General features: G+C 34.1%; 4 protein-coding genes across 4 annotated transcripts; 2 read left to right on the top strand and 2 right to left on the bottom strand.

Moving 5' to 3' along the window:
• Positions 1-14,086: 14,086 nt before the first annotated feature.
• On the top strand, positions 14,087-19,170 carry LOC115716958 (adenine phosphoribosyltransferase 3). The gene is made up of 6 exons (XM_030645888.2): positions 14,087-14,624; positions 14,953-15,063; positions 17,705-17,797; positions 17,882-18,031; positions 18,596-18,654; positions 18,760-19,170. Exons 1-6 carry the CDS (start codon positions 14,543-14,545, stop codon positions 18,811-18,813), a joined length of 549 nt encoding a protein of 182 aa, XP_030501748.2. The 5' UTR covers positions 14,087-14,542; the 3' UTR covers positions 18,814-19,170.
• Positions 19,171-31,191: 12,021 nt separating this feature from the next.
• Positions 31,192-31,626, top strand: LOC133038451 (uncharacterized mitochondrial protein AtMg00810-like). Its single transcript, XM_061116613.1, has one exon. It carries the CDS (start codon positions 31,192-31,194, stop codon positions 31,624-31,626), a length of 435 nt encoding a protein of 144 aa, XP_060972596.1.
• A 3,328-nt stretch (positions 31,627-34,954) lies between these two features.
• Positions 34,955-36,376, bottom strand: LOC133038450 (uncharacterized). The gene is made up of 3 exons (XM_061116612.1): positions 36,372-36,376; positions 36,173-36,275; positions 34,955-36,055 (listed from the first exon to the last, which is right to left on the bottom strand). Exons 1-3 carry the CDS (start codon positions 36,374-36,376, stop codon positions 35,219-35,221), a joined length of 945 nt encoding a protein of 314 aa, XP_060972595.1. The 3' UTR covers positions 34,955-35,218.
• A 1,587-nt stretch (positions 36,377-37,963) lies between these two features.
• Positions 37,964-39,427, bottom strand: LOC115715776 (uncharacterized). Its single transcript, XM_030644450.2, has one exon. It carries the CDS (start codon positions 39,163-39,165, stop codon positions 38,257-38,259), a length of 909 nt encoding a protein of 302 aa, XP_030500310.2. The 5' UTR covers positions 39,166-39,427; the 3' UTR covers positions 37,964-38,256.
• Between the last annotated feature and the right edge of the window lie 32,662 nt (positions 39,428-72,089).

The following is a 72,089-nucleotide window of genomic DNA, read 5'->3' as shown; positions in this document are numbered from 1 at the left end:
ATCACGAACCGACACATGGAGGGCTAGTCATTAGAATTGGTTATATCAATAGACACTACAGTAAAACTCAATAAATATAATTTTATAATTACTACTACTTCAATTCAATATTTATAGTGGAGTTATCATGGAATTAATAAACAAAGATTATTTGGTTGATGAGACTCAATAAATAATTTAGTTTATTGTAGCTTAGAATTATAGGTCTATGGTTCTCGAATTGCCACCTTGAAACACTATCAAGGGTAGGGATAAAACGTTGTATAATGTTGTTCAAAAAATTCTACTTTTAATTAGAAAAATAGTAATTATTTATTTTTATAATAAATAAATAATTTTTCAAATTAATTAAATAGGGAAAAGGAAAAAATTGTTAAGACAAGATTTGTTGAGACAAGAACAAAAGACACAATCCTTGTCCAAAATGAGACAAGGTAGGCACCTATGTCCCTATGGGGTTTCTTTTTTGAGTTAATTAATTAATCAGTTATTTTAATTAGATAAATATTTAAATTTAAAAAGTGATTAAAGATATTTCAAAGTGGTTGAAATATTCTCTCAAATATGAGAGATTTTCTCATAAATATCAGTAATCGAATTCAATTATGAATATTCATTAACTTAAATAATTAAATATAATTTAATTAATGAAATTTAAATACTATAAATAGAAGCTTAATTTGAAAAATTGAGAGATGCTTTTCACAACATAATTTTCAAAATTAGCATACCTATTGTACTGTTATTTTCATAACAGTGAGAAAAAGAAAATAGTTTTCTCTCTCAAATAGTTCCTACTCATGTGTTGAGAATTAATCAAGAACAAATTATACACTTTATCCTAGTAGCCCGCAATTTCTTGTGTGTGGTTGATTGATTTGGAAGACACTAGTATGAGTTAATTTGCATCATCCTCATCATCTGGAATAAATGATAAAATATACGAGAAGTTTCAAGGATACCTTAATAGTCATCAAGAGGTAAATGCTCTTAACTTATATTTTATGTTTGATTTAATGTATACGTTATACCCGAAATTCAGTTGCCATTTCAATAGAGGACACGTGTCAAGTTAAGGGGAATATGGATCGATGAAATCACTTTTAATGGAATAACTCATTAATTGCGTAAGTAACAGAGTATACTTGTAACTCGCTGACTATAAAGTCTTATGCGAGCTAAAGATATACAAATGTTGCCTCGTGTATTAATGAGAAACAATACGTCATTGGATCATAAAGTGAGACATCAATTTCATTACACTTGGGAAGACGAAAGCGATGCATATCGACTGTGAAGACACTTAGCGTATAATGTACAAACTAAGTAAATCAGTTGGGTGGACTCAAGACCTAATAAGAGAGGCGCCTATCTCGCTATAGGAAGGAGCACTCCTGTTACTTTCACCAATCAACTTCAAACATCTTTCAGTAAGACTTATAGTCTTGACGAGTCAGAAGCTGACATTAGAATGATGGCTGCTGAAGTACTCTTTTTGTCATAAAGAACTGTGACAGTCAAAATGAAGTGTTATGCCTTCAAGCAAAGAAACAACGAGGCGTACATTATCAATCTTGAAAAGATAGGGGAAACATTCCAGCTTGCTATCAAGGTCATTGATGTTGAGTTCCTGTCGAGACATCCCAGAACACTGTGATTTAAAACGTGTTAAAATACACGATCATTTTGACCCAGTAAAAGTGGATAACTCACAGCTGTGTGATTTTTAAATATTAACCGCATTTATACTACGTGATATGTAATGAAATCCCACGATTTCAGGGGATAAAAATTGTAAAGATTATGATCAACTCAGTAATTAACTGCTTACTATGTAATTATAAATAGAGGCAAGTTAGATTAAAAAAGGGGATGAAAAAATCTTAAGAGGAAAAAGGCCCTGAAAAACTATTAGAAATCTAATAAGATTGACTCGTGGACTATGTGGAATTTTAACTGCAAAACCACGTAAAAAATCCTTTGTGTCTATACTTTTTCCTTTACTGTTTTTATTTTTCTGTGTGATATTATCACTGTTAGGCTCATATTTGGTTAACAAAAATCTGCATTAACAGTTTGGTGCTTTCATTGAGAGCCTTCGTGAAAAAGCTCAGAAAAAACCCTCCTTTTTTAAAGAAAAAAACATCTCCTTCATGGCAGAAAACCCATAAAATGTTAATACAGCACACGAAGAAACTCATCACCGTTCTAGGAAAGAGCCCATGGGCTCCAGAAGGTCTTCCAACCCATAGTCTAAACGGACCACCCGCTCTAGGAGGACCCAACATGAGGGTGGCCCCAGCACTTGGACCACTCATTCTAAGAGGACCCAACCTGACGTTGGTCCCAGTACGCGAATGACACGCTCGAGGAGAACTCGGCGTGGGAATGACTAGAATCCTGGAATAAGGGATGAGAGACCCAACCGTGGAGGTACTCAGCCTATGGGAGAGAGCACTTATGAAACGAAAAACTGCCACCTAAGACGCCTCCTGGAGGAGGCACAGTGGCGGAATGCTAAATTAGAGCGTGATGCAGCCGCAGCTAGGGCGGCATAAGGGACTAACACTCAAAATTAACCTAAACCTAGAGTGAGAACACCACGAGGCAAAACTCGTGGCTCACGAACTATGAGACAGGAAAATGTCCAAGAAGAACAACCTGGGGAAAATGATTTTCCCCTTGAAAATCTGAATGATTGGCCAGAACCCTCTCATAGAAATGAGAATGGGAGGCACCCCTATCTGCCACAGTTATGCAAGACTTTCTAGTTGTCGACCTGCCATCGGCTTACAATAAATTGCTGGGTCGCCCAACATTGATTGGACTAGGGGCAGTCAGTTCGATCTAGCACTTATCCCTGAAGTTCCAAACACCGGGTGGTGTGGGGGTGGTGCGAGGCGGTCAGCTGTTAGCTTGCGATTTCTATCGTATAGAACTACAGCATAGAAAAGCCGGTCATCAGTTAATGGCGATCTTAGCAAAAGAAAGCGAAAAGAAGAAGAAGGATCTTAACCCCCGGGTTCAAGATGAAAGAAACTTATTAAAACCAATTGAAGAATTGGAAGAAGTTATTCTCGACCTAGGAAATCCCACAAAGTGTGTTTACATTGGGAAGAACCTGGACGAGCAGCTAAAATAGCAGATAATAAGTTTCTTAAGGGCGAACAAGGATCAGTTCACCTGGAGCCATGGAGATATGATAGGGATTGACCCTAATATTATCTGCCATCATTTAAATGTCGATCCTAACTACCCAACGAAGAGGCAAAAAAGGAGACCCTTGGATTCCGAGAGACAAGGGGCATTAAAACAGGAAGTGGACAAGTTATTGGTCAATGACTTTATATGCGAGGTATTTTATCCCTCGTGGATAGCCAATCCTGTTCTTGTCCCAAAGCCCAACAGAACTTGGAGAACTTATATTGATTTTTCTAAATTAAATAAGGCGTGCCCAAAAGACTATTTCTCACTACCCAGGATCGACCAATTAGTGGATGCAACTGCTGGGCACGAGCTTATGTCATTTATGGATGCCTATTCTGGATATAACCAGATAAAAATGCATGTCCCAGATTAGGAACATACGAGCTTCGTAACCAACATAGGACTCTACTGCTACAAAGTCATGTCGTTTGGGTTGAAGAATACTGAGGCAACATATCAGAGATTGGTGAACGAGATGTTTGCAAATTAGGTAGGGCAGAACATGGAGGTTTACGTCGATGATATGTTAGTAAAGTCAATAAGAAGCGCAAATCATACCACATACCTCGCGGAATGCTTCAAAATATTAAAGAAGTATAATATGAAGTTGAACCTGAAAAAATGTTCCTTTGGAGTGTCCTCAGGGAAATTTTTGGGATTCATAGTCAACGCGAGGGGTATCGAAGCAAACCCTGAAAAAATTAAGGCATTGATAGACATGCCATCACCAACAAAGCCTAAGGAAGTACAAGCCTTGACAAGAAGAATGGTTGCACTCAACAGATTCATCTCGAAGTCAACTGATAAGTGTTTGCCATTCTTCAATATATTGCGAGGCAACAAGAAATTTGAGTGGATAGAAGAGTGCAAAGAAGCCTTTCAAAACATAAAAAGGCATCTAGCGACACCTCTAGTTTTGGCGAAACCAATAACTAGAGAAACATTACTCCTCTATCTGGCTATCTCGAAAGATGCGATTAGTGTGGCTATAGTGCGAGAAGAGGGTAAGCACCAGCAACCTATTTACCATGTAAGTAAAAGGTTACTAGGGGCAGAGTCTAGATATCCCTCTCTCGAAAAAACTTTCTTTGTGCCTAGTGCACGTGTCTCGCAAGCTTCGACCATACTTTCAGGCACACCTTATAAAAGTGTTAACTGATCAGCCCTTGAGACAAGTTTTATCAAAACCAGATGCTTCTAGAAGATTGATAAAATGGTCAATCCAACTGGGGCAGTTTGACATAACATACCACCCTCGAACATTCATCAAGGGCCAAGCCTTGGCAGACTTCTTAATAGAAGGTATAACTCCAGAAGAAATTTCGCCTGTTCACTGAGACGCGGAAACTTGGAGGTTATACATGGATGGTGCATCTAACGAGCAGGGCTCGGGTGCAGGGGTAATCTTAATTTCACCAGAAGGCTTTAAGTTTCATTATGCTTTGAGATTTCAATTTGACGCATCCAATAACGAGGCTGAGTATGAAGCCTTGATCGCTGGCTTGAAGATAGTCGAGGCGTTGAAGGTCAAAAATCTCATTTGCCATAGTGATTCGCAGTTGATTGTGAACTAGGTTCTCGGGGAATACCAGGACAAAGGCTTAAAAATGGCAAAATATTTAAAGAAGGTTCGGAAGAACTTGGAAAGATTCGATTACTTTAAAATTGAGCAAATTCCAAGAGAACAAAACTCTAACGCTAACATCTTGGCAAAACTGGCCTCACAGAACGACTTGGATGAATTAAACTTGGTTCCGGTAGAGATGCTAAGCGAGCAAGCATATGTGAAACGGAAGACATAAAGATGATAGATAACTCTCCTACATGGATGACTCCTATAATCAATTATCTACTCAACGTACAACTTCAAACTGACAAAAAAGAGGCGCGAAAACTTTTGTATTCAGTGCCTCGCTACACAATAATTGAAGGCAAACTTTATAAAATAGGTTATTTGATGCCTCTACTTCGGTGTGTTCTCCCTATATAAGCGAATGAAATCATCAGAAAAATTCATGAAGGTTTTTGTGGGGATCATGCTTGTTGGCGAAGCCTATCTAAAAAGATCATTAGAGAAGGATATTGCTGACCAACGATTAATAAGAAAACCCATGAGTTTGTCAAGAAATGTGATAAGTATCAGAGGTTTTCACATATACCTCGCGTGTCGCTAACAGAACTAAGAATGATGACCTCGCCCTACCCATTTGTTATATGGGGATTGACCTAATTGGGGCATTACCCACTGGGCGAGTAGGATCTAAATACGCGGTAGTAGCAGTTGACTTCTTCACTAAATGGATTGTGGCTGAGCCTCTAGTTTCCATAACTTGCAAGAAAATCCTCGACTTTGTCGTCAAGAACATTGTCTGTAGGTTTGGAATTCCCATGAAGATAGTATCTGATAATGGAACCCAGTTTGATGGCGACTTGTTTATTGAGTTCAGCGAGAGAAACAAAATAATTAAGAGCTTCTCGTTAGTATCTAGGCCCCAGGCGAATGGACAAGTGGAAGCTGTTAATAAAACCCTGAAGGATACTATCAAGAAGAAGTTAGACGCTGCCAAAGGCAGGTGGGTCGATGAGCTACCTCAAGTACTCTGGGCTCACAGAATTACCGAGAAGACGGCAATGGGACACACTCCCTTCTCGCTAGCATTTGGCTCGGAAGCAATGCTCCTGTTGAAGTGAACATATTGACTCACAAACGAGAGTTTTATAATCCAGAAGAAAACCAAGAACTTCTAAAATTGTCCTTGGATCTACTTGATGAAAAACAAACTGAGTCGCAAATCACTAATGCAGCGTATCAACACCGAGTTACAAGATACTTCAACAAAAGAGTCAAGAAAAGACTATTCAATATTGGAGACTTGGTGCTAAGGCGAGTATTTGTAAACACGAGAGATGCATCTGTAGGAGTGTTCAACCTGAACTGGGAGGGTCCATATGTAATCGAAGCAGTAGTTAGAATTGGAGTCTACAAATTGGCTCGGCTGAATGGCTCGCTAATAAAGAACTATTGGAACGTGGAACATTTGCGACCCTACTACCAATAAATAAATGATGTAACTCACATTAGTGATGTAATATTTTAACTTCTGTTATGAATAAAGAGAATCATTTTTATTATTTAAGTAATTATAAAGTTTCATTTTTTAAAATTACTTAAGGAGCATTTGTGTATGATTAACCAGAATTCATCTGGAAATACATGATACAATGCAAACCCACTACTTCAAAAATAATTTTTTTTTTGAACTTTTTAAAGGTTCTCGACTGAATCTTTTTGATGAAAGAGGGATCGAACTATTATAACTTCTTGACCAAACCTTTTTGACGAGAGAGGGGTCGAATTGTTATAGCATCCTGACCAAACCTTTTTGACGAAGAAAGGATCAAACAACTATAATTTTTGATTAAAAACCTATCTGATGAGAAAGGAAAATCAAAAGTTATAAATGAGATATAACTCATAACTCGCGTATACAGCTGAATATTAACGGTTCACGCGAGATAGGAAAGTACTAAACGAGACATCGAGAGTCTTGATAAAAGTACTTAAACCTAGAAAATGGATAGATAATCTAACTATTCACACGAGCAATAAAAAATATACAAAGTGATAAAATCATTAAAAGTATATTCAAGTTTGCTTGAGGCAGATTATAACTGTCATCGCGAGGCGGAATTGACAACTGCTCGAAAATCAAAAGTTTGGTAGATAACTAACTACTTAAACAGGAAAATTACGAGCCATGGAAAAACCCAAAGGTGCTTTACATTTGATCAAAATATAGCTGTTTACATTGTGAATAAAAACGCAAGCAAACACAATTATATTAAGTTCAAACGACAAAAGTACAAGGCATTTAAGATAAGAGAAAACCCAAGTTGGTTTACAAACTTGTCTTTACAAAAATGTCGCTAGGGGCAAACCATTAATCCATTTTCCTAAACAAAGAATACAAGGTTATTCATGGGGGGTTGATGAACTCGAGAAAGACCCTCTACACATAGCTCAAAGAAAGACCGTCTACACATAGCTCGAGAAAGACCGTCTACACATATCTCGAGAAAGACCGTTTACACGTTGCCCGAGAAAGACTGTCTACACGTAAAAGGTCTCGACCTCTGCATAGACCTCATTTTTTGCATCAGAAGATTCCATTTCCTACAGTCGAGACCTCATTCCCAGCCTTAGGAAATTTTTCAACACCAGAGATTGGCTGGCCCAAAGGTCTTCTTGTGCAAGCTTGGGTCTTGGGCTGGTTGGGTTCTTTAGTAGAATCCATGACCACGCCAATTGGGACTACCTTCTTCCTGGATTCCTTGTCAGCCTAAGGAGGACCTCTAAACTTGCTCTCAAAATCTATGTCCATTCCTGTGGAACAGAGATAAAAGATCAATGGAGCAACAAAAAAAAAACAAATATATATAATCTTGTTCAAACCACCATTTCACGAGGGATGCACCATTCACGAGGGATGATACTTACCCTCGAAAATCTCTTGTGAGGATCACCCGTAACGATCAACGACATCTCCATGGTTTGGATTGATCGGAAGCTCCTCAGCCTTGGAATCCTTCGTTTCCAATTTAAATTGAGGTTTGAAATCCTTGGGAACGTACGGAGAAGAAAAGTGGTTAGTGCATTCTGGTGCTACGAATTTGGAGGGATAAGTTTCTGAACTCGGATGGGACATCTTAGCAAAAGAATAACAATCCAATTTCAAGATGAAACTCATCGAAAACTAGGAGCGTATGGAACATGGCAAGCCTAAGCCACCATTTTATACTCAGAAGCCAATAAATGGAAAGGCCAAAGGTTGGAAAATCTAACGGTTGGAAGTGAGGCAAAAGATGAAAAGACGGTTCATAATGACCTTCGAAACAGTACAACCGCCAAAATCAAAGGATGCATTTTTCCATAGAAGGGATTATGACGAAAATGCCCTCTGTAATTATCAAAAAGCACTTTTTATTAATAAAGAACTTTTTAAGGGGCAATTGTTATACCCAAAATTATGTTGCCAATTCAATAGAGGACACGTGTCAAGTTAAGGGAAATATGGATCGATGAAATCACTTTTAATGGAATAACTCATTAATTGCGTAAGTAATAGATTATACTTGCAACTCGCTGACTATAAGGTCGTATGCGAGATAAAAATATACAAAATGTTGCCTTGTGTATTAATGAGAAACCATACGTCATTGGATGCATAAAGCGAGACATCAACTTCATTACACCTTGGAAGATGAAAGCGATGCATATCGATTGTGAAGACACTTAGCGTATAATATACAAACTAAGTATATCAGTTGGGTGGACTCAAGACCTAATAAGTGAGGCGCCTATCTCGCTATAGGAAGGAGCACTCCTGTTACTTTCACCAATCAACTTTAGACATCATTCAGTGAAACTTATAGTTTTGACGAGTTAGAAGCTGACATTAGAATGATGGCTGCTGAAGTACTATTTTTTTCATAAAGAACTGTGATTGTCAAAATAAAGTGTTATGCCTTCAAGCAAAGAAACAACGAGGCGTACATCATAAATCTCGAAAAGATAGGGGAAACATTCCAGCTCGCTATCATTGATGTTGAGTTCCTATCGAGACATCTTAGAATATTGTGATTTAAAACGTGTTTAAATACACGATCATTTTGACTCAATAAAAGCGGATAACTCACAGCTATGTGATTTTCAAATATTAACCGCATTTATACTACGTGATATGTAATCAAACCCCACGATTTCAGGGGATAAACGTTGTAAAGATTATGGTCAACTATGTAATTAACTGCCTACTATGTACTTATAAATAGAGGCAAGTTAGATTAAAAAAGGGGACAAAAAAATCATAAGAGGAAAAAGGCCCTGAAAAACTATCAAAAATCTAATAAGATTGACTCGTGGACAATGCAGAGTTTTAACTGCAAAACTACGTAAAAAATCCTTTATGTCTATACTTTTTCCTTTACTGTTTTTATTTTTTTTGTGTGATATTATCACTGTTAGGCTCATATTTGATTAACAAAACTTTGCGTTAGCAGTATACACATATGGAGATCCATTGGGTTATGGTACAATAATAATCAAATAATACAAAACTCATTCGCTGCGTACCTGATTTAGTACCATAAAATTAATAGTTGGGTCCTCTTTTACGCTAGTAGATAGCTTCATTTGTTTCCTGAAGAATGTGTCCAAAAGACTTTGCCAGGGTTGCTATTGGAAATGGCCCAGGTTGAAAAAATTTCAACCTACGCGCTGGTGACCAGGCTTAGTGTCAACCTGGGCAGTAGGTCACTTGTTTGGCCTCCAAGTTGATTCGTTTATTTCCCAAAAGTACTTTTTTCCTAATTTTGGGTGAAGACAAAGAAAATGCTTAAGAAACATCTTCAGAAACGATATATGAAATGCCCTAGGTTGACAATAAACCTAGCGGTGGGTGCATCACTAGGTTAACCTGGGCTCTGGGTGCCAGGTGTCTCAAATGGGAAGTGTTCTGATTTTGATTCTGGTGCCTCTAGCATACTACTTGTTACATGTCTTATTCATGTATAAGTAAAATTTTTGAGCAATCTGCACTAAGATGGACCTGAAAACTAAAACCTTAGATTGGGATGTCAACTTGGGCATAGAGTGAAAACATAGGCGCCTGGGTTGACTTCTATGATGTCGAATCAACGTATTTTAGTTCCCAGGCTTTGGAATTGGAGTATTTTTGACTTAAGGGTTCATAAAACTGAATGATGGTGACTTGAAAACAATTTAGCAGGATCCAAATATCCATTTTAGAGTTCTCGAAGCCAACCTGAGCGTAGAGCTAGGGACCCCTTCCTAGAGTTGACTACTATGACTCAGGACACTTAACTCCATGAATGTTTTTCTTCTTGCCACGTGTCAAATATTGATGTCCACATCATTAGAGTCAGTTTTTAGGTAAACACTAGCCACTAAAAAGACATTCTCTAATAGAATGGCCAATGATACCACAACAAAAATGTAGATTTGAAAGTCGTTCATACTTAAGAGGAATGGGAGACTTTTCTTTACCACTAATCAAACTATTTTTAAGAAATTTGAGGAGTGATTTAGTGATGCTTACTCCAGCCCGAACTCAAATAAAATGCCAAGCAGTCTCCCGTTGAATTAACCTCTATCTTAGTAACTAGTCCAATAAGTCGCCTAATGGCACTACCCATGTCTTCACTCATACAGAAAATTAAGATGAGATGAAATTGGATTCAAAATTTAACTATTTAAAAAGTCACATTAGTATAATTTCCTACCCTAGTAGGTGCCTCAAGAACAAGTAACAGATTTTCAAGAAGCCACGGACCCCCCGCCAAAACCTTTCGACGATAAGTGACATTCGAAAACTTATTTAAAAAATGATTACTGCTAATACTTTCAACCGTAACATTGGACGGGTTACTATTTTCTTTTTTCTTAATTAGACAGGTTGTACTTAGATTTTTTAACCCAATCTTTACATTGGGCTGAATAAAATGTGGTATAAATTGACCAAACCGACCAACGTATACCCCTAAGAGAAACTATAAAAAAATGAGAAAAAATTAAAAAAAAAAAAAATACTTTTAATTAATTTTTCTATTTTAGAATAATTTATTTAAAATTGTAATAATTAAAATCATGCAAACGAGTAATAATATGACATATGTATATTTTGTATATGACATTTATCTTATTTGACAGTTAATAGTAAGGTTGTTTGCGTGCGGGTGGTGCGGGTTTTGACTATTTTTTTGAATCAACTCACACATGCGTTTTTTTAATTTCTCAAATTGCACTCGCACCGCGAAACTAAAAAATCACAGAAATTGCACCGCAAAAAATGGTGCAGTGCGGTGCGATTCTTGCGGTTTAGACTATCACTAAATAATTAAACTATCACAAATACAACAAAACTTGAGCAACACTGGTCAAAAATACAATAAGACTTGAAAATAAATATGAAAAGAAATCAAGTTTCAACAATACAATAATTAGTGGGCTTCATACTGAGCCTTCACATATTGAACCTAAATAAATATAAAAATTAGTATTTTTATAAGGGCTATTTACAAAAATATGGGAAAATGAAGATATGTTTTGATATATATGGCATAAAAACTTAATTGTCCTAAATATGACATTTTTTTAGAAAAACTTACAAATATGGAAAAAGATCATGAGGAATGCCATAAAAAACTTTAAATTTGTGTTTCTTTTTATTTTTTTTTCTTTTTTTTAATAAAACACTTAAATAAATAAAAAATGACTAGATGTGTTTTTTTTACAGAAATTAAACTTGTTTTTTTTTTTATTTAAACAACTGTTTGTTTTTTTTTTCCTTTTTTCTTTGTTAAAAACTAACTATTTCATTAAAAGCATCAGAAAAAAAAACCAGTTTCATCAACATAATTCTGAAAAAAAAAACAATATAAAAAAATATAATCTAAATATAATACAAACTTTAAAAATTAGTTTCATCAACATTAAAAGAAACTAACAATTTCATTAAAAGAATAAAAAAATAGTTTTATTATGTTATTTCAAATTTTTTATTATTTTGTTTCTAGGTTCGAAACTTACACTTATTTTTTATTTTTAATATTGGTATGCATGGTGTGTTGTTTTGATTATATTTGAGATTAGTTTTTTTTTTTTTTTTTTTTTGTACTTTTGTGTGTGTGTATTTTTTTATTTGATTGTCTGATGAAACTGGTTTCAGTTAACTTTATAATTAACATTTATATTTTGTTATGATTTTTTATAGCGTCAAAACTGGTTTCACAAGTCGAAATTGGTTTCACAGGTTTTAATTGTTCTGTAATAGGGTTGCTCCATTTTTATGATATTATTGTATTTTTTTTAGTTTGTATAAAACCAGTTTTATTATTGTATGATATTTGAACAACACTTTTTATTTATTTTATTTTAAATAATCAGTTTATGACACACATATTATTTTATTATTTTCATAATTGGTTTTTTTTAAGTAACTAGTTTTTATAACTGGTTTTTTTATTGTTGTTCATAATTGAGTTTTAAGTTTTAATTTTTTATTTGATTATTTCAAGAAACTGGTTTTAATTTGTTTGTTTTTATTTTGGTTGTTTTACTAACTGGTTTTTCACATTCCACTGTTTTTATTTTTTTGTTATTCTTTTATGGTTTTTATTGTACTTTTGTCTTTTTAATTTTCTTTGTTTCTTTTTTTTTTCTCTTTGATTTTAATTTTTTTTTTCTCTTCGTTATATTTGCTACATAATGTATGTTTAAATCAATTCTATTTTTTGAGCAAGCAAATAAAAATTAAATGCCAACATAAAGAATGAAGTTAGAAGTTTTTTTTATTAGGTATTGATATAAAATTTATATGTTCAAAACTTGTTTTTAAATTTAGTATCGTTTGTAAAAGTTTAATTATTAGGCATTGTGTATTTTTCATTATGTTATTGATGAAACTATTTTTTTTTTGCCTCTTTTATTGAAATAATTAGTTTCTTTTAATATTGATGAAACTGGTTTTTAAAGTTAGTATCGTTTTAAGATTGTAATTTTTTTCATTATCTTGTTGATGAAACTATTTTTTTTTATTCTTTTGATGAAATTGTTAGTTTCTTTCAATGTTGATGAAACTAGTTTTTAAAGTTTGTATTCTTTTTAGATTATGATTTTTTATATTGTTTTTTTTTATGATGATGTTGATGAAACTGGTTTTTTTTTTCTACTGTTTTTAATAAAATGATTAGTTTTTAACAAAAAAAAAATAAAACAAAAAAACAAGTTTAATTTCTGTAAAAAATGAGATACAAAAATGTACACTTATTATATATATTTATATATATACAAAGAAAAAAAATAGTTTAAGAAAAAAAATTGAAAAAAAAAAGAGAGACTCAAAGAGAAATTAGAAAAAAAAGATAAAAAATAAAATTAGAGATAGAGAAGAGAAAGAAAGAAAAAAAAGTCAGTAACTGACTTAAAAAATGAAAGAAATAAGAGAGCCAAAATTGACTAAAAAAATATATAAAAAAGGACAAAAATTTTTTTTTTAAAGCTTTAATAAGTAAAAAATAGTAAAAAAGAAAAAAAAATTAACAAAAGTATAAATGTAAAAATTTCTTTGTCAAATTATAAATGTAATGTTTGGAAAAAAAAAGTTAGTATTTTGTGTAAATTTTTCAAATAGAAAGAAACCCTAAAATGTAAATATAAAATAAACTAAAAAAAATAAAGCTAATTAAGTTAGTAACAAAAACATGAAATATGAGTTTGGATAATAGGTTTACAAAACTATGGCATATCAAATACCATAGAAAATCTTAAATGTGAAAAAATACCAGAAGAGTGGCAAACCTATAAATGACATATTTTTGTAACTTTTTTACAAAATCTCATATTTCATATAATTTTAGTTTTTAAAATACGTGTGGAGGTAAAGTTTGAATCTCATATTAATAATTCAAAACTGCAAACTACGGTGCACCGTACAGTTTAAATAAAAATTCAAACTGCAACAACACTTCAAAGAATTTGAAAATGTATTTTGTAGGTAATAGAGTATTTTAAAAGGAACTGTACATACATAACAAAAGTGAAATTGGAAGAGTATAAGTTACCTAGTTTTGAGTTTTTTTTTTAAAAAAAGTTACCTAGTTTTGTCATCAATATCTTTAATAAATGTTTGTTTTGTACATGGTGACGGGTGAGTTTGTAAAACAACAACAAAAAATCAATTATTCGGGATAAAAAAAACTGAAAGAAATGAAATATACACGTGTCGTATAAAGATAGGTAAGACTTTGTCTGGGAAGCACCCTCATTTATTTGGTTTTGCCGTTTTTAACCTTTTACGACCAACCCTCTGTTTCTTATATCTCGAAAATCTTTCTCATATTCTTGTGCAGAGAGCCCTCTTCTTCAGTCCTTCTTTCACAACCAGACATACTCTTCCTTTCTCTCTATAAATACCATCTCTCTCTCTCTCTCTCTCTCCTCTCTCCTCGCTATCTTTCTCTCTCTACCTCTGTTTTGTCACTCTGCTGTGAGTACAAATAGCTATAACGTCTGTACTGGTGATTACTGGTGGGAGAAACGTGAACAAGCACAGAGAGCAAGAGAGAGAGACAACAGACAAGGGAGTTTCAAAAAGATTTTCTCTCTTTTTTTTTTTTTTTTAAATTTTTTCCTTTTTCAAAAAACAAAATTAATATAAAGGAAGAGAGCAGTGAGAGTAGTGAAGGCGTTTTTCTTGTTTTACTTGGGGGTGTCTTTCTTTCTCTCTCTCTCTCTCTCTGTGGATATAAACACACAATGTCGGCTTACAAAGATGAAGATCCTCGAATCCATGGCATCAAAACTAAGATTCGTGTCGTCCCAAATTTCCCTAAACCTGGTTTGTTTCTGTCTCTTTTTTTTTTTTTTTTTGAGGATTTTCTTTTGTTTATCGCTGCATAAAAAAATGAAAGAGAAAAAAGTTGGGACTTGCAATTGTTGAAAACCAAAGCATTTGACTTAGATTAAAGTGGATTTTACATTTCGTAAGAAAAAGCAGTGAGCTTGATGGTTAAAAATCATTCCTTTTTCTTTTTTTTTTTCCCTTTATTTTCATTTCCTACTGGACAAAGGGTATGTTTGCTTTTAAAGATTTTTTCTTGGTTATATTCTTTTTCGAATCAAGTTCTCATTTTTTGTTTTTGTCTTAACGGCTGTGGAATGTGCAGGTATTATGTTTCAAGACATAACAACTTTACTACTTGACCCAAAAGCCTTTAAGGACACAATTGATTTATTTGTTGAGAGATACAAAGGCAAAAACATATCTGTGGTTGCAGGTAAAAAGAAAGTTCTCTCATTTTTTTTCTCTCCTTGTGAAAGAGAAGGAACAAAAGAAAAAAGGAAAAAGAGTTAAACTTGAGGTTAAATGTGTGATCTATAGCTTTAGAAGAAGCTTTTATCTGAGTGATTAGTTTTGAAGGTGGTGGGGTCCTTTGCTTACGAGTAAAGTAGGCCTGAATGATGTTAAAAATAATAAATAAATAAAAAAAAAAATTCTTGTTCTGCATAAGTTTCTGGTTGTCTTTTTGAATGCTTTTACGAGACATAATGGAATGGAAGTGACTGGGTTTTGGGAGTGATTTTTTGTTTGACTATGGATTTTATTAGTGGGTTATGCCACTAATGACTCCCTTTGAAGTTTTCATTTTTAGCGGCTCATATTTGATGCCTCCTCTTTCTCTCTGTCTCTCTCTTTCCCCCCTAAGCATGTGCTTGGATCCAATTTGCAAAGATGGTAGTTGGTGATGGAGAGGCCCACTTTGTAAAATGTGGGCCCCTTTGGATGCCATTTTAACTTGGGCCAAATTGTTTCGGCTTCATATTATTTTCATACCCTTGTTTTATCATCTTTGTGTTTGTGTGCATTGGAGTTCTTGATGACTTATTTGAGTCCATTGTTATCCTTTAATTTCAATCTGTACTTTGCTTGTTTTTTTGTGGATTTGGCTTCATTCAACTCCAATGTTCTAGCCCCTCGAAAAAAGACTAAAACTTCACGTATGATTCATTCATTACATTGTGGAATGAATAATAATTTAGAACTTCATTCAGAGAAACAAGTGTTTGTAGTGGACACACGTCCTTCCTCTTTAGGCATCTCGATGAAGATCGGAGGTAGGGCATAGTAGTTAGGAAGGTGATGAAATGTTTTCTTGTCAAAATGTTAACTTGTTGCAATTATTTAGACTTAGTACACTTGCAAGTAGACACTGAGGGGAACTGAAATTGCATTGTGGTATCATTATTGCTGGGCCTTGCTTTATTTTGTATATGAAATAATTTGGCTTAAGATTTCCTATGTGCTTTGTCTTAACATGATGTGTGTGTACTATATTTATGGTATGTCTATATGTGTGCTGAGGTGGATATATGCTGTCCTCCTGTATATGAGAACTTTTTAAACAATTTTGGATTTTTCTCTTGAAAATTATATCCATGCATGAAAAAGATAAGGAATTGAGGTTTTTTTCTCATTTTGCAGCACATTTTATTTGATGTTACATCGCTAGTTAATTGTGTGCTGTATTTGATTTGGATATTTATATATATATGGTCATGTCATATGTATAGTGTTTGAAACCTATTCTCTCTCTCTCTCTCTCTCTCTCTCTCTCTCTCTCTCTCTCTCTCTCAATTTCCATGTATTGTAGGCTTTATTCTGTACTTTAATAAATTTTGTCTGATTTATTAGTATCAAATGCAGCTTATTCAAAGTTTGGCAAGAAATAAAACATTTAAACTTAACTTTCTTTGAAATTGATATATCTCCTCTGCATGTTCACAACTTAATTTTCAAAACATTTTATCTATCATAAGAAGATTCTGTCAGTTTTATGGACTTGTGGAGTTGAATATGAAAATAGGACATTTAGTCTAAATTGCAAAATTCAACCCAAACTATTCGAATGATATGACCCCATAGCCTCAAACTTCAACTTTTTCTTTCCGTTTCTCCACAACAACTTTTTTTTTTCTTTAATAGAAAACATTCTCTAAGGATTGTCGTTATGTTGGTGTTTGTTGAACACAACATGATTTTTGACATTTGTTTACTGTATTCTTGAACACTGACCAGATTTTGGTGTAAGAATTTTAAATGGTCGGCTTTAGTTTGAGAATAAGGGAATTTCAAACTCAAGTGTTTAAGGTGGCGTTTGGTTGGAGGTAATGAAATGGAAAAGAAATAATTTTTATTCCATTCATTTGTTTGGTTTCATTTTTAAATATTGGAATGTCATTTCTATTTTAGCTATGTTTTTATTTCATCCAACCAAACGCCACCTAATGAAGTGTTTGCTATGTGAGTTTGAGTTAGAGAAAGTAGAGCTGGAAGGAATAAACTTGGAGGGAATATGAAATCCAAGCACTATTTTAATTTAAAAATTAGACTCTACTTGGAAATACAAATACTTTGTCTTGTCTCATGCCAAACACCCCATAAATAGTTTGAGATTACCTCAAAAATAAACTTAAAATTGAGACCCTTACACTAAGGTGGCATTTGATTGGGAGGAATGACAATATAGAAATGGGAATTGAAATAAAAATGAAATAGAATAAAATTTAAAATACATAAAAAAATTGATAAAAAATTATTAAATTTTTTCTCATCATTCATTGGAATGGTCTTTCCTTCCATATCAAAATGGAATTGTCATTCCACCAAAATGGTGGAAAGGCCATTCCATTGGAATGATATTTTAACACTTTAATATGTAACTAAACAAAGGAATGGAATGGAGATTGTTTCCTTTCCATTCTATTTCATAACCTCCAACCAAACCCCACCTAAAATCATACTAAGCATAGGTTTGATTATACATTTTGATTCTTAAGAACCCTAACTCCCAAAACAAACACCACCTTAGAATTACCGAAATAGTGCTTTGAAATATGACATTTGTTTTGTATTCTCAGGAATAGAAGCTCGGGGTTTCATTTTTGGTCCTCCCATTGCATTGGCAATTGGAGCAAAGTTTGTTCCACTGAGGAAACCAAGGAAGTTGCCTGGTAATTTCTACATCTTGTGGGTGGCAACAACATGCCACTGAAAGTTTTCCTCTAATGCTAATTCAAAATCTTTTGTCGTGGCAGGTGATGTCATCTTTGAAGAGTATACTTTGGAATATGGAAGGGATCGTCTTGAGATGCATGTTGGAGCGGTTAAACCTGGCGAACATGCTTTGGTAGTTGATGATCTAATTGCCACCGGAGGCACACTTTGTGCTGCAATGAATTTATTGGGTAATTTCATATAACATTTTCTCATACACAACAGTTCCTTCATTATATATGTGAAAAGTAGTATGTAATGTAATTCTTGAAAGTGAATGGCAAGTGTAAATAGTTGCATAAGTACTTAAAGTTTTGGGTTTGTAAGCGGCATAAATCTAATGATTTTTTTTAGCGGCATAAGTACTCAATGTTTATAAACTGGTCTGGACGAAAATATGTAGTACCAGTTACTTTTAAATTTTTTTTAATAAATTTAAAATGAAGTTTATACTGACGAAAATAGAGAAAAATTACAGTTTTACAAATATTGGGTACTTATGCTACTTAAAAAAAAATCATTGAGTTTATGACACTTACAAACTCAAAATTTTGAGTACTTATGCCGCTATTTAACCTGAATGACAATATCACTTGTCACACCACAAGTTTTGTGTGATGTTTATGGATAGTATATCCTACACATAACATTCTTTTATGCCTCAAATTCTAGTTTGGCACCTCCTGTAACTTACATAGCTTGTACATTTGGCTGAAAAATTCTCTCAACTTTATGCTTAACTGATAATAATGCAGAACGCGTTGGAGCTGAAGTTGTGGAATGTGCATGTGTTATCGAGTTGCCGGATTTACAGGTTAGTTATCAAGAAAGAAGAAGCCTAGTGTTATGATTTGTCAGTTTAGTTTTTGCTGTGTAGCTAAAAAATGAGTCTAATTTTTCGTTCTTGTTCTGCTTTCAGGGTCGGGAGAGATTGCATGGGAAACCACTGTATGTGCTGGTGGAATCCCACTAAAAACACCTCCTGGAGTATTAGCTAAACCAAAACAAAAGAAGCTTCACCTGTAATGCTGCAAAGCATAACGAAAGATGTACATTTAGAGGCAACATTATTGGATGCTACTACAGCTACTTCTTCACTTCTTCTGGGATCTATCTGATTGTATTCGCCCTCTGGTTTACTGAGTTGAGTTTCTTATTTGACTATTACTGAATTTCGTTTTATGTGAAAGAAAAGAAAAGAAAAGAAAAAATTGAAAAAACAAGTCATGGGAAAGGGGGTTGGATTTTGTGTAGGACTATTTTTTTTTTCTCTAAAAGAATTTTTTTCAAGACAATGAAATCTGATGATGGTGCAGCCATCTTATCTTGAGTGCCTTTTATTTTTTACATTTATTCTGTGGGCTACAGTTGTTACTAGTATCTCTGTCTTAGCCATTAATATAGGAAAAAAACTTAATGGACTTGGTTAGATTAGATGATATGGAAAGCTTAAGTGTGAGGAGGTGGTCTATATGTCTAATGTAGATTAAGTAAAATATCACTAAATTCCTTCTAAATTATAGACCTAATCATCATTTGACAAGATTAAAATAAGATGGTGATGGTGATGGTGATATATTGTGGACTTTCTCTGTTTAGTTTGAATTCTGCACCCTCATCCTTATGTCAAATTAATAAACTAATAAAGATGATGTGAATTAATTAATCAAAGGATTAAAAAGAGAAATAGGATAATGCATTAGGGGTGTTTAGCATTTTCTGTTATATTGTTGTGGGTGTAATAATGTTTAGAAAAATATGGCTAACTAATCATAACATTACTCAATTAAAAAAGGATTTTACTTTTATATACTACACAACTATGGTAACAAATTATAACATTACTCAATTAAAAAAGGATTTTACTTTTATATACTACACAACTATGGTGATAAATCATATGATTCGGCTTTCTAAACTTCAACTTGTATCGAATTATGGTCATAAACTTTTAAGGCCATTAAAAATCACTCTTAAATTATTTAGATTGTTGGATTTAAATTTTTTCTTTTTTAATTTTAGTAAGGAAAGTTTAACATGGATAAAAGTTAGGCTTGATTTGGTACATGTTAAAGTTCGAGGGGCATGATTTGGTAGATATCAAAGTCTAAGGAGTATGATTTAGTACATGAACAATCACAGAATTAGTAAAATTGACGAAACTGGAAAAATGTCTTAAAATCCAACAATCTCAATAGTTCAGTAGGAATTTTTAACGGCTAAATAAATTCAGAGAGCATGATTTGGTATATGTCAGAATTCAAGACAAAAATACTAATTAGCCTAAGTATTATGGAGGAAAGTTTTGTTTTGTTCCACGAGTCTTCAGTTGAGGCTATTTTTGAAATTTCAAATTGGAAACGACAAAAACAAGTTAAAACGATTATAGCACATGTCTAGCGACAATGTTATTAAGAAACGATAATTGTTAGCAGGATCTATGCAATGACAGCTAAAATACCAAACAACATGATTTGGAACAACGAAAACAAAACGAGAAAGTTTCGAGAGAGTGAATTGCATTGACTTTAACTAGGAGAAAATGACTAGACTAGAGAAATGAAAATTATTAGAGGAGTTTGTTGAAACTTAAGAAAGATAGAGAATGAGAGAGAATGAAAGAAGAAAGAGATGAAAGAATGATTTGTGTTTCTTAGATTGAAGAAGGAGTATAACATCAGCTTATACACAAAATAAAAATAGAGCAAAAAGCCTAATAAACTATACAGCTCAGCGAACCAGAATTCTAACTAACTTCTAACAGTTTTGAGGCTAATTGATTCTTATCCACCCCTTCAAACTGAGTGTGGAAGGAGAAAACACAATTACTTTGTCACAAAGATAAGAAAATCGAGAGCTAGAAATTGATTTGGTTAGGCAATTAGCAACCTGATCCAGAGCAAGCACATGTTGTACTTGAATGTGACCTTAAAGCATCTTGTCTCGGACAAAATAGAGATCAATATCTCAATGTGCTTGGTGCGAGCGTGAAGAATCGGATTAACAACCATCATGATAGTGCTCAAATTGTCCCACTAGATCGTAGGAGGCACAGACAAAGGAAAATGAAGTTCTTGAAGAAGGGACTGAATCCACGTAACTTCAGTAATAACACTCACAATTAGGCTACGAAACTCAACTTCACTAGAAGACTGAGAAATAGTGGACTACTTTTTAGACCCCCAAGAAACAAGTGTGCCTCCAAAATATACACAAAAACCAGTCGTAGAGCGACAGTCATCAAGGTCTGAAGCCCAGGCTGCATTACAAAAGGCCTCAAGATGAAAAAGTGAGGCTAAAGAGATGAGTAACCTGAAGTCAAGTGTCCCAGCCAGGTATCTAAGAATGTGTTTGACTGCAATCCAATGTAAGGAGAGAGAATCATACATGAATTGACTCACCTTGTTAACACTAAAGGCAGTTTCAGGCTGAGTAATGGTTGCATATTGCAACGCACCAACAACTGATCTATAAAGTGTAACATCAGTAATAGGCTCACCCTCATATTGAGATAACCGAAGGCTACCATTCATTGGAGAGTTTTGAGAATTGACACCTTGCATTTGGGCTATGTGGAGAGGATCATTCAAGTACACCCTTAAGAGCGAAGGTCTAGCCTAGTTCAGAGATAAGTGAGGAAACAACCTTGTCATGACTCTCTATCACAAGAATGTCATCAGCATATACAAGGACATAAGTGCAATGTATTGGAGTAGTGCGAACAAACAATGAATGATCATACTGAGCAGACACAAACCCAAAACTAAGTAAGGCTATGGATAATTTCTCAAACCAAGCTCGTGGAGCTTGTTTGAGACCATAAAGTGCCTTTTGGAGTTTGTAAACTTTGTTGGGGTGTAAAGGATCAACAAAGCTTGGAGGTTGAACCATATAGATCTCCTCATTCAAGCCACCATTTAGAAAATTATTGTTGACATCGAGTTGACGAATCGACCACCCTTTTGTAAATCCTATAGTAAGAACAATGTGAATGGTGACAAGCTGAATAACAGGACTAAAGGTCTCATTGAAATCAAATCCCTCTTGTTGATGAAAACCTTTAGCCACTAAGTGAGCTTTGTACCTAGACACAGGGCCATCTGGATTTTCCTTGATCTTATGAACCCATTTACAACCAATAGGGACTCGGCCTTCAGGTAGATTAACAAGGATCCATGTACCATTTTTTCTTAAAGCCACCATTTCAGTATCCATAGTTGCAAACCAGTTAGGGTCTTACAAAATAGCTTTAAGTGAGCGAGGTTCAAGCGAAACATAAAGAATTTAGGCTTGAGAATTCTCGATTTACCTCTAGTAACCATGGGATGTTGATTAACAGTTGGAGGAGAGACATTATCAACACAAACAACCATTGTTGGAGAAGCATTATATGCAAAATTGAGCTGGGAAGCTCCATGACAACAACGTGTCTATTTTAAACTTGAGTACTCAATGGAGCAGAGACATTATCAACACTAGCAGTCACTGTTTGAACTTGAGTACTCAATGGAGCTTGAGCACTTGGTGTGATAACTGTCTGACCATTCATCTCAGTAGGAGGCATGGAAATTGAGGTAGTAGTTGACTTGTTAGTATCTGGTATTGCAGCACAGGAAATGACACCTTGAGTTTGGGGTTGGTGAGAAGCTGAGGCTAAGTTGAAAGGTTGTCCATGAGTGACTGAAGTAGATAAGTTTGATGATGTATTAGAACAGCTTGGAGCAGCGACTGTGTATGGAAAATGACACTCATCAAATAGAACATCTCGGGAGATATGCATTCTTCCATCTTTAGAGAGGCATTTATAGCCTTTGTGAGACAAGATTTATCCCAAAAAAGTGCAAGGTACAGACCTATATTGTAGCTTTACACGATTGTAAGGTAATAAATTTGGGTAGCAAAGACACCCAAAAACCTTCAGAGAATTGTAATCTGGTTTTACTTTGAACAAGATCTTAATAGGTGTCATGTGATTGAGTACTGGAGTTGGCTTCCAATTGATAAGAAACCAGCAGTTCGGTAAGCTTCATCCCAAAACTTCAAGGGTAAAAAAGCTTGTGCCATCAAGGTTAGTCAACTTTCTACAATATGGTGATATTTACGTTCAAAAACTCCATTTTATTCATGCGTATGAGGACAAAACACTCTATGAACAATGCCAGAGGACTTAAGAAAAGTTGTGAAAGCTTGATACTCACCTCCCTAATCCGATTGTATAGCTTTGATCTTAAACCCAAGTTGAAGTTCCACTTGAGTTTTAAAATTAGTAAAAGTGGGAAGAGCTTCACACTTTGTTCTTAGTAAGTAAATCCAAGTGTGTCTGGAATAAGCATCAACAAAGCTAATATAATACTTATATCCATTTGAAGAGGTGATAGGAGCAGGACCTTGTAAATCTGAATGTAGCAACTATAAAGGCTCAGTGAATTCAATTGAAGAATGAGAAAAAGGTAACTTTTGGTGTTTGCCAAGACAACATGTAGAACACAAATCTGAAATATTTTTATTACTAATTCAACATTACAAGAAGAAAGAACCGACTTGACTATTTTATTAGCATTAGGATGTCCAAGTCGATTATGCCACAAATTGAAAATAGCATTCGGTACAATCATCTCTGAGCTCAAACATTTCCTCTCAAATGAAGTAGTACCCTGACTTGAGATTTCAGATTGAGAGTTAAAGTGAAGATCCTCAATGTCAAACTTATACAATCCTTGTTCAAGCTTCCCAACAAGTAAAGTCTTCTTGGTATCCTAGTCCTTGACACAATAGAAAGAAGGGTGAAACTCAAAAAAGACACCATTATCATTTGCAAATTGAGAGACACTTAATAAGATTTTAGTTTTGTCAGGAACACGTAGAAGCTTAGATAAAACAAGAGACTGAGAATTAAATGGTGAAATGAAATAAGTTTGACCAATATTTAAAATAGGTAAACCTGTTTCATTACCCATGAGTATCTTCTCTTGTCCATTGCAGATTGACTCCATCAACTGTGATGTGGTGTGTGGCTCCTGAATCTAGGTACCAAGAGGTATCATTCACAACCTTTGGTGAAACATAAAAGGCTTGCATTTGTTACACAATTTATGAGCAATTACGCAAGTGTACGTAATTATTTGTAGTTTTAAACTCACACAGGTGAGGTCGATTCACTGGGAATTGTTATCAAGTACCACAAAAATTAGATTTGCGTTTCTATTTGGCAAATCGATTAAAAAAATTGAAGAATTAAATGATTAGAAATTAAAAAGCAAGGAAATAATAATGAAGAGTGTAATTAATTATGGATGAGTATTTAGGAATACGAATCCTGTTAGTTTAGTTTCTCAATTGCTAATGTTAATTATTAATTCTCTCCCTCTTAGTGATGACAGATTATCAATTTAACCCTAACTCTTCTCAGATCATTAAGGTCCTAAATCATATATCATCTACTCACATCGCTGCAGTAAATTAATATATAACTTGCATCAAAATCAGAATCTACACATCGCATAAGCTATGTGAATACTCTCGTTTTACATCAACTTATGCTTGTCCTATTAGAGCAATTTTATTATTCACTTCTCAGATTTTATATTAGGATCATAAGTCACATTTAAGATGGTCAGTCTAAAATATGTAATTAAAACAAATAACAACAAATCACACAATCAGGGAAGAAAACTAATAATCACATTAACTGAATTACATAAATATCATCTAATAATCATCATATCCCTAAATTGGCAATTTAGTTCATATTCATATCCATAATAACACTAAAGCAGAATTTAACATAAAAGAAATAAAAGGAGAAGAAAGAAACTGATGGTGGAATGAATCTGGGCTGCCACTCTACTCCTTCGGCCGTCCTTGACTACTTTTTGGTCTAAAATTCACTTCCCCTCTCTTTTTCTCGCAGTCCATTTTATAAATTCAATCCCAGACTTCAAAGAATTGAGAAAAGACAAAATTGGTCTCGAATTGTACGGAACCTCGCCGCAGCCATGAAATGCCTCGCTGCGACGAGGTTCTTGTGGTTGTTTTTAATGCTCCCTGCCAAGGTCTCGGCGCGGCCATGAATAAATCTACCGCAGCGAGTGTTGCTTTAGCCGTGGCTAGCATTGGCCTCGCCGTGCGACTGGGCCAATTAAAAATCTTCCATTCTGCCAAATCTTGGCCACGACCATGAATAAATCCGTCGCAGTGAAGAATGCGTTGAATGCTGCTTTTTCAATTTCTCTTCACTCGCCTTGGTCTCTTATCAAACTTTTGAAGCCCCAAACTTTAACAGCTATAGGACACCTGAAAACATAAAAAATAAGCATAGTGTTTTCCTAAAGCATCACAAACGACTCAAAAACGACTCTGATTAACACTCGAAAACTATGCTAAAAATAGCCTAACAGCATTTCAGCCACAGCAGCGCTGCTAGGGAAGTGTTGAAATGATTTAGGACTAGTAAATGACTTATCAAACCTATGAAAGCATTGCTTAGCTGTGTGTTCAAGTTTATGACACAACTGACATTGTGTTTTCTGTCCCAATACAATGTTAATTAGGACCATGACTGAAAGAGGGACCACCACCACTTTTTTGCACTCCTGAGGATTGTCCACGATTAAATCTAGGACCACCCCCACCACAGACTGTAGGATAACCTATATATCTAGGACTATAAGAGACAAGATGTGTGTTAATGAATGGTTACTAGACCCAAAGAAATCAAATCCTCAAGCAAAATTTCCTCTAGAAGTAATTCCAACAAAATAAGTCCTACGAATATAAGGAAAACCTCTAGTTTGGGAAAAATTAACCTTAGGTTTAGACATATCAAGTTCTTGTTCTCCTTTGTGCACTCTCACTTCTTGAGCCAAAAGAAGTGCCTCAATTTTAGAGACAGTGTACACATCCTTTCTTGTATTCAAAGCAGTGAAAAATACATCAAACTCAGATGGAAGACCATTAAAAATAACCTTAATGTGTTCTTGTGCAGTGAGTACACATTGAGTTTGTGACCAATCGTAGCAAGAACCTTAACCAGAACTTTTATTTTTGGCAAATAATCATCAAGATTTCCAGTCATTTTACTATTTCTCAACTGAGTTTTACACTGACCTATTTTAGCTCGATTGTTTGCAGTGTAATACTCAGTTAGATAGCTCTAGATCTGACATGTGGTGTCACATCCAATTAGTCGATTTGTGGTATTCTAAGAGATTGAAGAAAGCAACCACGAGACAAGAATTTTGTCTTGCTGCTCTCAGTCTTCATACTCTACACTCACTCTGTTTTCAACATCATCTTCAGCTGTGTTAAACTTTGGTGGAGCATGATCCGGATTGAGAAATTTCTAAAGTCGGCTATCGAAGCTAAGACTTGGTGTCTCCATGACAAGAAATTATGTTCATTAAGCTTGATCGAAAGGGTATAGGCAAATGTAATCATAGTTGTCTTAAAGTTAGAACCTGAGTTTGAAGAACCATCTATGGAGAACGAGGAAGCTCTGATTCCATGTTAAAACTTAAGAAAGATAGAGAACGAGAAAGAACGAAACAAGAAAGAGATGAAAGAATAATTTGTATTTCTCTGAAAAAGGAGTACAATATCAACTTATATATAAAATAGAAATAGAGCAAAAAGTCTAACAAATTATACAACTGAACAAGTCAGAATTTTATCCAACTTCTAACAGTTTTGAGGCTAATTGATTCTTATCTGTAACAAAGTTGAATAATTAGTCATATGACATTAATGATATCTTAAAAAGAAAAAGAAAACATTTGCAAATAATTTAATTTAGTGGTACGTTAAAAGTTGGGACATACTATTATTTTTGAAACAATTTCTTCACATAATTACTCAACAACAATAATAAGGAATCATAAGTATGAAACAATATGTCGTTTTCAAATAAATATTTGCATGTATTATGTGAGAGAGAGGAAGAGAGGAGGATCTAGCTAACTAGGTGGCGAATGAGTAACTTGTCTTGTAAGTAATTTTTTCTGTTTTTGGTCAGTAAATTAATTAAAAGGCTTATTAAATAATAATAATAATAATAATAATGATAATAATAATAATAATAATAATAATAATAATGTAAAAGATAATATAAGTAGTAGTCAAATTAAGTCATTTCATGGTATAGAGGGCTTTATGTGTCTATCAAAGATTGTGACTTTATACCAAATGTCATTTTCATTTTCTGCTAAGCAAAGTTTCTGGTCCAAGTTCCTAACTTTGGTTTTGGCTTTGGCTTTGTCTTTGTAGGTGTTTTTTTTTTTTTTTAAAAAAAAAAAAATATATATATTCAAACCTTAAAAGGTTAAACACTATACCTTTTTTGTTACCCAAATTCATCCTATTATTATATATTCTTCAACAACCCTAGAACAAACCATGTCAACTGCTACTCTTACACAATTTAACATTAATTTGATACTCAATCTATATATCATGTTCTTAACTTCAATCCTTTTAACCTAATTTGTACTATCTCAGCTACCAATATACTACTCTTTTATTATTCTTTGTTTTCACTCTGATAGTCTGATATCAAGTAATGACTTAGTCACATATTTATCTAGTAATAGTGACATAATAATAAGTTGTTGGGATACATAACATTTTTCTGTGTGTACAAAACAGAGGTGCATATGTCAGTATTAATATTATTTCTTAATACAAATCCCGTTGCATAAAAAGAATTTACTAAACATTTTATTTAAAAAATACTTTAACAGACATGGAATGCATAAATTAAGTAGCTAAAAAGCCAAAAGTTACTCAAAATATTTTGAATAGGGTCAAAAGGTAAAAGATGATTAATAAATTGAACATCCCAAATTTATAAAGTAGGTCACTTCTAAGGTAATTTATGTAATATGGTAATTTATGGATGGTATAGTATTGATTTTAGAGCTTATTTGAATATACCAAGTATATTTTTCAGCCTTAACTCCATCTAGAGGAGGAAGCAAGAAAAATAAAAAAGCTGCAAATACCCAAGCTTTTCAAATCCAACATTCTATGTTTTTAGTTAACTTTTTCTTTAGTTCGTTTTGTCTTTTGTTAGTGGATTATTATTATTTTATTTTACTATTAATTTTTGGAATAATTACGTAAGGTATTATTTTTTGTAAAATATTTACATTTTTACGTTCAAAGAATGTTTTTTTATATTTATACGGTTTTCTAAAAAATAACACGAAAACAACATAAAATCAACAAGAAACAACATAAAAGTAACATGAAAATAACAACAAAAAATAACATACAGATGACAAAAAATTAACAACAAATGAACAAAATTTCAACATAAAAGACCGTATCTTATGTAAATAAAATTAAAAAAATCGTAAAAATATTTAAAATTCTGTGAAACCGTATTTTTGTTTCTTTTTTGTTGATTTTGTGCATTTGTGAAATTATCCCTTAATTTTTTTAGTATTTATCGAATTACCAAAAATTCTAAATTAGTGAACTTTTGAAAATACCACAAATATACATGTATAGATTTATATATATATATGGAACATTTCTTAATAGGTATTACCCATTGATGGGTACTAAGCAAATTTAAATATAAATATTGATTTTAAAATATTAAACCATTAGATTTTAATCCGATAGCGAATAATAAAAGAGAAATTTGAATTTCTATGCTTAATTTAGCTACTTAATTAAAGAAAATATCAAAAAATACCTCTTTTTTCCATTATATCAAAAATATGTTTATATGAAAAATATTTAAGTCAAACTCAATTTTTTTTTATCATTTTTTTGTTGAAAAATTTCTTTTTTATTATTTTTTTTCAGCTGATGGAACAATCCCAGCCCATATAATGTAAAAATGAGAACTTTTTCTAATTAAATAAAAAAATTAATTATAAAAACTCAATTTTTTTTTTCTAATATTACCCATTCATGGGTAATACTCATTAAGAGTACACCCATATATATATATATAAAACAGAAATAACTTTTAACACTAGAGCGTGTGGTGCTCCCGTTTCTTCTCCCCATAAGTAGGAAGAAGAAGGTGGCCCTAAAGTCGGCGGCGGTGGTGACTAATGATAGAACAAACCAAATGGAGATTGAACTTCCTTCGATCCAAGATGAAGAGGTAATTGAGAATTAAGCTGAGATATTCAACTCAGCTCAAGGCGCTCTATCCAATGATCCTGCTAACATGCTTTTGCAATGCGAGCTAAAAGAAAAGCTTCATGAGTATAAACTTGCTCAACTGAGGTATGCAAGTTATGCAACAATTAAGTAAGGTTAATCGATTACAATTTAGGGATGGAAACTCTCATTTTTTACGCCATAAAAAAAAGGAAAATAGAGAATAGAATCACCACTTTTGTTCAAAATGGTGAGGTTATTGATGAGTACAATACTATTATCCACCCCTATATCACCCATTTTAGAAATTTTTGGTAAAAAAAAGTGATGTCTTGAGCGACATTGACTTGGATTGTTTGAAATTCAGTAAGGTTCTTAGCATCCAGCAACAAGTCTGAACAAGTCAGACTGATCAGATCTTTTTCAAAAGCTGAGGTCAAGGATGCTATCTTTGGAATCCACTCTAATAAAAGTCCTGCACTTGATGGTTATTAAGCTAGGTTCTTCAAGGAATTATGGTGTGAGATTGGAGATGAAATTACCAAGGGCACTACTCTCAACTTCTTTCAAGATAGTTTGCTCCCAAGAGATCTTAATAAAACTATTATTTCTCTTATCCCCAAGATTAATAACCCCTCTACAGGGATTGATTACAGGCCTATAGCATGTTGCAATACTCTCTATAAATGTATATCTAAAATGCTATGTGGTAGACTTTATGAACTACTGCCTTCTCTTGTCCATAATAATCAAGGAGCTTTTGTTAATAATCATTTTTTTGCGCACAACATTCTAATATTTCAAGACTTGCTCAAGGGTTATACAAGAAAAAATATTTTGACTAGAAATATCATGAAAATCGACCTTAGCAAAGCTTATTAAGACATTGTTGACTGGCACTTTGTTTCAGAGCTTCTCAAGGGTCTTTGTTTTCCTTTGAGGTTTATAAATTGGATTTGGTCTGCTTGAGAGGAACATCTTACTCTCTAATGCTCAACATTCGGTTGCATAATTCTTTTAAAGGGGAAAAAGGTCTTCATCAAGGAGATCTAATTTCTCCTTTTCTTTTTGTTCTTGTCATGGATTACTAACCCAGTTACTTCTTCAAGACTCCAATATCAAAGGGTTTGGTTTTCATCCTTTGTGTAAGCCCTTGAAGCTTGTCAATATTTGTTTTGCTAATGATCTCGTTATTTTTTTGTAAAGGTAATGCTAAGTCCATTCAGATTATTCAATTGACTATTAGGAGGTTCAGTAATTCCACTAGTCTTCCTATAAATAAATCTAAATCTCAGGTATACTTCAGTGGAATCTCAGCGGACTATAAAAATCAGCTTTTGAGTATTATGAATATGGAAGAGGTGTCCTTTCCTCTTAAGTACCTTAGGGTGCACTTGAGGCCTACGAAATGAAAAGCTGGGGATTGTGGTGAAATTCTTGAAAAATTTCAGAGAAATCTCCATAATTGGTCCAGTAAGAACGTGTTGTTTGCAGGGAGAGCTCAACTTATCCATTCCGTGTTGTTGGACATCAAGAATTTATGGATGAGTATCTTTATTCTTCCTCAAAAAATTGTAGCTGACATTGATAAGTGTTCTAGAGATTTCCTTTGGGGTTATAATGAAAATAAAAGTAAGTATCATCTTCCTTCTTGGAAAAAACTTTGCCTTCCCAAGAAGTTTAGTGGTGTTAGAGAATAGGTTCTTACTGTGTTAGAGTTAGTTACAGCTCATGTACTTTTCTGTTATGTTAGTTAGACTACGGTATTATAACTAACTCCTTCTTGTTGTAACTAACTCTCTCTTCATCTTAGCTGTGTATATAAAGCTAAGTTATTCCCAGTGTAATCAATTCAATTCATTCAATAAAATCATCATTGGTTCTTTACTTTGGTGTGCTTCTCTTACATGGTATCAGAGAACCTCGAGCATGGTTCTCAAAGCTTTCTACTGCCTTAAACAATCTAGGGTTTCAATCAGCCAAAACAGATACTTCTCTGTTTATCAGCATCACACCAACTGATCTCACTTACATACTTGTCTATGTTGATGACATTATTGTCACAGGATCCAATGAAACTTGAGTTGCTACTGTCATATCTAATCTAAATTCTCAATTTGCTCTTAAAGATCTTGGAGATCTCAATTATTTCATTGGAATTCAAATTCATCACACCACTTCTCGAGTTCATCTCTCTCAAAAGAAATACCTACAGGATCTCCTTGTTTGAACTAAAATGCAAGAAGCTAAAAGCATCATTACTCCTATGCAATATGGTTTGACACTCTCCAAGTTTGGTAGTGATCCTGTTCAAGATCCAACACAGTACAAATCTGTTGTAGGAGCATTGCAGTATGCCACTATAACTAGACCAGAAATTGCATTTTCAGTCAACAAAGTTTCACAGTTCATGCAATCCCCTTTGGAAGCTCATTGGATTGTTGTAAAAAGAATTTTCAGATACCTTCCTGGCACTATTGACTATGGAATTCATCTAACAAAGTGCAATGATTTTCATATCGAGGCATTTTGTGATGTTGATTGGGCGTCCGATCCTGATGATAGACGCTCAACCAGTGAATATTGTATGTTTCTTAGATCGAACTTAGTTGCTTGGAAGTCTAAAAAGCAACAAACAATTTCCAAGTCATCAACAGAAGATGAATTTTGAAGCTTGGCTGCTACTGTTACTGAAGTCACTTGGCTTACGTCTCTCCTCCATGAGTTAGGACTTCCGACAACTTCAATATCCACTCCAAAAATCTAGTGTGATAATCTCAGCACAGTGATGCTTGCTGCTAATCCTATTCTCCATGCTCACACTTAGCACATAGAGATCGATCTATACTATGTCAGGGATAAGGTACTACGATTTGAATTGCAAGTTCAACATGTTCCTGCTCTTGATCAACTTGCTGATTCTCTCACCGAAGTTGTGTCCAGCTCTAGATTTGCAATTCTTAAAGACAAACTTAGTGTTGTTTCATCAACCTCACTGAGTTTGAGGACGGCTGTAGAGAATAGGTTCTTACTGTGTTAGAGTTAGTTACAGCTCATGTACTTTTCTGTTATGTTAGTTAGACTACGGTTATAACTAACTCCTTTTGGTTGTAACTAACTCTCTCTTCATCTTAGCTGTGTATATAAAGCTAAGTTATTTCTAGTGTAATCAATTTTATTCATTCAATAAAATCATCACTGGTTATTTACTCTGGTGTGCTTCTCTTACAAGTGGTATTGAGTTCTGTGAAGGCCGTAAATGGATCATTACGATGATGGCAAACTATATTTGGGTAGTCTCAACCAAACAAGAAAATCTTTGGGTTAAATAGATTGATTCTATTTATTTAAAAGGTCAGAATTTTTGGTTAGCAGCTTTGAAGAGTCACTCAAGTTGGTACTTTAGGAAGCTAATCAAGCTTAGAAGTTCCATTGAAAGAGATGCTCTTTTTAGAGCTATTTCAAAAGGAAAATTCAGGGCCAAGAACTTCTACAACTCTTTTGTCAATGCTTGTAGAGTGAATTATGCAGCAACTATTTGGCACAAGATATGCGTCCAGAAACACTAGTTTATTACGTAGCAAGCGTTGAACAACCAACTCCTCACCCGAGACCATCTTGGTAGATTTATGGAGCTCTCGTCTACCTGCTCCTCAGTTTGTGAAGCCGAGAGTCTCATCAGCACGTATTCTTTGATTGCATTTTTGTTAGAAAAAGTTAGAGAAGAAGTTATCGTTTGGTTGGGCCAATTTCTTTGGCCTAAGTCCCTGGATATGTGGAGTACCTGGTGTGCAAACTCCTACTCAATTTGATGATGTCTATTATTAGTGTGTACTTTGTTTGGTGTAATAGGAATAACTGTTCGTTTGGGTTTGTAACTCGGATAAGAAGTAGGCATGGCAAAAAGATCCCTTCATTCGGATCGGATCAGTGATCCGATCCGACGGATCATTACTGATCCGAAAATTCGGATAGTTATTGGATCTTGGATCAGATCCGACCCGCCCCGTTTAATTTTTTAACGGATCGGATCTGACCCGATCCGTTTTAAATATATATATATTTTTTTTTAAAAAAAGATTTTTACTTTTTAATATATTTTTTTAAGGTGTAAGGCCAGTGGAATACCATTAGACATATATGATCTGCCCACAGACCACACCATATCTTATTATTTTAATTAATTACTCTCTTAATTTAATTCTTATATATATATGTGTACATATATATATAAAAATAAAAATATATATGCATACTGACCACTCTATATTTTAATTATTTGATTATAATAATTATTATTATTTGCGAAATTTCCTATAATAAGAAAGTAAAGTAATAAATGTTATACACAATAGATCGATTTATGTATAGGCACTGTTAAATATATTAATTTGTACAACAATTTATACTTTTATATTATATCACTTTTATATATGTATGCAACAATAATTTACATTTAATATAAACATATTATTAATTAATAAGAATAATATTTAATTTTTGTTTATCAAATAAAAATACTAATTAATTAAATATTATAATAATGAGTAATTAATACTATTATTTGACTCTTAAATATTTAATTATTTAAGGGGCATTTGCTAATATTTTATTTATTTTTATTTTTTTTTAATTTTTTAATCATAAAAATAAAAGTAATTTTTTGTTTTTAAAAAATATGTGTGTTCTATAACCATTTTTTTTTTTTTTGTTTAATTTTAAAAATTGATAAGAAAAATATCACTACAAAAAATCTTATTTTTAATCACAACAAAATTTGTGACTAAAAGTAAAAAAGTTATAACTAATGACAAATCATCATTTTTATGTTGTGACTAAAATAAGTCCATCACTAAAAGTATTAGTTACAAAAATTACAATTTGTTGTGACTCGGTATAAAAAATCTTACTTTTATTATTAACATATTTATTTTTTTTGTAGGAGTCGTACACAGTAAATCTTGAAGACTAGAAGAACAGCATATAAAAAGTTTTATAGTTAATTTCATGTATTTTTTTTAAAGGAGATTTATTTTATGTAATCATCATACTACATTATTATTGATGATTATATTAGTGGAATTTCTAAAATTTGTTAAATTAATTTTTCAATAGTAAAATTACATTTTTATGTAATAAGAATTTGATAGATTTTTTTTTCTTGATTTTGACAAATAAAATAAAAATATATAAGAAAAAAATGATGCATTATTAGTTCTTAAACAAATAAATTTTGGAAAAAAAAATTATAAATTTAAATATAAAAGATATTTTTTTTAAAAAAAAAAAGTTGGGTCAGATCAGATCTGATCCGTATAAGGTGGGTCAGATCAGATCCGACCCGAGTATCTGATCCAACGGGGCGGGGCGGGACAGATCCGTATATGATCTGGATCAGGTCGGATCAGAGTCGGATCAGATCCGACCCGCCCCATTGACATTCCTAATAAGAAGACTAGTCTATCCATTAAACTAGCTATCAAAGCCAGAGTTAGAGGCATCAACATTACCTTACTTAGAAAAAGAGATAGGGATGTAATGAGTTCTATTATTTCTTTATAGTTCTTGCTTTGGGTTGGGGTTGCATTTAGCAACTGCCTTTGTTTATATTTTTGTTCAGTTTTAATGAATTTTTCCATTTCCTAAAAAAACAAATAATACCATATATCATATTATATTTCAAAATCTAGTCTTTTGGCACTAAAATATTGATTTGAAGTATTAATGATTTCAGGTGAATTGTTGCCATGTGTTTGTGTTGTTTCTTCTTCAACATCAAGCCTCAACACTAAGAATCTATTAATAATAAACATTAGCTTTGCTTTGACCTAAAACTTACTCTATTACACATAATAATACACAAGATTATTACAAACACAAGCTTCCTTGTATCAAACCCTAAATAAATAATTGTTTCCAAGTATAATATTTAAATGAAAAAGAAAAAAACAACCATAAATCCTCAAAAAAGAAATAAACCTTTTCTTTTTCAGTAAATAGAAAAGTGAAAAAGAGAAACCTTCCCAAATTGTATGAAAGTGGAATTACATATAAGAACGAGAAATGGCAAATTAGTTAATCAACATTTATCAACAAGATTTTTTTTCCCCTAATCACACCCAAAAAAAAAAAAAAGTATTAATGACCCCCAAAATAATGTTGATAAATGCGAGTAAGTAGAAAAAAGATTCACCAACTCTTACAAGAAAAAATAAAATAAAAATATAAGACAGTAAAAAAAAAAGGGGAACCTTGTGGTGTTTTTACAATTTGTAGATAATAAGGAAACAAGGCAAAACGGCACGTGAGTCAAACACGAGCAACTCGCCACTTTCCCCACTCACTGAGTCCAACCCAACTCGGCCATTCAACAACGAGTCGATCCCGAGTGATTTGGAGACTCGGCCAGCAATGACTCGGCAGAGTAACATGGCTCTCATTCCTCTCCCTCCGCCGGCGCTCTCATGGGCCCCACCGCTACCAGAATACGTGCATATCACCGACCCTTTATTACCTGCCGGAAAAGCCCACGCGCCGCTACACGCGTCGTACGCACCGCCACCTGACGTGGGTCCGAGACAATGAAAACCCATGACCTCATTCCCGTCCGCTACGCACCGCGCATTCTCCTCCTTGCACGCGGTCTCGCCGGCTGGGCTGCCCGACCCGGCCCGGATCTTAACGAGTTCGCGATACTCCTCGAACCTAGCCGCAGCCTTCGACCCGTTTTGGACCTTGAATATCATCTCGATCCGACCCGAGAAAGACTTGGGGCTCCAGCTAGTGTGGAATATAATATCCACCACGTTACGAGACGGGTGACCCTCCGGTAGCTCCTTTAACGCCGGGAGGAACTGGTCGTGGCGGGTGCGAGTACTCTGACGGGTCGAAGTCGAAGAGCTCATTCTCGGTCTCACCATGGGAGCATGACCCGGTTCGTTCCCGGCGGCTCTCGAAGATTTAGAAGTCGGTTTTTTCTGAGGCGACGGCGACGACGTCGTTTTGGACTTTCTGGCCTTGTATTTGGCAGTGTTATCAATCACATCTTTAATGTTTTGAACACTATGTCTACAGCTTGTACTGGGTATGAGGAGGTTTCTCTATGCTCGCACTTAGCACATAGAGATCGATCTATACTATGTCAGGGATAGGGTACTACGATCTGAATTGCAAGTTCAGCATGTTCCTGCTCTTGATCAACTTGCTGATTCTCTCACCAAAGTTGTGTCCAGCTCCAGATTTGCAATTCTTAGAGACAAACTCAGTGTTGTTTCATCAACCTTACTGAGTTTGAGGGGGGTGTTAGAGAATAGGTTCTCACTGTGTTAGAGTTAGTTACAGGTCATGTACTTTTTCTGTTAGAGTTAGTTAAACTACGGCTATAACTAACTCCTTTTTGTTGTAACTAACTCTCACTTCATCTTAGCTGTGTATATAAAGCTAAGTTATTTCTAGTGTAATCAATTTTATTCATTCAATAAAATCATCACTGGTTATTTACTCTGGTGTGCTTCTCTTACAAGTGGTATTGAGTTCTGTGAAGGCCGTAAATGGAACATTACATTGATGACAAACTATATTTGGGCGGTCTCAACCAAAGAAGACAACCTTTGGGTTAAATAGATTGATTCTATTTATTTAAAAGGTCAGAATTTTTGGTTAGCAGCTTTGAAGAGTCACTCAAGTTGGTTGCGCGGACTCAGAATTTAAAGTGAGGGGGGCGTAATTTTTTTTTTTGTAAAAGCAGGGAGGGCATAAATAAATTTAAAAAGAAAAATATAATGTGTAGTTAGAGGGATTTGAACCTTTACCCTCTAATATATTTATCCTCTACCTTAACCATTACACCAAGCTTACTATTATATTATTAAATATCATCTTTTAATATAAATATATTTTGTAACTATTTAAAATATATATACAGTTTTTTCTTGATTTTTTTTTTCAGGGGGGCAGTCGTCCCCCCCGCTACAATGTGGGTCCGCCCCTGAGTTGGTACTTTAGGAAGCTAATCAAGCTTAGAAGTTCCATTGACAGAGATGCTATTTTTAGAGCTATTTCAAAAGGGAAATTCAGGGCCAAGAATTTCTACAACTCTTTCGTCAATGCTTGTAGAGTAAATTATGCAGCAGCTATTTGGCACAAGATATGCGTCCAGAAACACTAGTTTATTGCATGGCAAGCATTGAACAACCAACTCCTCACCCGTGACCATCTTGGTAGATTTATGGAGCTCTCGTCTACCTGTTGTCCAGTTTGTGAAGCCGAGAGTCTCATCAGCACGTATTCTTTGATTGCATTTTTGTTAGAAAAAGTTAGAGAAGAGGTTATCATTTGGTTGGGCCAATTTCTTTGGCCTAAGTCCCCTGGATATGTGGAGTACCTGGTGTGTGCAAACTCTTACTCAATTTGATGATGTCTATTATTAGCGTGTACTTTGTTTGGTGTAATAGGAATAACCGTTCGTTTGAGTTTGTAAGTCGGATAAGAAGACTAGTCTATCCATTAAACTAGCTATCAAAGCTAGAGTTAGAGTCATCAACATTACCTTACTTAGAAAAAGAGATTGGGATGTAATGAATTCTATTATTTCTTTATAGTTCTTGCTTTGGGTTGGAGTTGCATTTAGCAACTGTCTTTGTTTATATTTTTGTTCAGTTTGAATAAATTTTTCCATTTCCTAAAAAAACAAATAATACCATATATCATATTATATTTCAAAATCTAGTCTTTTGGCACTAAAATATTGATTTGAAGTATTAATGATTTCAGGTGAATTGTTGCCATGTGTTGTTTCTTCTTCAACTTCAAGCCTCAACACTAAGAATCTATTAATAATAAACATTAGCTTTGCTTTGACCTAAAACTTACTCTATTACACATAATAATGCACAAGATTATTACAAACACAAGCTTCCTTGTATCAAACCCTAAATAAATAATTGTTTCCAAGTATAATATTTAAAATGAAAAAGAAAAAAACAACCATAAATCCTCAAAAAAGAAATAAACCTTTTCTTTTTCAGTAAATAGAAAAGTGAAAAAGAGAAACCTTCCCAAATTGTATGAAAGTGGAATTACATATAAGAACGAGAAATGGCAAATTAGTTAATCAACATTTATCAACAAGATTTTTTTTCCCCTAATCACACCCAAAAAAAAAAAAAAAAGTATTAATGACCCCCCAAAATAATGTTGATAAATGCGAGTAAGTAGAAAAAAGATTCACCAACTCTTACAAAAAAAAATAAAATAAAAATATAAGACAGTAAAAAAAAAAAAGGGGAACCTTGTGGTGTTTTTACAATTTGTAGATAATAAGGAAACAAGGCAAAACGGCACGTGAGTCAAACACAAGCAACTCGCCACTTTCCCCACTCACTGAGTCCAACCCAACTCGGCCATTCAACAACGAGTCGATCCCGAGTGATTTGGAGACTCGGCCAGCAATGACTCGGCAGAGTAACATGGCTCTCATTCCTCTCCCTCCGCCGGCACTCTCATGGGCCCCACCGCTACCAGAATACGTGCATATCACCGACCCTTTATTACCTGCCGGAAAAGCCCACGCGCCGCTACACGCGTCGTACGCACCGCCACCTGACGTGGGTCCGAGACAGTGAAAACCCATGACCTCATTCCCGTCCGCTACGCACCGCGCATTCTCCTCCTTGCATGCGGTCTCGCCGGCTGGGCTGCCCGACCCGGCCCGGATCTTAACGAGTTCGCGATACTCCTCGAACCTAGCCGCAGCCTTCGACCCGTTTTGGACCTTGAATATCATCTCGATCCGACCCGAGAAAGACTTGGGGCTCCAGCTAGTGTGGAATATAATATCCACCACGTTACGAGACGGGTGACCCTCCGGTAGCTCCTTTAACGCCGGGAGGAACTGGTCGTGGCGGGTGCGAGTACTCTGACGGGTCGAAGTCGAAGAGCTCATTCTCGGTCTCACCATGGGAGCATGACCCGGTTCGTTCCCGGCGGCTCTCGAAGATTTAGAAGTCGGTTTTTTCTGAGGCGACGGCGACGACGTCGTTTTGGACTTTCTGGCCTTGTATTTGGCAGTGTTATCAATCACATCTTTAATGTTTTGAACACTATGTCTACAGCTTGTACTGGGTATGAGGAGGTTTCTGGGTTTGGGTTGGTAAACGTCTTCGAAAGCTTTCGATTTGCATTGTAAAGACTTGACCCAACTACTCGCCATTAACACAACTATTCAGATGAAGAAGAAAACAAAAAAAAAAAAAATTCAACCTTTCGAAAACCCCACTTTCTCTCTCTCTCTCTCTCTCTCTCTATATATATATATATGTATATATCTATCTGTGAGGTTTCATCTCCGTGTTAATGCGTGTACACTGGGTATGATATGAGTTTTGGCCTTTGGTATGAGATTTTTGAAGAATAGAATGGGAAACGACATGGCGGGTTATTAAATATGGTTTCCTTTTTCCTCTCTTTGCCTTTTTTTTTTAGGTATTATTATGGCTTGTGTTGAAATGACTATATTACCCTTCTGATAATTTTGGAATTACCCACGTGTATTTCTGTCTCATTCTTCATGGTCATGGGGACTATAGTCTAATGACATAAATATATAATTAACACAAACATAAACATTTTGTCTCTATCTTTGTTCCCCTATTCCTAAAAGCAAAAGAGCAATTAAGAAGCTAGGAAAACAAAATTTCTTTGATCGTCTTCTTTTCATTTGCCCTTGACCTTGTTACATTCATTTTAGTTCATAGACCTTAATTGGCTTTTAAATTTGTTAGTTTTCAAAAGGGCAAGTCAGTAAAGCGTTAATACGGAAGAACATTCATTTTTTTTGGTTAGTATTATGGGACACCATTTTTTAAGAGAAGATCTTGATTAGTAAACTTGCTTATAAAGACTTTTGATTATGTAGCTTATGCCTTTGTGGAATCTTAAGTTCAATCTTAACATGCATACTTCCTCTGTCTGTGTTTTTACAACCTCAAAAAAGGAAAAGAAAGAAAGAAAAATTAAAAGAATAAATTTTGAAAATGAGTTATATAAATATTTTTTTTAAAAAAAAAAAAAAATAGTTAAGAAAGGTATACTCTTCCAGTCTTCCACATCACCTCTCATCAAATTTTGTCTGAAGATATATAATGATTACAAAAGCAACATAATTTAGAGGCCCTTTATCTCTTATGGTTTTCCACTTCTATTTTGTAATAAACATAATAAATATGAACTTTATTATATCTATATAATATAGTATATACAATTTTAATGCAACAGTCTACTCTAAGGCTTGACTTGACTGTAATGATAAATAGGGAGGAAAACTTGAGAGGATTGAGATTTGAAACCCATTTCTATGTAGCTTGTCTTTGAAATGGGGTACAGTATAGGCCATTGATATCTTTGCAAACCATAATTACCATTATAAGAAATATATAGTGTTTCTACTCAAGATTACATTTTTCACGCAAATTGTGTCTTAGAAAGTGACCATATATATACATACAATAAAGTAATGACCTGATCAATTCTCAATATACGTATCTTTGTTTGGTGTGTTAATTAATAATTATGTACATAATCATCATGGTCATGTTGATCAGTTAGTTGGGGATATATATTATTCTTCTTATTCTTCTAATTCTTCTCCTCCTAATTAAAGGCCTAAATTTGGAATATATATGCTGATATATGTAGTGTGTTGATGATGTTCCCAATTGACCCAAAAACCATATATACATATTAATTTATATTGATGTGTGGTGATGGAGAAGTTGAGTTGGTGAGAAGTAAGAGAAGTAAGAAGGTAATAATCATGTTATATTGTGGTCAGGTCATTTTCTAATAAAGACTACTTGTTGTTCTGCCATCTAACTTTGAATAATTTATTATGACTTTTGTTGCATCTTAAAATCAAAGATAACCCATTACTCACTTACACATACACTCTCTTCTTCTTCACATTCTCTCTCTCTCTCTCTCAACACAATTTTTTTTATTATTAATTTCTTATGATAATTTTTTTTTTCTTGTTTGCTAATAACATTTCAGTTAACTTATTATACCAACCAACTCATTCATTATTATCATTTTGTATTTGTAGTGGCAACTTTTATATTTTGAATACTTTGAATGCACTTTCTGTAGTAATACTTATTCAGAGCACTGTTATTAATGATTTTATTTTATTTTTTCCATTTTCTCTCTCTCCCTTCAAAATCCCAATTCAAAAATATCCATTTTTTTTTAAAAAAAATATATATATTTTTTTAAAGCAAAGTGTGTGAGACAGAATGGGAGATAATATAACTAGATGTGTAATTTTATTAAAGAAGAATCTTTCATGGGAGTTTGAAGAGGGGGAAGGATATGTATATAAATATACATATTCATATATAATAGAGAGAGAATAGAATAGAAGAATAGAAAGAGAGAATAGAAGAAACTGCACGCAGGTAATATACATATACATCTAAAAAAAGCACTGAAATTTAAACTTTGTTATATAGTAAAACGACAAGCTCTCTCCATTATTAAATACTTTATTATATAAATATATTGTTTTAAAAATGCTGGTTAGTGCTAAGCCATTGGCATTTTGGCATTATAGCTAGGCATTCATAAATATATATTTAGGCACCAAAGAAAAATAAAAGTCGGCATTCACAACTCAACAAGCTGAATTTTGGGATAATGGCTAATGGTTACTACACAAGGAGACAAATGCATTGAGATAGTAACCATACATAATATATAACAGCTTAATTAATTTATAAATCAACATATAATACAATAATTTATATATTTATGCACATTGGACAAAACATATCTCTCTGGCCATGAAAAATTCAAATGTAATAAAAAAATATATTAATAATGATTATAATGAGATTCTGTATGGTATGACTAATGAAAAGAAGTGCATTATAAATATCAATAAACATATATATATAGAGAGAGAGTGATGGAGAAAAAGCAAAGAGGAGTGAGAAGTGGTGGTGGTGGTGCATGGTGGCTGTGGTGGTGGTGGTGGACTTAGTTGTGTGGTGTGTGTATTTTTTCTTTTCTTTACCAGCCTTTGCAGTACTACTACTGCTCCCATTTTTATTATACATTTAAATTAAATATTGGATATATTCCCGGGAACTGCGTTATTTTCAACCCCATGCGTATAAATTCTTGGTTTTATTTACTCTACCACTCCCATGTTATATTTTGTTTTGTTTTTTTTTATTTTACCTTTTTACACCCTCTCATTTCCTTTTCCTTTATCTTTAATTAAATTTTTTTGGGTCACTTTTTCTTTTTGATTTGCTCGTTCTTTCTTTCTTTTTTTGTAGTGTTTTCAAAATTTCACCATGCGCAGACATAGTGACACACACAAGCACAATATGTATATGTATATGTATTTATAAATTTATGATCATGTAGAATGAATTAACAATTTTTTATCACATTCCTTTTTGATCAGCTTTAGTGAATAATAATATACATATTAATATTGTTTATTCTCAGTATTATTAAAAAAATTTAAATTTATTTTTCTTTTGAACAAAAGAAAATTTAAATTTTGATGTTTAATTTTTCTATATAATTAAAAAAAAAATTCAATATATAACTTGTTCCATGAGTTGGAAAAGATAATAAAAAAGGTTATTTAGTGAAAAAGTAAGATAAAAAAATAATTAAATTTGACTTAAATATTTTTATGTAAAGATATTTTTTATATAGTATGAAAATAGTTTTTTTATATATAAATATTTTAATTAAATAGTTAAATTAAAGGAAAATTACCTCATATATTATTTTTTAACCTTTTTTTTTCCAAATTTACGGTTTGAGTTTCTTAAGTGGTTTCTATGTGGGTTGTTATACGGATTTAGTTGTAATTTATGTTGCTCCGTTAGTTGCAATAGAGATTTCTATGTGAAATTCTATAAAAATACAAAAAAAAAAATATTTTGAAATGTAAAAATAAAAAAGTCCCTAAATTAAATTGAGAAACTATTTTTTTTAGGCTAATTAGGATTTTTTTCCCCATAAACTTTAATATGTACCAAATTATGCCCCTTAAATTTTTTTGGCTGTTAAAAATTCTCCCTAAACTATTGAGATTGTTAGATTTAAAGATTTTTGTCTAATTTCATTCAATTTTACTATTTTATTGTTTATGTACTAAACCATGCTCCCCAAATTTTAATATCTACCATGATCCTCGAACTTTGACATGTACTAAATTATGCCCCCTAAACTTTCATCTATGCTAGACTTTCTTTTTACTAAAATTATAGACAAAAGTCCTTAAATTCAACAATGTCAATAGTTCAAGGGCATTTTTAATGACATTAAAAGTTTAGAAAACATGATTTGGTACATGTCAAAATTTGAAAGGCAAAAATCCTAATTAGTTTTTTTTTATTCCTATTGAATTAAAATTTAATTGTTTAATATTTTTAAAATTAATATTTATAGTTAATTTTTTGAATAATAGAAGTGTTATTTATATATATATATATATTTATATAATTTTAAATAAAGTTTTAGGCATTAGACAATAATTTTAATGTGTTATATATTAATGATGTCAAGAACAGTAAATAATTAAGTCGTACTGAGGTGGTTTAATTTCTTTGCAAAAAATAGTGCAATGCATGTACTCGTTCAAATGCATTAACATAATATGTTGGAAATTTGAGTAAATATTACAAATAAAAACTATGAGAAGTAGGAAAACATGCTCTCTTGTGAGAGGAGCCTTTCTGAAGGAATGCCTAACACGTTTGATATCGCCATGGACGAATTGCTTTTGAGAACCCATAATCTTACCGTTCTAGATGAAGATGGATGGGGGAACAGAGGTGGGGAAGCTGTGTGCGATGGGGCGTTTCTGCTCTAATCAACTGATGAATCGTTCTTTGCTCAAGACGATCCTGTTGGGAATATTTTACCAGGATCTAGATTTACTAACAAGTATGTTGAATTAACATCCTAAATATGAATTCTCTAAAACAATGAAATAAACACATAATGGTTTAAGAAAACCTTACATTGATTGCAGCGGAATATAATGACTCCTTCCGTTCAAGATCTCTAGCCCTTGATTCCTTTCTGTAGCAGAGCATTATCATGATCTGAACCTGGATCTCCTTCTCTCATTCGGGTTTGGTTACTACCGTCTTACTCACTATGATTGAGTACTTGACTTGTTATGTGTGGGCCTGACACTCATTCACTCAAGGTTCAAATACGGAAGAACAATGGAGGAGGCTGAAATCACTAAGGAAGGAACTCTCTCATCTTGATTGGTTGAATAGTCAAGTTGACATTAGTTGGATGAGTGAGAGCATCATGTTCTTTTTATAGTGTTTCAACTAGGGCTTAGGGCTGAATTATATGGATTAAAAAAGAATAAAATATTAGGCAAAAATTCACATCATGGCCGTACACTTTAAAGGACCAATTTCTAGTTAGATTTTTACCACTTTATTTCAACCACTTATTCTTCTTTTCAATAATACTATATTTTTCAATTCAATCCTATAAATGCCAAAATAATTTATTTAATAATTATAATTAATTACTAAATAAAATTGTCATTTATGTAATTTATTAATTAGACCATACAAAGTCTCTTAATTAATAAATTGACCACAAAATCTCTTTTCTTCACAATTAAGCCCTTGTTTAGTGAAAATTCATAAATAAGATATAGTCTGATTTTAGAATTATAATTGATTAATTAAAATCAATTGACCGAGTCTGCAAGCAGTATTATCTCAACTAGTGAGGGGACCATGAGTCTATATAGCCGAGCTTTCAATAAGTAGATTTAGAATTCACCAAGTAAATTCTCTAACTTATTAATCCCGCCTTGCGCCACTATAGATTTGGAATTGAATAGCATTCTCAATTATAAAGAACGCTCTATATGTACCACGATATAGATACGTTATGATTATCCATTGTTACAATCCTAATAGTCAAAGATCCTATATAAATGATCTACACTGAATATGGATAAATTTACCGTTCTACCCTTCAATGTATCTTATCCTAAAAATACTTAGCAACCTATAAATGATACTTCAGTAAACTAATATAATTACTGAAATGAGGCCTCAATCATTTATCTCTATTCAACCAAGCTCGAAAGAAATTATCGTTTCACTTCTAAATACTTATAGAAGCTATAGATTCCATATCTATGATTAGCGCTCCCACTCAATTGAACTACCATGTCCTTAATCTGTATGTCACGAGAAGATCCAATTGGTCGACTTTAACGAATAAATTGAAGAACATAAATAATACAACTAAGTTGAACCTAACCATATCAGGATTAAGATCCATAGACCTAAGATCAACTATTGATATTGACTTAGAAAGATATAACGGTAAGTTTATGATATCTTATCCAAGATCAATATCGGTCCCTTCTAATATATACTTTATACATCCGATACTGGTAAACTTTGCCAATACCCTAGAAAGGACATAACACTTATCCAAGGTGTAAGTATACCTTATCGCTGATTATCATTCCATTCTAAATCTAATGAACTGACAAATCATGGGAATTAAACTTTTGAACATATAATCATGATTATATTCCACTGTGTCGACACACTATAATCATGAACAAATATATACATATTTATATATGTTCTAGACTTAATAGAATTTATACATTAAGTATAATCGTGAAATAAATCATGTGAACCATGCAACATAAAAGTGATTTCTGATCTTTTATTAATTAGTAAATTTGATTATATTAAAATGGGTTTTATTTAGGGCACAAAATCCAACAGATCCTTAGTTGGGTTTGGGGTTTATCAGAGAAGGAATGGGGGTACAAATTAAATTAACCACTAAGGAGGTGATGTTTCTAGTTTCCTCGTTCAAGTCAAAATAAGATTTGAACAGGATCTTGATCAAGAGTCTTTGGTTCCTGAACAATGACATACTAATTTTGGCCTGAATGGAGAGGGTACCCACGAATTGGAATAAAGAGCTACACCAGTTCCCAATTGGTGGGTGAATTTATTCTTAAGAACAGTAGGGGACCACCCACAATGACTGAAAGTATTACTTGAGGAGGCTTCATCTTTAAGTTCCTGAGTTGTTATATTCTTAAGATAATGAGTGTGAGTCACATAATCCTGGTCTTCTTCCTCCTCGGGCATAAGGACTTGTTGTGTAATACCCAGAATTAAGAAAAGGATTAGCAAAACTCTAATTAGATAATTATGAGTTAATTGAGGAATTATATTATTCTATAGTTCAATATATGTGAAATTATATGAAATTTAACATGTTAAAGACCCCGTTGGTAAGCCAGGGGCATTTTGGTAATTATGACCCGAGAAGGGTAAATTGTTGAGATTAATTTAATTACGTGCTTAATAGAACTATATTATTATATAGTATGCCTGTGTTATCTTTTCAGGTGTGTTCTGACGGGTTGGCGCGGTATAGTCACACCCGGGAATTTCGGGCCGAACTGGGTTCGGGCGCGAAATGTAAATTGAATTGATTATTTGGCATTTTATTTGATATGTGATAATCTGAAATTTATTTGGCAATATTTGAGTGAGAAATGACAATTATGCCCTTGAAAGTGCTTATGTTTGTTTTATAGCCCTAGGGGCAAAATGGTCATTTGACCATAAGGGATTTACTTTGAATTAATTGATTTTTGAGAGAAAAGGAAATTAATTTTCTGGTTTTACCTCTCTCTCACCCGAACTCTCTCCCTCTCTAACCCCTTTGAGTTTTCCAAATCTTTTTGGTGGAAATTGTGTGGTTGAGCTTGGATTTGAAGCTTTGTGGTTGTGGAAACTTAAGCTTGCTTTTGGATTAATATTGAGGTAGTTTTACAGCTTTGATTTATTAGCTTTGTTGCTGAATTTTATGGATTAAAAGCATGGAATAAGTTGATGATGTTGTGATGTTGCATGTGAGTGTTCTTGTGTGAATTTAAGCATGTTTATACTTGAATCTTGTGGTTTATTGTGTGGGTTTGTGTTTGGGTGAGCTTTGGATGGAATCTAGGGTGTTCTTCATGTTTGAATTCCAGTTATTTATGCTATTTGATTGCTGAGAATTGTGGTTGGAGCTAATTGTGAATTCTAGCTTTTAAGCTTGAAATGGGAGTTTATGTGATTTTTAGGTAATCTGATTTTTGAAGCTTATTACTAGAATTGATGTATGAAATGTGTTTATTTGATCATCTAATAATTGCTAGCAACCTTACTTGTTGATTTGAAAGTTTGGTTGAGAAATTGGAGTGAAAAGATTGAGTTTTGGGCTGAAAATTCGAGTTGAGCTTGCTGGTTTTCTGGGTTCTGCACCCAGATGCGCGCGCATGCTGGAGCATGCCGCGGCCCGCTCCTTCGAGTGGACACGGGAATTGGTCCAGTGCGCGGCATGGTTTGGGCATGCCGCGGCCCGCCCTCGTGTTTTTGGGCAGTTTGTGTTGAATTTTCAAAAATGCATAACTTTGTGATCCGAACTCCGATTCGGGAGTTCTTTATATCGTTGGAAAGCTCGTTCCGAGCCCTGTATGATTATCTGAGTTATAAATGCCATGCTTGAATTTTATGAGTTGAAAATCAGGGGTTAACCTTAAGTGTGAATTATCCCGGATTTGTGTGACTAGGATTACCGGCACCTGATCAGGAGCACCCGGGGATTCAGAATCTCCTTTTATAGCTGGACAACAGGTAAGACAGTAGTTTGCACGTAGAGTATGCGCAGTGGCGCTTATGTGAATATGATATGCATGAATGTTTAGTAACTGGGATTAGGGTTATTACCCTAATAAGAACGGTCTGTTAGCATAGGGTTATTACTCTAGTGGAATATGTGTATAATGCCATGCCATGTTAAATGAAATGAAATTTAAGGATTATGCGCTCAAGGCATAATCAGGTTGGACTCGGTACTCATAACCGAGATGAACCACTTCTAAGGCCTTAATGTATATAGACGTGTGAGAGCAACACGTGGGTCTACGTCACGTAGATTTAATTAGATGTGTGAGCGCAACACATAGGTCTACGCCACGTAGACATAAATGGGCATGCTGATATAGTGATCAGGTCTGTGCTATACAGACATATATGTGAATGAGCATAATATATTTGATATGATTTATACTGTCTTGCTGGGCTTGGCTCACGGGTGCTCTACTGTGCAGGAAAGGGTAAGGCAATAGCTGATCAGCCATGAGTTTCAGGAGCAGACGAAGAATGTACATGTTCACGCCACTTCAGACTAAGCGGGTTATGGGTCTAGCAGTGTTGACTTTTGTATTCTGTTTTGCCGCTTAGGTCGGCTAGTAAGAAAGAGCTTGTAATAATTTTGTAAATATTTTTTTGGGATCCCAACTATGTTTGAAAAGTTTAAATGTATTACAAGTTTATTTTCAGTCTGTTTAATATAAAAGTTTAAATTCTGCGCTATTTTTAATTAGTAATCCTGAGTTAGGGGATTAGGGTTTCATAATCATTTTGGGTAGCGTGCCTAATTATTTAGGGCGTTACAATTTGGTATCAGAGCGCCAAGGTTTTTAAACTTCCTGTAGACCGGCCGAACATGTACATTCGTCGTCAGAGATAAGCTCGACTCATGGTGCAGTAAGTATTGAGAGTAAATACTTGACTGTATGTGTGATCATCTGTTTACCGCTTTCCATTTTAGGCAGTATGCAAGCATCTAGAGTATGTATGTGTTATGTGATGCCATGCTATAAATGTTAATTATTATGTAAATATGAACGAGGTAAATAGATGAGTTAGGGTTTAAGGCAATAAGTGCGTAAGTGTGGTATCCGTGCTTAACTCGCTGGGGTTGTTGATTTCAGGGGTACTAGTAATGTGTTGGGTTTTATGCCCTAAATAAAACTCATTACAATCTGATTAGTTATCAATTTAGAAGTTAAGTATGTTTACATGTATGTTACATGTTTATGGTTTAATACATATACTTGATATATGCACAAAATCAGTTAAATCCAGAACATATAGTTATTCACAATTACAGTATCGTCAATACAGTGGAATGTGATTGTGATTATATGATTCAAAAGATTTGGTCCCTGTTCATCAGTGTTTTGGATTTACACTGATGTGATAATCAGCGATGAAGTATACTTACACTTGGAGTAAGTGTTATGTTCTTTCCAGAACATTGGCAAAGTATACTGGTTTCGAATGCATGGAGTATGCATTGGACTGGACCGATATTGAACTTGGTTAAAGATATTGTAAACTTACCGTTGTATCTTTCCAAGTCAATATCAGAAGTTGATCTTAGATTAAGAGAATCTAAATCCTGATATGCTTAGGCTCAATCTCAGAAGTGCTATTCTTGTTCTTTGATTTATTAGTTAAAGCCTGCTTTGAATCAGGATAATACATATATTTTGGGAACATGATAGCATAACTGAATAGGGAGTGCTAAACATAAATATGGAAATCTATAGCTTCTACTAGTGTATAAAAGTAAAGTGATGATTCCTTTTGAGCTTAGTTAAATAGAAGTAAATGGATGAGCTCTTGTTTCAGTGACTATATATTAGATCACTAAAACATCATTTACAAGTAACTAAGTGTTCAAATGGGCAAAATACATTGAGGGGTGTAAACGGTAAATTGGTCTCGTCTCGATGTAAATCATCTATATAGAGGATCTCTAAATCACATTAAGATTATAACAATGGTTAAATGAGATAGCATATTGATATCGTGAAACATATGATATGCTCTATATAAGTCTGAGAGTGCAATTCCAAGTTCTAAGAGTGGATTCAACGAGGAATTAATAAGTTAGGGATTTACTTGGTAAATCGGTTCAACTTATTGGAAGCTCAGAATATAGATCCATGGTCCCCATTCTAGTTGAGATTATACTGTTTGTAGGACTCTATAATTGATTTATGATTAATCAATTATAATTCTAAAAGTTAGACTATGTCTAATTTGTGAATTCTCACAGTTTAGGGATGAAATCGTAAATAAGAGGGTTTCTAGGTTTAATTATTAATTATGAGACTTTGCATGTCTGAATTAATAATTAATTTTAAATGGCAATATTATTTAATAATCTATTTTTAGTTATTAAATAATTGGTTTTGGCATTTAAATGATTAGAATCAATGTGAAACTGAGGAAACTGCAAAATCAATGTGAGGCCCATTCACACCATGGCCGGCCACATCATTGCCTTTTCCCAATTATTATTTTTTAATTTAATTTTTCATTTAATTGCTAATCAAAGCCTAGCCTAAATAGGAAAGTGGTGAATCACACTAAATAAGGCAGTTATTCTATTACACAGTAAAAGATGAAACTGTTTATTTGGAAAGTTGTGGTCTTCTCTTTTCCTATTTATAGCAGCCCATCTCCTCTCTTTGGATGCATGTGTTTGCTTGAGAAAACTTTGCTTTGCAAAGTGTATCACACGAAATTAAGAGAGAAAAACAAAGAGAGATTTCGAAATTCCCTAGTGAGAGAGAAGTGCCCACTCACATCATTCAGTATCTCATCATAGTTTGGAAGACTGTGAAGGATCACATCCAACTGAAGAACTTTCGGGCTCAGATCTTGATTATACTCTGCTACAGACAGGAATCAAGGGTTAGAGATCTGAGTGGAAGGAGACATAAATTCGGCTGCAATCACTGTAAGTTATTCTTAACTTTTATGTGTTTAGTTCATCGTTTTAGAAGTTCAATATTAGGTTGTTAAATCAACATACTTGCAAATAGATCTAAGATCCTGGATAAATATAATACCAACATAATGGACCCTCCGCAATCATCCAGACCACAGGGCGAGCAAGTAGAGCCCGGGGCTACCCGACCCGATCCACCAGCACCGCCTCTACCTCCGCAAAATCCGGGGGATAATGCGGAGGCTGTTAATGCTAATCCTCCTGCTGATTGGCAGTAGATGTTTCATGAAATGTGGAGTGTTATACTTCGTCAAGAAGAAGAGTTGCAACGTTTGAGGCAACAAGCTGTTCCAGCTAATCAAGGGTTACCACCAGCTCCCGTGCCCGTGGTGGGTAACCAAGGGTTTGTTATGCCGCATCGGGACTCTGTGTTCGAGCGGTTTGTGAAGCTGCAACCTCCGGTTTTTCTGGGAGGTATCAACATTATTAAGGCCGATCAGTGGATGAGCACTGTTACCCGGATCCTCGATAATATGGGGGTGACGGGAACTGAGAGGGTAAATTGTGCGGCCTTTATGTTTCAAGATCATGCCCGCGTCTGGTGGGACATAGTGAATCAGACCCGAGATGTCAGTGTGATGACATGGGATGAGTTTAAGAAACTTTTTGAAGAAAAGTTTTATAATGTGGCTGTACGGACTTCACACCAGGAAGACTTTGTGAAGTTGACTCAAGGGAAGATGTCGGTGGCTGAATATACTCTGGAATTTGACCGATTATCTAAATTTGCTGGAGATTTGGTGCCTACCAATTTTACCAGAAAACAAAAGTATGTTCGAGGACTGAATGCTACAATCAGTCGAGACTTGAAAATTACCACATCCCATGACACTATGTATAAGAGAGTGGTAGACTTGGCCTTAATTGCTGAAGAGGCCGAGCAGCAAGTGATGAAAGAGCAGGCTGTAAAGGATGCCGCCATGGCATCAAACCCTCCTACTGGTGGTAATTTCAGTAAGGGGATCGACAGTAGCAACCCTGAGCACAAGCGGAAGGCTGAGGCTTCCGGAGCTTCAAGAGGAAATAGAAAGTTTCGGGGAAACAGAGGTGGCCGTCAAGGCCGCGGGTCCTCATTCCGGTCATACCCTGAGTGTCCTAAATGTAAGATGCATCATCCTGGTGATTGCCGAGCCAAGGCATGTTTCCAGTGTGGCGTGGTGGGCCACTTTATCAGGGATTGTCCCCAAGCTAAAAGAGAAGAGCCTAAGAAGAATGTTGCTCAGACTCCGGGGCGACTTTTCACTATAACTCAGACAGATGCTGATGCTAGTCAGTCAGTTGTGACAGGTCAGTTATCTATTAATGGTTGTGCTTATACTGTGTTATTTGATTCTGGAGCTACTCATTCATATGTATCGAGTAGAGTGATAGAAAGTTTGCATAAGCCATGTGATATTTATGCTTCGGGGTTTGGAACCCTGTTACCCTCGGGAGACCTGATAGTATCCACAAGGTGGATTCGGTCCTTGTCTTTTTGGATTGACGGTTGTGAATTGATCGCCAATCTAATTGAACTGCAATTATCTGATTTTGACATAATCCTGGGAATGGATCTTTTGTCTAAGTATGGAGCAATGATCGACTCTAAACGGAAGATGGTGGTGTTTGAGCCCGAGAGTGCTAACCCAGTGGTGTTCGTGGGTAAAGTTCAGGGGGCGCGCATACCAAGAATATCGTTGTTGAGAGCTAAAGACCTGATGGGTAGAGGTTGTCTAGGGTTCATAGTTACTGCAGTGGACACTAGCCAACCTGTGACATCAGGGCCTGAGGATATGAAATTGGTATGTGAGTTCCTTGATGTCTTTCCAGAAGATTTGCCGGGATTGCCACCTGTTCGGGAAATTGAATTTGTTATTGAACTGGCTCCGGGAGTGGATCCAGTGTCTAAGGCACCGTACCGAATGGCTCCAGCTGAGTTGAAGGAATTGAAGATACAGTTGCAAGAATTATTGAATCTGGGATTCATTAGACCGAGCTACTCACCTTGGGGTGCTCCAGTTTTATTTGTGAAGAAGAAAGACGGAACCCTGCGAATGTGTATTGACTACCGAGAGTTGAACAAGCTTACCATTAAGAACAAGTATCCTTTACCTCGAATTGATGATCTGTTTGATCAACTGAAAGGGAAGACGGTCTTTTCTAAGATCGATCTTCACTCAGGCTATCATCAGTTGAGAATTCGAGAGGAAGATATCCCGAAAACGGCGTTCCGTACTCGGTATGGACACTATGAATTTCTTGTGATGTCTTTTGAACTCACTAATGCCCCGGCGGCATTTATGGATTTGATGAATCGGGTGTTTAAGGATTATCTGGATAGGTTCGTGATTGTGTTTATTGACGACATTTTAGTGTACTCTGAGACGGAAGAAGAGCATGAATTGCATCTCAGAGCGGTTTTACAAAGGTTACGGGATCACAAACTTTATGCTAAATTTAGAGAGTGTGAATTCTGGTTATCTCGTGTCTCATTCTTGGGGCACATAGGGATAAAGATGGGATCATGGTGGATCCGGCCAAGATTGAAGCTATTCGGGATTGGCCAGCACCGAAATCAGCTACAGAGGTTAGAAGTTTTCTGGGTTTGGCTGGTTATTACCGTCGGTTCGTTGAGGGTTTTTCTAAAATTGTTGTACCCTTAACGGAGCTGACTCGGAAGAATCAGAAATTTGTTTGGACTGATCGGTGTGAGAAAAGTTTCCTGGAGTTAAAGCAACGCTTGATTACCGCTCCTGTACTAACTCTTCCTTCAGATAAGGAAAAGTTTGTGGTATATTGTGATGCCTCGAGACAGGGTCTCGGCTGTGTGCTTATGCAGGCTGGGAGGGTAATAGCTTATGCTTCTCGGCATTTAAAGGAGTATGAGCAGAGGTACCCTACTCATGATTTAGAACTCGCAACAGTGGTATTTACGCTAAAGATTTGGCGGCATTACCTTTATGGCGAGAAATGTGAGATATACACTGATCACAAAAGTCTGAAGTATTTCTTTACCCAGAAAGACTTCAATATGAGACAGAGGCGTTGGCTAGAACTGGTGAAAGATTATGATTGTGAGATTCTTTATCACCCTGGTAAAGCCAATGTAGTTGTTGATGCCCTGAGTAGAAAAGGTCAGAGTCAGCTGAGTTCTATGAAGCAAATCTCCCAACAACTGGCAAATGAAATGACTCGAGCTCAAATTGAGTTGGTTGTGGGGTAATTGGCTAATATTACCCTGCAATCCACTCTTCTTGAGAGAATTAAAGAAGCGCAAAAGCAGGATTCAGAATTGATAAAAACCCGAGCTAGGGTTTCGGCTGGGAAGGCTAGTGATTTTTCAGTGGATGAAACGGGAATGTTGAGATTTGGGAATCGAATTTGTGTGCCTATGGATGAGAACATCAAGAAATAGATCATGGATGAGTCTCACACGACTCCTTATTCAGTTCATCCAGGGTCGACAAAGATGTATCAAGACTTAAAAGCCATGTTTTGGTGGCCAGGTATGAAGAATGACATCGCCGAGTATGTTGCAAAGTGCCTTATGTGTCAGCAAGTGAAGGCTGAACACCAGCGACCTGCAGGGTTGCTGCAACCGCTGAAAATACCAGAATGGAAATGGGAAGATATAACTATGGATTTCGTGGTAGGCATGCCTAGAACCACGGGACAGTTTGACTCTGTGTGGGTCATAGTGGACAGATTTACAAAGTCTGCTCACTTTTTACCTGTTCGGACGAACTTCTCCATTGATCAGTATGCTGAGTTATATGTCAGAGAAATTGTTCGTCTGCATGGTGTCCCAAAGTCTATTGTGTCGGATAGAGATCCGAAGTTTACATCAAGATTTTGGGAAAGTCTACATCGAGCTATGGGAACACAGTTAAAGTTCAGCACAGCTTTTCATCCTCAGACGGATGGACAATCCGAGAGGACCATTCAGATTTTAGAAGACATGCTACGGGCATGCGTGCTTGACTTTGAAGGATCATGGGTAAAGTACCTTCCCCTGATCGAGTTTTCTTATAATAACAGCTATCAGGCAACAATCGGGATGGCTCCTTATGAACTTTTATATGGAAGGAAATATAGATCGCCCATTCACTGGGATGAAGTGGGTGAAAGAAAGTTCTTGGGTCCCGAAGCTGTTCAGAAAACAAGTGAGGCAGTTGACAAAATTAGAGCGCGAATGCTCGCGGCTCAGAGTAGGCAAAAGAGTTTATGCCGATCCAAAGCGTCGAGATATTGATTTTCAGGTCAGAGACATGGTATTTCTCAGAATATCTCCGATGAAAGGCATCAAACGCTTTGGGAAGAAAGGAAAACTTAGCCCGAGGTTCATTGGACCTTTTGAAATCCTTGAGAGGATAGGGCAAGTAGCGTACAGGTTGGCTATGCCCCCAGCGCTGGCAGCTGTACATAATGTGTTTCATGTTTCAATGCTTCAAAAGTATGTCTCAGACTCGTCCCATGTTTAGAGTTATGAAGCGTTGGAACTACAACCGGACTTATCATACGAGGAACAACCAGTGCAGATACTTGATAGAAGAGAGAAAGTCTTGAGAAGCAAGACTGTGGCACTGGTGAAAGTACTGTGGAAGAACAGTAAAATAGAAGAGGCAACCTAGGAGCTCGAGACGGATATGCAGCAGAAATATCCGAAGTTGTTCAGGTAAATTTCGGGACGAAATTTCTATAAGGAGGGGGTAATTGTAATACCCAGAATTAAGAAAAGGATTAGCAAAACCCTAATTAGATAATTATGAGTTAATTGAGGAATTATATTATTATATAGTTCAATATATGTGAAATTATATGAAATTTAACATGTTAAAGACCCTGTTGGTAAGCCAGGGGTATTTTGGTAATTATGACCCGAGAAGGGTAAATTGTTGAGATTAATTTAATTACGTGCTTAATAGAACTATATTATTATATAGTATGCCTGTGTTGTCTTTTTAGGTGTGTTCTGACGAGTTGGCGCGGTATAGTCACACCCGGGAATTTCGGGCCGAACCGGGTTCGGGCGCGAAATGTAAATTGAATTGATTATTTGGCATTTTATTTGATATGTGATAATCTGAAATTTATTTGGCAATATTTGAGTGAGAAATGACAATTATGCCCTTGAAAGTGCTTATGTTTGTTTTATAGCCCTAGGGGCAAAATGGTCATTTGACCATAAGGGATTTACTTTGAATTAATTGATTTTTGAGAGAAAAGGAAATTAATTTTCTGGTTTTACCTCTCTCTCACCCGAACTCTCTCCCTCTCTAACCCCTTTGAGTTTTCCAAATCTTTTTGGTGGAAATTGTGTGGTTGAGCTTGGATTTGAAGCTTTGTGGTTGTGGAAACTTAAGCTTGCTTTTGGATTAATATTGAGGTAGTTTTACAGCTTTGATTTATTAGCTTTGTTGCTGAATTTTATGGATTAAAAGCATGGAATAAGTTGATGATGTTGTGATGTTGCATGTGAGTGTTCTTGTGTGAATTTAAGCATGTTTATACTTGAATCTTGTGGTTTATTGTGTGGGTTTGTGTTTGGGTGAGCTTTGGATGGAATCTAGGGTGTTCTTCATGTTTGAATTCCAGTTATTTATGCTATTTGATTGCTGAGAATTGTGGTTGGAGCTAATTGTGAATTCTAGCTTTTAAGCTTGAAATGGGAGTTTATGTGATTTTTAGGTAATCTGATTTTTGAAGCTTATTACTAGAATTGATGTATGAAATGTGTTTATTTGATCATCTAATAATTGCTAGCAACCTTACTTGTTGATTTGAAAGTTTGGTTGAGAAATTGGAGTGAAAAGATTGAGTTTTGGGCTGAAAATTCGAGTTGAGCTTGCTGGTTTTCTGGGTTCTGCACCCAGATGCCGCGGCATTCTCTGGAGCATGTCGCGGCCCGCTCCTCTGAGTGGACCTGGGAATTGGTCCCAGGTGCCGCGGCATGGTTTGGGCATGCCGCGGCCCGCCCTCGTGTTTTTGGGCAGTTTGTGTTGAATTTTCAAAAATGCATAACTTTGTGATCCGAACTCCGATTCGGGAGTTCTTTATATCGTTGGAAAGCTCGTTCCGAGCCCTGTATGATTATCTGAGTTATAAATGCCATGCTTGAATTTTATGAGTTGAAAATCAGGGGTTAACCCTAAGTGTGAATTATCCCGGATTTGTGTGACTAGGATTACCGGCACCTGATCAGGAGCACCCGGGGATTCGGAATCTCCTTTTATAGCTGGACAACAGGTAAGACAGTAGTTTGCACGTAGAGTATGCGCAGTGGCGCTTATGTGAATATGATATGCATGAATGTTTAGTAACCGGGATTAGTGTTATTACCCTAATAAGAACGGTCTGTTAGCCTAGGGTTATTACTCTAGTGGAATATGTGTATAATGCCATGCCATGTTAAATGAAATGAAATTTAAGGATTATGCGCTCAAGGCATAATCAGGTTGGACTCGGTACTCATAACCGAGATGAACCACTTCTAAGGCCTTAATGTATATAGACGTGTGAGAGAAACACGTGGGTCTACGTCACGTAGATTTAATTAGATGTGTGAGCGTAACACATAGGTCTACGCCACGTAGACATAAATGGGCATGCTGATATAGTGATCAGGTCTGTGCTATACAGACATATATGTGAATGAGCATAATATATTTGATATGATTTATACTGTCTTGCTGGGCTTGGCTCACGGGTGCTCTACTGTGCAGGAAAGGGTAAGGCAATAGCTGATCAACCATGAGTTTCAGGAGCAGACGAAGAATGTACATGTTCACGCCACTTCAGACCAAGCGGGTTATGGGTCTAGCAGTGTTGACTTTTGTATTCTGTTTTGTCGCTTAGGTCGGCTAGTAAGAAAGAGCTTGTAATAATTTTGTAAATATTTTTTTGGGATCCCAACTATGTTTGAAAAGTTTAAATATATTACAAGTTTATTTTCAGTCTGTTTAATATAAAAGTTTAAATTCTGCGCTATTTTTAATTAGTAATCCTGAGTTAGGGGATTAGGGTTTCATAATCATTTTGGGTAGCGTGCCTAATTATTTAGGGCATTACATGCTGCTAGTTTGAAAACTTGGGGGTTTTGAAGGCATTAGTACTCTGATCTCTGCCAAGAAGGGTGCATGCTTTTAAATTGTTATTTTGCAATAAAAAAGTTTGCCGCTCGCAGACCATAGGGGAGATTGAGAAGGATCTTGTGTCTTTCTTCGATTTTCAGGGTGGGGATAGGCCTCTTAGTGATCACTGAAAACATGACAAAATAGAAGAAGAATTAGTTTAAGTACAAAAAATGATAACTCTAATCTAAAAATTTGAGAGAAATTGGTACTTACGTATAATCCTAAATCTAGAGGTGTTGAGTGGATATAAACTTGTGGTCTAAAAGAAGTCATCCTTGAAATCCTTTTTGTTAGGCACCCTCACTGTGATCTTACGATCACTAGTGTGGGTCCTGAGATAATAAAAGCCCCCTGCTCTATACTTCCTCGCAGTTTAGGCTTTGACAAAATAAAAATTCAAAATTTCAAGGGGTGTTGGACACTCCCACTTCAAAATGTGGTAAAGGGATTTTAGACAGGCGAGGATCCTGTATGAATTTGGTGCGAGCTAAAATGTAGCAATACCAAGGTAGTTGCTGAATTCTTTGAAATAATTCCTAAGGGGGAGAACAGCTCCAGCCCTTATATGCTCAACACTCTATATATGCACCAATTCTAGTAGGCTTACTGGTGCTGCAACCTTCATCTTAAACTAGACGTCTGGGTAGGTAACAACTGAACTCACCTTAAGCCACGGATCGAATGTGACATCCTTTCTCGTTCCTGATGCCACATGATCTCAAAACATCTCCAACATAAGGGCCGATGGAGCTGATCCTGGATTCAATTAACTCAGGCTCGAAGGTAACGGTAGGGTTCTATGGGGTCTTGGATTTGCAAACTTTTTGAGCCATAATTTTAAAATCCAAGTCACCTGGTGAAATAGCAACAGTGACCTGTAGTCAAAATATTGGCCTCGCTAAAGGGATAGTAACTAAACTAGGCGATTCAAGCCAAGCAGCTTCTCGCAAACAACGACGCTTGCCCTTAAGGACTTCTTGCAAAATTTGTCTATAGTGATTACAAGCTTCTTCTTGGTCAGACCTAATAAGATGGTTCCTAATTTTTGCATCATTTATGTCAAGTATGGTTTGAGGTTCTTGGGTTTGAGGCTTAAAAGCTATGGCTGAAAATTAAGGATAGTCTGATTCTAAAAGGTCTGGGATCATAAATTATGGGCTAAATCGGGACATGATTATAAAGAATAATACACCAATTCTTGGAAAAAGAAAACCCAAAACCTGCGAATCACATAACCTTAAAATTTTCTAGCCCTAAATTACTCTCTAAATACACAGTTCACCCATATAGTAAAATAATGCCAAGAAAAAAAAATACATGCCAAGAAGTTAAGACTGAAAGCACAAATAAAAGTCGGCAAAAGGAAATGTCACTTACTGGTTTAATGAGAAATTCTGGGTATTGAATAACTTCGCGGGAAAAACTCCGATGTCGGAGATACTGATCTTGACGAATTTGAGGACGATCGAGGGATGCAATCGGATAAAACTCAAAGAAAAATGTGAAAGATAGAAAGGGCATGCAAGTTTGGGAAAGATGTTGGTTGAGAGATTTTTGAGTTCTAAGATTTCATGGACAGTAATGGCAAAAATGAAGGAAAGCTTGAAATTTATACCTAAATAGTGGTAACCGTTCGATCGAGAGAAAAATAGATCAAATTGATGGGAACTAAGTGAGAAAGGAACATTTAAAGCATTAAATTGAGAAATGACTTGTCTCAAAGTTTTGAACTGCCAAACTAAAAGCATGTAAATTTAAAATAAAAAATACGATTGTACCCTCGTAGACATTTAAAAAGTTTTTTTCTTTTAAAAAAGTATTATTTAAGGGGCAATTATTATACTCAAAATTTAGCTAACAATAAGAAGCTGACACATGTACCAGGGCAAGAATACGAACCAACCAAAGTCGTGCATTATTAAATGCACATTCAATAACTCATCTCGAGAATTGCAGTTAATAAAAATATTCGAGCTCGCTATATAGGCAATAACAAAATGTGAATAATAACTATTAACAGGTGAGATTGGCGAGACAACAAGTACATCTCCATCTCGAGATAAACAGAATACACAATAAAAGTTGTTCAGGACAAGTAAACAAAGAGCTTGCAGCTAATTGATCTACATATTTGTGGGTATGCTCAAAGAATGACAACAACATTCGTTCACCTCGCTTTTGATGCGATGAAGTAACTGCCTCGCTAATACCTTTCAAACGACAAAAGAGAACCGCGAGAAGCATTGTATCTTAACACTTAGCATTTTTTCCTACAAAGAGGATTAAGAAAGATAACGTGTAACCGGCGAGAACAATCTAACACAGTTATCATAATTGTCTGTGGATAAAGACAAAGAATGGTTTAACAATTATTTAATATTATCTCTTATGCATAAAGATAAAACGTGGAAAATGTCCACATTTCATGAACGGTTATGAATTAGTAGATTTCAAGAGAATAACTATCATCCTATACATGTATAGATAGGGATAGAACCTAAGGTAAAAGAGGACAGCCAATCTAGAGAAAAAAGAAATATTATTGCTACTTATGTCATTGTATTCTGTATTTAAATATCATTATTCTTAATAAGATGGACCCATGGACTATGAAAATTTAACTTCAAAAACGTTAAAATGTTAGAACATCTTTAATGGAAATACAAATGTAAAAGGGATTTTCTACATTTTCTATATATAGGGCTTTTTTTACTTTATTTTTGTAAATATAGTGTCAGTTTATATTTTCTATGTAATAATTTTAATATAAAATATAGTTTATTTTGTAAAAATATACTCTAATGGGCTGTCAAATTATGATGTAAATTTGTCACAAACAAAAAGTGATTTAAAATTAGATCACATTATAGCATATGTAAAATTTACATCACAATAAATTCTCTACTTTTATAATTTACTATTATGCAATTTTGATATTTTATTATTAAATTTTAATTAACATGCTCATTTGCATTAAATGATCGATATTATTATAATTAGTTTATTATTAAATTTTATATTTATCTTTATATTATTATTTTATATTTTTAATAAATTATTAAAAAAAATATTAAATTTTACATTAATATTTATAATTATTTATTGAAACTACAAATAAAAATTGATATAAAAATATCACAAAATTATTTTATACCGAATATAACTCAACTACTATATTTCTCACTAAGGACGAAAAATAATGATGTGCCAAATATACTTGTTAGTTGTTACCCCCTTAATTGAGGGGATATATATTTTGCTTATTTTTACGGGAGGTCTCTAAACTATATGGGTTTTGGTAAGTTAGTCCACAAATTTTATTTTTTGGCAAATTATTCCTCAAATTATATATGTTTTGGCAAGTTTACCCCTAAATTTTATTTTTTTTGATAAATTGGTCCACGCACTTTTATTTTATTAGCAACATTAAGTTTCCACTTTAATATATTGATATTTTTATTATTTTTTTATTTATTTTACTTACTTTAATTTATTTTTTTTTGAAATAATTTCATTTTCTTAAACAAAATTAATACTTTGACAAAATAATTTTATTAATATATTTTATTTATTTATTTATTTTTTAAGTATTCATATAATATTTAAATTTTTTTACCAAAATATTTAAAACATACTTTATTCATATATTTATTCATATATATTATTAATAAGAAAAAAGAGAGTAAACACTTGCAGACCCATATAATGCCTAGAAAAAATTCTAGCCTCTTCACGTTTTTATATTTTAGCATTTATAGTATATTTTATTACTGATGTATGAATATGTAGTATTATAATTTTAATAATTTTTTAATTGTATATATATTTATTAATTATTTAAATTTTTTGTCAACATAGGTAAAATTTCATAAATTCTCCGCTGAGTATAAGTTAAAAATAGATTTTATAATATAATTTACTTAGGTAGGTTATATAAAAAATATATATATTATTTTGGCTACAAAATATTATTTTACTACATATATAAATAAATTTTATATTAAATTCTTTCATATATTTAAGAAACGATCCTCATTTAATGGTAAGAAAAATAATTAGAGCATCTAAATATTTTTATTGACTTTTTTCTAGATATTTTTTTTTGTGTAAATGCACATCAACTATTTAATGAGAATGAATATTTGCTTAAAGTGCAAAGAATTATTCAGTAGTAGAAATATTTTGTGTAAATGTTGTTCATAAAAAGAAAAATTATTAATTCACATATATCTATAGTTTTATAATCTTCAAAATATATCTTAATTTGATTAAAAAAATACATATAAATAAAAATTATATATTTTTCTTCTTATTTCGGAATATTTCAAAAAATATGTGTTGATTTATTTCTTTCTTCGAAACATTTAAAAAAAATACATATAAATAAAAAATATGTATTTTTTTTTAACTTCATAACGTATATTAATATATAAATATTTAAAACTAATATAAAACTAAATAAATAAATAAATAAAATATCATCATTTAAGAGTGGGGACTTTATATTTTTAAGAAAATAAAAGTTTGGAGATTAATTTGCAAAAACATAAAAAATGCAGATTAAATTTATATAGTTTAAAGATTAATTTGCTAAAAATAAAATTTAGAGACCAATTTATCGAAACCTATATAACTTAGAGACCTACTATACAACTAAATCTATATATTTATTTATTTATTTATTGATTTTGACCAAGTATATAGAGAGAGAAAGGCATTGAACATTGTCCTTACTATCATCAAAATTAAAGTCTACCTCCTTTATTCAAATAAATTGCACGATTTCTTATACCAAACCTTCATCTTTCTGTTTCATCATTTAAAGCTACCATTTAATGCAGTCTATTGATCTATTAACTCCATATTATTTATTTTGTATTTACATTAAAACATATGACTGACCCCCAATAAAAAAAAATATATATTATTAATTTATATGTTTGAGTTGAAAAGTAGTAAATAAGAGTTCTCTAATATGTATAATAATAAACTAATAAACAAAGCAATTATTTGTTGATCTGATCTGAATCAATTGATGTAGCTTTGGTACGAGTCCGTAGTGATGCCTAATACTATTACTATATTGATTTTGAGGTGGCAATTTACAAATAATTAGTAATATGAATTTGATAACTAATTATATCAATAGTAATATAATATTTTAGTCGGTATTAAGTTATTATTGGTGTCTTTTAATATTTTTTTTAAGAATAATATAAGAAACACTACTTAACTTAAAATGTCATATATAACACCATATTAATGTTATTAAATATTGTATTCTATATAATTTAACATAATAATTATTATAAAATATTGCTACCTTTCATAAAATGTTACTGGTATACTATGTACCATTAGTAACTAATAAAATATTATAGTATAGCGAATTCAAAACTATCAAACATATATATGATTACAAGTTACAACTTCTTAACTAGCATTGTATTAAATGATCCCTTTCCCACTACTCACGCAAATATTTTAAACTATATATTCTGAGATTTAATCATAATGTTTTGTTAGCTCACATTAATGCCAATTTTATATATTATATGTAATTACTAAACCATTTTTCTAATTAACTTTATACGTACCATACCACCCCATGATCTTATTACTCAAATATATATAAAAATATTTATATGAAAGCGCGAAGCAATAATTATTGCAATTAATTGGCTAACATTAAAAACACTATATAAAGAGAGTAGTGGACATGAAAAACAATTATAAAATATAAGTGTGATACATAAAAAGAATAATTAAGTTGATCAAAAGTGCAAAATTATTATTCAAATACATTTGTACGAACATATCTATATAAAGTGGTCCTCAAATTTGTTGTTGGAAGCTAGCAAAGTCCCAAGGGTGACACTATTAGACATATAAATTAAGTTAGACTGTTTCCATTATAATGAGGAGCAAATAGTACTATAAACATATATATGCATATATAATAGATATTTCGTTTATCTCTACAACCGTTCATCATTATTAGAAATTACAGTACATGAAATTAAATGTATAAACATATGAAATTTTGATCAAAATATAGATTAATATAAAATATGATATACATAAGAGAATAATGACAAAATATAGAGACCATGCATGTGTGATGAAGTTCTATATATAAAAATATATATATATATATATATTAACCCGTGAGAGGTAGTGGGAGAGGAGTTAGCTTGTGACTTTTAATATGTGTGTGAAGCTTCATAATCTATCAATGTTTACAAAACTCAGCTCATCATATATCATTGTCTGTGGACCAGACCATGCTTCTGTTCTGCTTCTTTGCTCTCTCATCATCATATCTCTACCATTAATTCACTTGTTCTCTAGTCTACACTACTCTTAATTAGTCATACGTACCTGATCTACACACATATTTATAGACTTTTAGTAATAATATCTTTATTTTGTTTTTCTTTTATTTTTAAAAAAAAGTTAGATTATATTTTTATAGAACAAAGCATTAAATTCTTATATAGTAGATCGCCCTCTAAAAAGGGCACAGAAGCATCACTTTAAGTTTCCACCTCTCTTGTTTTGGATATATTGGATACACTATAAGAATCTTAATTTTTGCTAGGGAAATTCATATTTTTCCAGCAAAAGTTGAGCTTTACTGGCGCAATTAGTCATCTTCGCCGACAAAAGCTTATAAAAAGCTTGATTGATTGATAAACTTTACTAGCGAGTAAGGTCGCCAGTGTAAGTATGCTTTGCTGGTACACTTGACTAATTTCACTAGCAAAGAAGGATGGTGAGAACAACCAAAACATGCAAAAAAATTCGTGAGAAAATAAGTTTTGTCAGTACATGTACTCGTCAGTATATGTTCAATTGCCCTGGGAAAAGCAGTGAAAATATTAGTGGGGAAATTCCTGCATAAGGAAAACGTGTGTAAAAAAATAGTGGGGAATGTTTTGCTGTCGAAATATTTCACCGATAATACTTTTCACTGAAAATAAAATTAAAAGAAAAACGACGTTGTTATCCTTATGTCGTTTTTGTCGACGCAATATTACTTTTGTCGGTGCACCTAAATGCACCAACAAAACTTGACCTAAATAAAACCTTCCAGACCCTTTTTTCTTCCTCGCACGCGACATTTCTCTTTCTCTCTGTCCTTCTCCACTGTCTGCGGCTCAGGTGAGTTATCCCCTAAAATCTCTCCTATTTGTGCTTTCCTTCACTCTAATGACAATTTTTTATTTTTTACTTTTAGGGATTGATTTGTGATGGATGATAAAAAAAAAAAATTAGGATTCTTCTTCATCTTTAGTAAACGATAATGAATATCTCCTGTTTCAAATTTTAATTCTTTAGTAAATTTATATGTATTGAGTATATAGTAGATTGATGTTACGTGCAATGTACGTATAATTAGTCTTTTTTAATTTAGTTCAATTAAATAATGTTAAGTGCAATACATGTATGATTATTCTTTTTCAATTAGGTAACTAATGTACGTATTTTTTTTTTTAATTTTTGAAATGGGATTTGAGATTTTAATCTTTGAAGATGTTTTTTTTTAACTATTGCGGCTATATATATACGTAGTGAGATGTCATGGTGAATTGTGTCCATTGGGCAGAATTGTCTCTTATTTTAATTCAAAATTAATCTAATAAAGTTAAAAATATGGTTAAAAATATCTACAATGTTATAATTTTAAATTTAAACGAAAATTTCTTTATATAAAATATGTACATAATTGTTATTTTTAAAAAATATATATAATAATATTATTAATAAAGAATATTCTATTAATAATAATATATTCTGTTAAAATTAACGTAGAAAATAAAAAAATATCCTTAAATCAAAAATTCTATTATATAATCATATTTTATATAAATAAATATGTATATTAGTAACAATCACATTTTAATTGAAAATTTAGATTCTACACAAAATTCTACTTAAACTTGATCTGTGTGGGCACTTACTCTATTACTATAGGGTATGAAAATATGAAGAGAGGAAGAGAGGAATGTGGTTCGAAAATAGCAAGAGTGAAGGCTCAGGAAATTTTTGACTGAAGGCTTGAATTTCATCATCTTTTAGTGTGAGCCATCACTATCTATTTATAAGCAACCACCTAGGTTTAGGTTAGAATTTATTAGGCATTAAAATATTGAAAAAAATAAATGGTAATTCCCTCATAATTGGTCGGCCATAGGATGTGGGTCCTGTTGGATATTTATTTTACCAGGATCTTAGATCTACTCACAAGTATGTTTATTAACATCCTAAATAAGAACTTTCTAAAACGATAAATTAAACACAAATAAAGTTTAAGAAACCTTACATTGGGTGCAGCGGAATTAAATGACTCCTTCCGTTCAGATCTCTAACCCTTGTATCCTTTCTGTGGCAGAGTATTATCAAGATCTGAACCTGGATCTCTTTCTCTGAATCCTTGATGCTGAATCTCCTTTGCTGATGATCTTTCTTCACGATCTTCCTCACTATGATTGAGGTATTGCTTGCTGTGTGTGGGCACTACTCTAATCACTAGGGTAGGTTCGAAATATGAAGGAAGAAGAGAGAGAGAGAGTGGCGGCTAGAGAAGAGAGAGGAGGCTCAGGTTTTTCTGATGTGAAGTATAACTTTCCTGAAGCCTTCACTATCTATTTATAGCATTCCACTAGGGTTAGGTTTGAATTATTTGGCATTAAAATAATGAAAATATCAACTTAAAAAGCCTACAAAGGTGGTCGACCATGGCTTAGTGGACTGGGCCTTGCTTTTTGTAATTTTGCAATTTTAACACCTTTTGTATCTGATTTTCTCAAAAATGCCAATTTCCTAATTCAACCATTTAAATGCCAATTCTAACTATTTAATAATTATAAATAATTATTAAATAATATTGTCATTTATCATATTTATTAATTGAACCATACAAAGTATCATAATTAACAAATATGCCCCTATTAACTCTTTCTTTACAATTTCGCCCTTACTTAGTGAAAATTTCACAAATAGACATTGTCTAATTTGTGAATTATAATTGATTAATCAAAACCAATTACATGAGTCTTACAAACAATATTATCTCAACTAGTGGGGGACCATGGGTCTATATAACCGAGCTTCCAATAAGTAGATCAAGAATTTAGCACTAAAATTCACTAACTTATTAATTCTTCGTTGAATCCACGCATAGAACTTAGAATTGCACTCTCAGTATATAGAATGCTCTATATGTTCCACCATATAGACACATCATTAGTTATCCATTGTTATAATCCTAATGTGATCAATGATCCTCTATATGAATGATCTACACTGTAAAGGGATTAGATTACCGTAACACCCTACTATGTATTTTATCCTTAAAACACTTGACCCCGTATAAATGATATTTCAGCTTATGTGAAATGAGATCTCCACCATTTATTTTCGTTTGGTCAAGCTCGAAGGAGATCATCCTTTGCTTACTATTCGCCAGATAGAAGCTATAGATTCCATGTTTATGCTAGCGCTCCCACTCAATTGCACTACCGTGTTCCTAAAAAGTACGTATCACCCTGACCTAAAAGTAGGCTTAACTAACAATTCAAGGAACACGAATAGCCTTTCAAGATTGAGCCTAATCATAACAGGATTAAGATCATTTGATCTAGGATCAACTTGGCGATATTGACTTGAATAGATTTTACGGTAAGTTTAATTAAATCTAAGTCAAAGTTCAATATCGGTCCCTTCCGATGCATACTCCATGCATCCAACCTGAGCTTTACTTTAACCAATGTTCTGGAAAGAAAATAGTATTTCTCCAAATACAAGTAAACTCTTGTTGTAGATTATCATATTAGTAAAACCCTGTGTCTGATAAATCTAGGAAACTTTATTCACATAGTCATATTTACTTTCCAATGTGATGACAGCACAATAAACATGATCAAGTATGTGAAAAGGGTTTAAGATGAATTTATAAATCAAATAGACAAGCAATTGATAAAGTGAACCAAAACATACACAAATGAATGAAAAATACTTCTGTTTCTTTATTGATGTTGAATAAAATAGATTACATTGAAATGGAGTTTTATTTAGGGCATGAAACCTAACAAACTCCCACTTGCACTGATATAAAACTAATTAGTACATATCAATTAATCCTAAATTCTGACAGTGCTTTTCAAAGGCTGTCACGGCCAGGACTTTGGTAAATGGATCAGCTAGGTTGTCCTCTGTGTCAACTTTCTCAACTAGTACATCCCCTCTTGCCACGTATTCTCTGATAATGTGATACTTCCTTTCAATGTGTTTGCTTCTCTTGTGGCTTCGAGGTTCTTTACTGTTTGCTATTGCTCCATTGTTATCACAGAGTAGTACCAGAGGATTTTCCATTCCAGGAACAACTCCTATGCTAGTGAAGAACTTTCTTAACCAGACAAGTTCTTTAGCAGCTTCGGCTGCTGCTATGTATTCAGCTTCCATAGTTGAGTCTGATATCGCGGTTTGTTTAGCACTTCTCCAAACCACTGCTCCACCCCCAAGAGTAAACACCATCCCAGATGTAGATTTCCTGTCTTCAAGACTTGCCTGGAAATCTTAATCAGTGTAACCTATGGGATTTAAAGCACCACCCTTGTAGACTAACACAAGATTCCTTGTACTCTTTAAGTATTTCAGAATATACTTAACTGCATTCCAATGTTCTTGTCCTGGATTAGACTGATACCTGCTCACGATTCCAACAGCATAACAGATGTCAGGTCTAGTGCATAACATTGCATACATTAGACTTCCAACTGCAGAGGCATAGGGAATATTTGCCATGTCCTCTATCTCTTGAGGATCAGTCGGTGACTGTTCCTTAGATAGACGAATACCATATCTAGAAGGCATGTTTGCCCCATTGGCATTGTTCGTGAAGAATCTCTCTAAGACTTTGTCTATGTAGGTTGTTTGAGAGAGAGCAAGAGATCTGTTCTTCCGGTTTCTGATAATCTGAATACCAAGAACATAGGCTGCTTCACCCAAATCTTTCATATCGAATTGAGTGTTGAGCCATTTCTTGATGTGAGTCATTTTCTTGACATTGTTTCCAATGATCAAAATGTCATCAACATAAAGGACCAGGAATACTACTATTTGGTCTTCCTTGAGTTGGTAAACACAAGGTTCATCTTCATTCTGAAGAAAGCCGTAGGTCTTGATGATTTCATCAAACCTCTTGTTCCATGAGCGAGAAGCTTGCTTAAGTCCATAGATAGACCTGTTTAACTTGCAAACTTTCTTTTCCTGCCCAGGAAGAACATAACCTTCTGGTTGCTCCATATAGATGGTTTCTTCAAGTACCCCATTAAGGAAGGCAGTCTTGACATCCATCTGCCAGATTTCATAATCGAAAGCAGCAGCTATGGAGAGAAGAATTCGGATGGATTTGAGCATAGCAACAGTCCTAAAAGTTTCTTCATAGTCCACACCTTCTCTTTGGGTATAACCCTTGGCTACAAGTCTAGCTTTAAAAGTTTCGACTTCGTCTCCAGCTCCTCTTTTCTTCTTGTAAACCCACTTGCATCCTATCGGATGATAGTCGTCAGGTGCGTCTACATATTCCCAGACTTTGTTCTTTTTCATGGAATCCATTTCTGAATCCATGCCGGCTGACCATCGTTTCCGTTGCGGACTAGCCATTGCCTGTTTATAGGTTAATGGATCGTCATCAATACCGTCACCTACGACCATATTGATTTCACCATCCAAGCCATAACGAGCAGGTTTTGTTGAAACCCTCCCACTACGACGAGGTACGGTTGTCTTCTGAACAGAAACTTTAGTAGTAGATTTCTCAGTTTGTTCAACTGAGGGAGTGGGATTGTCCTCTTCACGTGTGGAAGAGAACGGAATATTGGAAGGACTTATATCTGAAAGCATTTCCCCCAACACTACTTTACTTTGTGATTTGAAATTCTTAATATAGTCATCTTCAAGGAAAGTGGCATTTGTAGAAACAAACACTTTATCATCCTTGCGACTATAAAATAGTCCACCCCTAGTCTCTTTAGAATTACCGACAAACATGCAAACTTCAGTTCGTGACTCAAGTTTGCCGTCTTTCTTTCTTAAGACATGAGCAGGGCACCCCCAGATTCTGTAATGGCGTAAACTAGGTGTACGACCATTCCAAAGTTCTAAAGGTGTCTTAGGGATTGATTTAGATGGAACAACATTTAAAATGTCGGTTGCCATCTGAATTGCATATCCCCAGAAGGACGTAGGTAGAGTTGAAAAACTAAGCATAGACCTAACCATTTCCAAAAGCGTGCGATTCCGTCTTTCTGCAACTCCATTTTGTTGTGGAGTGCTAGGGGCGGTTAATTGGGATTCAATTCCAAGTCCAATTAAATGATCTTTGAACTGCATATCCATATATTCTCTACCCCTATCAGTTCGCAAGATCTTTAATGATTTACCTAATTGGTTTTGGGCCAAAGCATGGAATTCTTGAAACTTTGCAAATGTTTTTGATTTCTTATGCATAAGGTAAATATGTCCATATCTAGAGTAATCGTCAATGAAAGTGACAAAGTACTCATAACCACCTCGGGCTTTGACATTCAAAGGTCCGCAGACATCGGAATGCACTAACCCTAGGGGTTGTTTGGCACGCTCTCCCTTTGCAGAGAAAGAACGTTTAGTCATTTTTCCTTCCAGGCAGGACTCGCATACTGGCAATTCACCTAAGACGACATTTTTCAATGGACCGTCTTTGGTTAGCCTATTGAATCTATCAAAGCCTATATGACCTAAACGTAAATGCCATAGATATGTTTCATTATCATCATCGATCTTTTGCTTTTTGTGGTTTCTAGGTTTAGCTACTTTAAAAAGTTCGTTATGTAGGGCAAATGGTGTTTCTGGTCTAAGAACATAAAGCCCCTGTTCCATGGATGCAACACAAATCTGAATGTCATTTCGAGAAATGGTAGAACCAGAATCCGAAAAATCTAATTTGTATTGTTGCAATTGTAAGCATGAAACAGAAACCAAATTTCTACTGAAATTTGGAATGTATAAGACATTGTCTAATTCCAAAATTCTGTTTTGAAACTTGAGTTTGGCTTTTCCTCTAGCTCTAACCGAAACCATTTCGCCATTACCAACTTTAAGTTTCAACTCTCCGGATTTCAAATAATTCCAATTCTCAAGCAATTGCAATGAACAACTTACATGGTTTGTAGACCCAGAATCAAGAATCCAAATGGATTTATCATTCTCTAACACACATGATTCGAAGACTAAAGCATTACTGCTTATTCGTTTGTTAATTGTTTTTCTTGCTAGTTCATTTTGTTGTGAAGTATAACTTGAGGAAGTGGAATCACTTTCTCTTATCTTCTCAACTAAGCTTGAAGTAGTAGGATTTATGGAGTTATGAACTATTTGCTCTTCAGAGTGAACAATTCCCACCTTACCTGCTTTCTGGAATTTAAAGTCCATCATGAGCATATGTGAAGTATTACTCTGACAAGGAGTTTATAACTTCAAGTTCAATTGCTAAGATATTAACTAGGAGTGGAATGAGAAGGGGATTATAGACACTACAACACATCAATAAAACAGAAGTAAGGTTTTGGTTCAAAATTCATACACAAGTTCAGAAAATAACAAGTAATGACATATGTTATAGAAATACTAAATCTAACATAGTTTATTTTCCAAGGTTTCCAACATAATGAAATACAGTGTCCCGGTAGGCGAGAGTCAAAGATAACATTAGTTGAATAGAGTTGTCAGCTCATCTAAAATTAAACATTTTAGCAACCTTTTATTCGATCAAAATGAGAATCCAACGTTGTCCCGGTAGGCGAGAGTCAAGGTTATTCTCATTTTATGAGCTTCCACCATTGTTTCATGTTTTATGAGTTTACCTCTAAGTAGTCACCGTAGGGGAGAGTCTAAATAGAGACGAAAACTCACAAAACACTTATCAAATGAAATCTTACGGTGTTAAAAGTGTTCAACGAATAACCATCCATAGGGGAACGAAGTCTAGCGTCTCGAGGTTATATTGAAAAAGTTTAACTATTGTAAGACCAACAATGGAGATCGAATATCTTTTGATTAAAAGCTCATTATTTAAAAAAAAAATATATATGTATTTTGTATAATCATAATATTCGATATTATAATAATAAAAAATTACTAATTAAAGTTGGTTTAAATAAAAAATCAACTTTAATTAATTTTCAATTATTATTTAATTTGAAAAATAAATTCAAATAAATATCGAACAAGTTCCATAATATAA

The sequence above is a fragment of the Cannabis sativa genome, chromosome 5 (genome assembly GCF_029168945.1).
Source record: "Cannabis sativa cultivar Pink pepper isolate KNU-18-1 chromosome 5, ASM2916894v1, whole genome shotgun sequence".
Lineage (NCBI taxonomy): Eukaryota > Viridiplantae > Streptophyta > Magnoliopsida > Rosales > Cannabaceae > Cannabis > Cannabis sativa.
The sequence above is the reverse complement of the archived record's forward strand: the minus strand, read 5'-3'. Positions and strand labels throughout refer to the sequence as shown.

Bases quoted from the DNA above. Each gene is read 5' to 3' on its own strand.
- LOC133038451 (XM_061116613.1), top strand. From the start codon at position 31,192: ATGCAAGAAGCTAAAAGCATCATTACTCCTATGCAATATGGTTTGACA.
- LOC115715776 (XM_030644450.2), bottom strand. From the start codon at position 39,165: ATGGCGAGTAGTTGGGTCAAGTCTTTACAATGCAAATCGAAAGCTTTC.
- LOC133038450 (XM_061116612.1), bottom strand. The intron at 36,056-36,172 runs GTGAGAGAATCA...GTGCGAGCATAG, and splicing joins TGGAGCTGGACACAACTTTG to AGAAACCTCCTCATACCCAG.
- LOC115716958 (XM_030645888.2), top strand. From the start codon at position 14,543: ATGTCGGCTTACAAAGATGAAGATCCTCGAATCCATGGCATCAAAACT. The intron at 17,798-17,881 runs GTAATTTCTACA...TTGTCGTGGCAG, and splicing joins GAAACCAAGGAAGTTGCCTG to GTGATGTCATCTTTGAAGAG. The intron at 18,655-18,759 runs GTTAGTTATCAA...TTCTGCTTTCAG, and splicing joins TCGAGTTGCCGGATTTACAG to GGTCGGGAGAGATTGCATGG.